Source organism: Cololabis saira, chromosome 10 (genome assembly GCF_033807715.1).
Source record: "Cololabis saira isolate AMF1-May2022 chromosome 10, fColSai1.1, whole genome shotgun sequence".
Taxonomy (NCBI): Eukaryota; Metazoa; Chordata; class Actinopteri; order Beloniformes; family Belonidae; genus Cololabis; species Cololabis saira.
The window spans coordinates 3,129,739-3,201,827 of record NC_084596.1 but is presented as its reverse complement, the minus strand read 5'-3'; the positions used below and the strand labels follow the sequence as shown (position 1 = coordinate 3,201,827).

At 42.7% G+C, this 72,089-nt stretch overlaps 1 protein-coding gene and 1 non-coding gene across 4 annotated transcripts; both read right to left on the bottom strand.

Moving 5' to 3' along the window:
• Positions 1–34,171: 34,171 nt before the first annotated feature.
• On the bottom strand, positions 34,172–34,244 carry trnar-ucg (transfer RNA arginine (anticodon UCG)). The gene has a single exon. It is a non-coding gene; the product is annotated as a tRNA-Arg (tRNA).
• Positions 34,245–35,965: 1,721 nt separating this feature from the next.
• LOC133452312 (NLR family CARD domain-containing protein 3-like) lies at positions 35,966–56,284 on the bottom strand. 3 transcript variants are annotated; one of them, XM_061731549.1, is made up of 12 exons: positions 56,197–56,284; positions 49,863–49,997; positions 49,571–49,780; positions 49,325–49,441; positions 47,201–47,279; positions 46,589–46,799; positions 42,287–44,057; positions 41,817–41,990; positions 38,514–38,687; positions 38,150–38,320; positions 37,622–37,668; positions 35,966–37,491 (listed from the first exon to the last, which is right to left on the bottom strand). In XM_061731549.1, exons 2-12 carry the CDS (start codon positions 49,949–49,951, stop codon positions 36,965–36,967), a joined length of 3,570 nt encoding a protein of 1,189 aa, XP_061587533.1. In that variant the 5' UTR covers positions 49,952–49,997; positions 56,197–56,284; the 3' UTR covers positions 35,966–36,964. The 3 variants fall into 3 exon arrangements, with proteins under 3 accessions (XP_061587533.1, XP_061587532.1, XP_061587534.1); XM_061731548.1 differs by having other exon boundaries at positions 49,863–50,038; positions 56,197–56,273; XM_061731550.1 differs by having other exon boundaries at positions 42,287–44,042; positions 49,863–50,038; positions 56,197–56,273.
• Between the last annotated feature and the right edge of the window lie 15,805 nt (positions 56,285–72,089).

The following is a 72,089-nucleotide window of genomic DNA, read 5'->3' as shown; positions in this document are numbered from 1 at the left end:
GCTGAAACCAGGACTAGTAGAACTGAAACCAGGACTAGTAACTGAAACCAGGACTAGTAGAAACCAGGACTAGTAGAACTGAAACCAGGACTAGTAACTGAAACCAGGACTAGTAGATCTGAAACCAGGACTAGTAACTGAAACCAGGACTAGTAGATCTGAAACCAGGACTAGTAGAACTGAAACCAGGACTAGTAGAGCTGAAACCAGGACTAGTAGAACTGAAACCAGGACTAGTAGAACTGAAACCAGGAATAGAACTGAAACCAGGACTAGTAGAACTGAAACCAGGACTAGTAACTGAAACCAGGACTAGTAGATCTGAAACCAGGACTAGTAGATCTGAAACCAGGATTAGTAGAACTGGAACCAGGGCTAGTAGAGCTGAAACCAGGACTAGTAGAACTGAAACCAGGACTAGTAGAACTGAAACCAGGAATAGAACTGAAACCAGGACTAGTAGAACTGAAACCAGGACTAGTAGAACTGAAACCAGGACTAGTAGAACTGAAACCAGGACTAGTAACTGAAACCAGGACTAGTAACCGAAACCAGGACTAGTAGAACTGAAACCAGGACTAGTAGAAACCAGGACTAGTAGACCTGAAACCAGGACTAGTAGAACTGAAACCAGGACTAGTAGAACTGAAACCAGGACTAGTAGAAACTAGGACTAGTGGAGCTGAAACCAGGACTAGTAGAATTGAAACCAGGACTAGTAGAAACCAGGACTAGTAACTCAAACCAGGACTAGTAGATCTGAAACCAGGACTAGTAGAACTGAAGCCAGGACTAGTAACCGAAACCAGGACTAGTAACCGAAACCAGGACTAGTAGAACTGAAACCAGGACTAGTAACTGAAACCAGGACTAGTAGAACTGAAACCACGACTAGTCACTGAAACCAGGACTAGTAGAACTGAAACCAGGACTAGTAGAGCTGAAACCAGGACTAGTAGAAACCAGGACTAGTAGAACTGAAACCAGGACTAGTAGAAACCAGGACTAGTAGAACTGAAACCAGGACTAGTAGAAACCAGGACTAGTAGAACTGAAACCAGGACTAGTAGACCTGAACCCAGGACTAGTAGAAACCAGGACTAGTAGAACTGAAACCAGGACTAGTAGAAACCAGGACTAGTAGAACTGAAACCAGGACTAGTAGACCTGAAACCAGGACTAGTAGAACTGAAACCAGGACTAGTACAATTGAAACCAGGACTAGTAGAAACCAGGACTAGTAGAAATGAAACCAGGACTAGTAGAAACCAGGACTAGTAGAACTGAAACCAGGACTAGTAGAAACCAGGACTAGTAGAACTGAAACCAGGACTAGTAGAAACCAGGACTAGTAGAACTGAAACCAGGACTAGTAGACCTGAAACCAGGACTAGTAGAAACCAGGACTAGTAGAACTGAAACCAGGACTAGTAGAAACCAGGACTAGTAGAACTGAAACCAGGACTAGTAGACCTGAAACCAGGACTAGTGGAGCTGAAACCAGGACTAGTAGAATTGAAACCAGGACTAGTAGAAACCAGGACTAGTAGAAATGAAACCAGGACTAGTAGAACTGAAACCAGGGCTAGTAGAAACCAGGACTAGTAGAACTGAAACCAGGACTAGTAGAAACCAGGACTTGTAGATCTGAAACCAGGACTAGTAGAACTGAAACCAGGAATAGTAACTGAAACCAGGACTAGTAGAACTGAAACCAGGACTAGTAGAACTGAAACCAGGACTAGTAGAACTGAAACCAGGACTAGTAGAAACCAGGACTAGTAGAAACCAGGACTAGTAGAACTGAAACCAGGAATAGAACTGAAACTAGGACTAGTAGAACTGAAACCAGGACTAGTAGAACTGAAACCAGGAATAGAACTGAAACTAGGACTAGTAGAACTGAAACCAGGAATAGAACTGAAACTAGGACTAGTAGAACTGAAACCAGGAATAGAACTGAAACTAGGACTAGTAGAACTGAAACCAGGACTAGTAGAACTGAAACCAGGGGGACGAGGGAGGAAGAGGGAGTGGTAGTCTAGTGGCTACAGAGATGAGCTCGAGTCTGGAGGACCCAGGTACACACTGGTACACACTGGTACACACTGGTACACACTGGTACACACTGGTACACACTAGTACACACTGGTACACACTGGTACACACTGGTACACACTGGTACACACTGGTACACACTGGTACACACTGGTACACACTGGTACACACTGGTACACACTGGTACACACTGGTACAGAGGAACTGCAACCTGAGACTCAACCTGGAGGTCAGATGGTTGGTGCCCGGGGGAGACGTGGGCGCTTGAGGTGTCAAGAGTATCACAGAATGCATTTTGCACCAATAAGCCAAAGTAAAAGAAGAGAGAGGAGTAAATATAAAGTTATAACTTCATTTTTGTGAACAGAAGTGTGAACCGTCGTCTTAAGATGATTTTAAGTTAGAATATTTGTTATAACTTCACATTTGTGGCAAGGTTTTGAAGATAGAACTTCTAAAACCTCCTCGAACATTTTCAGGATAAACTCACGTCAACCTTGTGGACTGAGGCAGGACCTGGGGCCTCATGTACAAAGGGTGCGTACGCACAAAAACATGGCGTACGCCCTTTTCCACGCAAACGTTCAGATGTATCAAGAGTGAAATGACCGTGGAAATGTGCGGTGCCCGACGTCAACTTCATGGCTGGCGTACGCACGTTTCCACAGCTATTGGTCCGTTGGCGACACTTAGTGGTGATGCTGGGAAACTGTTAATAATGTGAAAACAATGAGCCCTCAGAGTGATGTGCACATCAGAGACACTGATGAACAATTAACACATTCAACTGTCTGCAATTACACGAGTGGATATAAAAGCAAAGTGGTGCAGAAATACCGGTAACAACAATGGCAGCTTTGGCAGTGTTAGAAGATATCACAAATGGCGCAGTAAGAAGAGAAAGAATATTTAGCCGGTTTTCCTAATGTAATCGGAGCTATCGACTGCACACACATTGCTATAAAAGCACCATCACTGGATGAATATGTGTACGTTAACAGGAAGCATTTTCATTCCATTAATGTACAGATTATATGATTAATTTATGTTATTTGTGAAGTTATTTCTTGGAAAAAGGGGCAGATCAGATAAGATTCTTCTTCTTTCTGCTTGCTTTTCATTCACGAGTTAAGAACATTTGTATTTGTATTGAATTATTTTATTTTTTTGAATGAAATAAAGAATATTAAAAAAAAATAAAAAAAATATGTCACTGGTGTCAAACTGAATCCCAGAAGGGCCGGTGTCCTGCATGTTTTAGATGTTTCACTGCTTTAACACACCTGATTCTAATTAATGATCATCACCAGCTTGTCATCAAAGTCTGGATAGTTCTGTTGATGACACAGCTCCTTGTATCATGGTGCAATTAAACAGGGAAACCGGCCCTCGAGGGCCTATTTAAATACATTTGCATATTTAAATGGAGGCGTGGACAGGGAGGAGTCTGGTACTCCTACATGTGCGCTCAATTCCACGTTGATTGGGATGTACAAAGGAAATGTGCTTGGATTCATGCCTACGCACAGTTTCATGCATCTGGATTTTTTTGTGCGTAGGACGTTTTCTGGATTTAAGCGTACGCCTTGTTTCAGTAGGAAATCCACACAAGTCTGTGTACATGAGGCCCCTGGTCTCTACTGTAGGATTTCACAAACCACATCCTAAAATCTGTTGATGAGGTAGTTGATGGTCCACGCTGTCAGCTGAAACCTTCTCCATGAGCAGCATCGGTAAAGATGCTGGAGGAGAGGAACATGATCATCTCTGTCCTTAGCGTCCAGGAGGGATCTGAGTGTGAGCTAGATGAGCATCCACCCCAGAACCTGGTTTGTGTGTAAACAGGGTCCAGGACTGGACTCTCCAGGGTCTCAGATATTTCAGTAATTAAGAGTCAATGATGGTCTTTTGCCCTGGAGACAGAAACTAAGAGCAAACGTGTGATTAAATGGAGTGTAAATGTGGATTGAGGGTGTGAGCTGAGCTGCAGCTCCATGACTCCATCTGGTGGTCGGATAGTAGAAGTGCAGCAGCTTCCTCACTGCTGTGGGACATGAAGCTGAAGAGAAGATCCCTGAATTCCAATCTCCACCCTAAACCCTCCAGCCCTGAACCCTCACAAACTTTAGTGACGTCAGCTGGAAGTGATCAAGTGTGAGAGAGTGTGAGGGCTCCAAATGGTATAAATAAGAACAACAACAACAACAAGGGACAACACTAAGTAGAAACCGGAAACACGTCAGATCAAAATGTTACGTACCGGTATTATAAGTTTGGGAATAATCATCCTACGGATGTTTGAAAACAAAGTGGTAGCCTATATAAAGGAGCATAAAATTCAACAAAGAACACAATTTAAATATGCGCACAGTACAATATGTATTTCCTTGTTAATGTAGTGTATTTCTTTCAATCTACCCATACCAGCTCATCCAGTATGCCAGGATCAATCGCCGAGTAATTTCATTTTTGTAAGAGCGTGTAAACTGATGGTAACCTGAGTTAAATATGTCAGTTATATTATCACTATTTACTGCAACGTTTTTGTTCAACTTGCTGAAATTGTTTAAATTTTGTGGTCATAAATACATGAATAACCAAATAACTGCCTGACTTGTTTGTGTTGGATCTAAAACTATCTTGCTAGTATTTACATGTATGCATTTCTGTTAACATAGGGAATCTTAATTCAAACACTGTACTCAGATTAAAGAAAAGCAAGTCTTGTTTATTCAACACCAAGTCAACTGAGGATTTTACTAATATAAAATGAAAACAAAAGAAATTGAACCTCAAATTATGAATAAAAAAACGATGAAGAAAACTACAATTTGTCCACCATCTTCCCAAAAATGTCAATTAACTTAGGTCATCCCTTTTCTTTTCCCTCTCCTCCTCCTTTTCATCCAGCTCCCTCAGCCTCTTTTCCTTATTCTTGAAGAAAGTCCAAAACTTAATTTGTCCTTTTTTTTGGTTTTCTTCCCTCCGTTTGTTGGTCGCTCCCTGTTTGTAAAGGAAATAATAGGGCCGTTGAAAAATCATCACGGGACACCAGTTTCTGAATTTAAATCACCAGTGCTATGCATTTATACTTACAGGTGAACTTCTCTCATCTCGCAGTCGCACATGAATTATTTTCCTCCGCCCCCTGTTTGGTTTACATTCTCCCTGGTAACCTCATTTTATGTCACAACGCAATGAACTGCTGGTAATTCCATTTCCAAAAGTTTGCGGAGATCCTGACAAAATGTTTGCTGGGAGCCCTCGCGCACTTAACGACTTTAGGAATGGGACAGCCCTAAACCCTTACGCAAGTCGCGGGAGCGCGCACATAAGTGTGTGAGTCTGTGAGGGTGGAGATTGGAATTCAGCCTATATGTCCACTAGAGGGCAAATTTATGCATTTAAATGCAGTAATTAATATGTCCACTAAAGGGCAATTAAATGCATTTAAATGCAGTAATTTATATTTCCACTAGAGGGCAAATAAATGCATTTAAATGTAGTAATTTATATGTCCACTAGAGGGCAAATAAGTAATTTTAATGCAGTAATTTACGTGTCCACTAGAGGGCAAATAAATGCATTTAAATGCAGTAACTTATATGTCCACTAGAGGGAAAATAAATGCATTTAAATGTCGTAACTTACATGTCCATTAGAGGGCAAATAAATGCATTTAAAGGGGACATATTATGGCATTTAATGTATATTTTAAACAGGCCTTGAATGTCTTAAAAACAATCTAAAGCTTGTTTTTTCTACATAAATCAGAAATTCAGTCTCTGGGCCATGTTTTTATTTTTTTCCGCTTCTAAAGCCTTTTTCTGTGCTTCATTTTCAGGGCGGGGGGGCTATGATAATGAGGCTCTGCGCTGATTGGCGGCTTGAATGACGTGTAGCAGGGGAGGAGACAAAACGTTGCTCCGGGCAGAAGAGCAGCGGCTGCGTAGCAAAGTGTGTCCACGGTTCTGAGTTAAATCGACATGTACCCTACGCCGTAGGCTCTGCGTTGGTGTGACGCGGAACCATAAATCAGCCTTCAAAAAAAAATCACGTGACACTGGGGGATTTTGTAAGGCGGGGGTCAAAGACCTTGCAGAAATTCATGGGATTGTGTCTCCCCTCTGCTGGCAGGGTGAGGGGAGACCACTTTATATATGTTAAAACAAGAAAAAACGTGTTTTTCATAATATGTCCCCTTTAAATGCAGTAATTATGTGTCCTCTAGAGCAGGGGTTCTTAACGTTTCTGACCTTGGGGCCCAATTTTTTCAGTACAGAGTGGCCCGGGGCCCATTAAATATACATATTTGCCACTTAACATGTGTAACTTGAATTACACATATTTTTTTCTCTTAAAAATAAAATAGATTTTATTCTATTTTTCAAATGCTATCTTATTTTATTTCTCTACCAGCAGTTTTAACTTCCCCTCTTCTTTGTTAATTGTCTCAACACATTTTTTATAATAAATGAATATAAACACATCTTAACAATTGAACAGTTTTGCAGTTTCTCTTTTTCCCCTCTAATAATCTTATGCCCCCACTTTCTGTCGTTTTGTGAGAGAACTGAGCTCTAATTTCGCCTCTCAGGACATTAAATCTGGGCTGGATGGTGTCAGGACTTTAAATCTGGGCTGGATGGTGTCAGGTTCTCATGCACATGAGAAGGTGCTCATTGGTGAGCCTGGAACGATATTTAGTTTTAATTATGTTCATTGTGGAGAAAGCTGCTTCACAGCTGTATCTGAACCCAAACATGGGCAGGATGTTTTAAGATGGTCAGCTTATTTTTCTATGACTTCAGTTCAGACTTGAGTGGATATGTTTGATGAAAAACTTTGTGTTTTGTTTCAGTGGCGTTTCACTTTTGCACTTTGAACGCCACGGTCTCTGAACGTAAGAGACACTGGTTTTGTCCCAGTGGGAAGACTGAACAAGGATGAATCTGTCCATTCCGGGTTGAATTTTCCTTTCCACGTGCTACGCTTCTCATCTTTGTATATAGTCAAGCTAATTACCGTATTTTGACGACCATACGGGCGCCGTGTGGAAAGGAGCACCCTCAGTTTGGTGTCATTTCTGGATTTAAAACACACACACAGCGCGCCGTGTGGAAAGGCGCCGTTAACACACACAAGCATACAAGTGTGCATATTTAAAAATAGAGCAGGAACAAAACTTATTTTGATTTTACTTTAAGTTATTTACATTAATAAGTTGTCAGGACTGCACGTGTCAGGTTTCATCCGAGCCTGATCAGCTGCGACGGGCACGAGCCCGCAGCTCTCTGGCTGCTGAGCAGCAGAGTCACTTTCCGATGCTTTTGCGAGCCCGAACAACAGTCCAGCCCACACATCTACATCTACAATCCTTCAGCAGTAATGACGGAGCCTCCGCCCGAGCGGCACCGACCTCCCCGGCCGCGGGGACGCGTCGGGATAAATGATCACGCCGTGCTCACTCCCCGTTGGCGGCACAGACCCAAGTAATCGATCCCTGATCCTGGCGGATCTAAACGTACTCTGTGCAAAATGAAGGATTTACTCTGTAAATACACACCGTTTCTCTTACTATTACACGTAGAGCTAGTCGAGTGTCTTCTCCTCATTTGGTTGGGAGTTGCTATGCAGTCCTGCGGCCCCCGCAGCCCAAACGTACAAAACTGATTTTTTTTTGCGCCCCACTTAACTATGGTTAAGAATCACTGCTCTAGAGGACAAATAAGTATTTTAATGCAGTATTTTATGTGTCCACTAGAGGGCAAATAAATTAATTTAAATGCAGTAACTTATGTGTGCACTAGATGGAAAATAAGTAATTTTTATACATTAACTTATATGTCCACTAGAGGGCAAATAGATGCATTTAAATGCAGTAAATTATTTGTCCTTTAGAGGGCAAATAAATGCATTTAAATGCAGTAATTTATGTGTCCACTAGAGGGCAAATAAGTAATTTTAATGCAGTAACTTAAATGTCCACTAGAGGGCAAAAAATTGCATTAAAATGCAATAACTTATATTTCAACTGGATGGCAAATAAATGCATTTAAATTCAGTAATTCATGTGTCCACTAGAGGGCAAATACATGCATTTAAATACAGTACCTTATATGTGCACTAGAGGGTAAATATATTCATTCAAATGCAGTAACTCATGTGTGCACTAGAGTGAAAATAAGTATTTTTTATACATTAACTTATATGTCCACTAGAGGGCAAATAAGTAATTTTAATGCACTAACTTAAATGTCCACTAGATGGCAAATAAATGCATTTAAATGCAGTAAAGTATGTTTCCACTAGAGGGCAAATAAGTAATTTTAATGCAGTAACTTAAATGTCCAATAGAGGGCAAATAAATGCATTTAAATGCAGTAATTTATGTGTCCACTAGAGGACAAATAAATGCATTTAAATGGAGTAATTTATGTGTCCACTAGAGGGCAAATAAATGCCTTTAAATGCAGTAATTTATTTGTCCACTAGAGGGCAAATAAGTAATTTTAATGCAGTACCTTAAATGTCCACTAGAGGGCAAATGAATGCATTTAAATGCAGTAATTTATCTGTCCACTAGAGGGCAAATAAGTAATTTTGATGCAGTAACTTCTTTGTCCTCTAGAGGGCAAATAAATGCATTTAAATGCAGTGATTTATGTGTCCACTAGAGAGTAATGAAATGAAATTAAATGCAGTAATTTATATGTCCACTAGAGGGCAAATTAATTCATTTAAATGCAGTACCTTATTTGTCCACTAGAGCGCAAATGAATGCATTTAAATACAGTTAATGTATATGTCCACTCGAGGGCAAATAAGTAATTTTAATGCAGTAACTTAAATGTCCACTAGAGGGCAAATAAATGCATTAAAATGCAATAACTTATATTTCCACTGGTGGACAAATGCATGCATTTTAATGCAGTAATTTATGTGTCCACTAGTGGGCAAATAAATTCATTTAAATGCAGTAATTCATGTGTCCACTAGAGGGCAAATAAATTCATTTAAATGCAGTACCTTATATGTCCACTAGAGGGTAAATATATTCATTCAAATGGAATAACTTATGTGTCCACTAGAGGGCAAATAAGTAATTTTAATGCAGTAAATTAAATGTACACTAGAGGGCAAATAAATGTATTTAAATACACTAAAGTATGTTTCCACAAGAGGGCAAATAAATGCATTTAAATGCAGTAACTTATTTTTTCATTATAGGGCAAATAAATGCATTTAAATGCAGTAATTTATGTGTCCACTAGAGGGCAAATAAGTAATTTTAATGCAGTAACTTAAATGTCCAATAGAGGGCAAATGAATGCATTTAAATGCAGTAATTCATGTGTCCACTAGAGGGCAAATAAATGCATTTAAATGCAGTAATTTATATGTCCACTAGAGGGCAAATAAATGCATTTAAATGCAGTAATTTATATGTCCACTGGAGGGTAAATAAATTAATTTAAATGCAGTAACGTATATGTCCACAAGAGGGCAAATACATGTATTTAAATGCAGTAACTTCTTTGTCCACTAGAGGGAAAATAAATGCATTTAAATGCAGTAATGTATATTTCCACTAGACTAGAGGGCAAATAAATGATTTAAATGCAGCAATTCATGTGTCCACTAGAGGACAAATGAATGCATTTAAATGCAGTCATTTATGTTGTCCACTAGAAGGCAAATAAATGCATTTAAATGCAGTAATTTATATGTCCACTAGAGGGTAAAATTATCAATTTAAATGCAGTAACGTATATGTCCACAAGAGGGCAAATACATGTATTTAAATGCAGTAACTTATTTGTATACTAGAGGGCAAATACATGCATTTAAATGCAGTAATTTATGTGTCCACTAGAGGGTAAAATTATCAATTTAAATGCAGTAACGTATATGTCCACAAGAGGGCAAATACATGTATTTAAATGCAGTAACTTATTTGTATACTAGAGGGCAAATACATGCATTTAAATGCAGTAATTTATGTGTCCACTAGAGGGCAAATAAAGTAATTTTAATGCAGAAACTTACATGTCAACTAGAGTTGAAGATGAAGATTCTGCAGTCTGAACAAAACCCATTGAGATGCAACTGGAATGAGTCAGAGCTGCACCTGTGGAGGAGGCGGAGGAGGAGGAGGAGGAGGAGGAGGAGGAGAGGGAGGAGGAGGAGGAGGAGGAGGAGGAGAGGGAGGAGGAGGAGGAGGAGGAGGAGGAGGAGGAGGAGGAGGAGGAGGAGGAGGAGGAGGAGGAGGAGGAGGAGGAGGAGGAGAATGGACAGGTAGGAGGAGGAAGAGTCTCATAAATAATCTGCGGTGGAAAGTTTCTCCAACCAGATTCTGAAAGTATCGGAGGCCTGATCGCCGGGATATTAACTTGTCCTTGCGGGTTAGTAAGGAGGGAAGGAAAAACGTGATCTCTCACCAATGGTACCTTTATTGTTCTGCGGTTTCCCATTCAGAAGCCAATGTCTGGAGCTGAATCCACGACACCCGCTCTAAGCTTTTGACGGGGAAACAGGAGCAGGAACTATTCGGTGGTGAGGGAACACGTTACATGGGTCCACCTACATGGGCCTGTAACAATATAATACACAAATGTAACAATATAATACACAAACATAACGACTGTTGCTCTTCATGAGAGACGATCAGCGCGTTACACACTAATGAGGAAACAAACACTGCAAACACAATCAACGCTAACCGCTTTAAACTAACTCTGCCCAGACACAAGCCTCTTACTTTTAGATACCGTGGAGGTTGACGGTGGCGTCCTGGGGTTTTTAGAACGCTGATCGAAGATGAGGTGTAGTCCTGAAAAAGTCGGAACGATATTTGGGAAGTCGCTGTTATTTAAACACCAGTGCGGACGTGCACTTTACAATAAGGGTCCAGAATAGTATTTACTAATGGTTAATTATGGTTAAGTAATGCTTATGAGGCAGTTAAGCATGAATAATGTGTTACCTAAGGGATAAACGTGTTACACTTTACAATAAGGGTCCAGAATAGTATTTACTAATGGTTAATTATGGTTAAGTAATGCTTATGAGGCAGTTAAGCATTAATAATGTGTTACCTAAGGGATAAATGTGTTACACTTTACAATAAGGGTCCAGCAAGCCTTTACTAATGGTTAAGTAATGTTTATGAGCCACTCCTATACATTTATTAAGGTTTATGTCAGGTTACCGTTCATAAGGTCAGGTAAGCTACCTGATAACATACACAGCACCATTAGGAAATGATTACTTAAGACTCTAAATAGTTGTTTAATAATGCCCATCCAGTAAACATGTACACCATTAGCGAATGATTAGTAGATGTATTAGGTAGCTGTTACTTAATGCATATTCACTCCAAATAAACACCATTAGTAAATGATTACTAGGGACATTATTAACGTTTTACTTATGTATTAACTAATGTATTACTCAATACTAAGTAATGCATACATAAGGATAAATAATTACATCATGTAACGTTTATTAATGCTTACTAATATATTAATTAACTCTGACCAGTAGGCATTCATTAACTGTTTATTAATGCATTAACTAATATGCTAATTAATGTTAAGTAATACATAATAATGGTTATTTAACTATTATTACACTGTTAATTAATGCTTAATAATGCATTAACTAACTGTTTATTAATGCATTAACTAATATGCTAATTAATGTTAAGTAATACATAATGGTTATTTAACTATTATTAAACTGTTAATTAATGCTTAATAATGCATTAACTAACGTTAATTAAGGGACCCTTATTGTAAAGTGTTACCAATTCTACATATTGCACCTTTAAGGAAAATGAATTTCCCCCCTATTCCTGCAAACATTATAAATGTATCTTACACAAGGTTAATAATCTTGTTTCTTGTTCTGTGATTTTCCCCAAAACACAGTATGGAAGGGGCAGGATGGCTGGGGGCTGGAAGTGGAGGAAGTGGGTGTTCGGGATGCTGGGTGTGCAAAGCATGCGGAGGCGGCCAGGGCGAAGACATCCAGGGAAGCCGGTGCTTCGCTTGGTGGAGAAGAGGGGGAAGAGGGAACTGGTGCCACTCATAGCTCATCATGTCAAAAGGGGCTCATGTGTCATCAGTGATGAGTGGCAAGCCTATCGAAATGCTCTTCCTCAGCTGGGATTAGGGATGGGAATTGATAAGATTTTTTCGATTCCGATTCTCTTATCGATTCTGCTTATCGATTCGATTCTTTATCGATTCTCTTATCGATTCTCATTTGGAAAAAAGGAGAAGAAACAATTTTAGTATCAACTTTGTTTTAATAAAACAAAGTTGATACTAAAATACTAAAAAGAAACAATTTTAGTATCAACTTTGTTTTAATAAAACAAAGTTGATACTAAAATTGTTTCTTTGTTTCAATTTCTTTGTTTCTCCGACCTTTTTTGTTCAAAGATATAAAACTTTTATATCTTTGAACAAAAAAAATAGTCCCCACAAAATGATTTGTAACATACAGTAAAATATGTATTTAATATAAAATAATAATAATAAAATAAATATTCTTCTGTAGAAATTAACGAAAAACAATAAATTATTTTGTAGCAATTACACAAGAATGTCCAGTAACATGTTCAACACCACAAACATAGTCACTGCTGGTGACATTCATCTATTCTGGCCTGATACTCTTCCCTGCCTTGATAAAAGGAGAATCTAGCGGTAGATGCTCTTTAACTTCTCCCATAGATGAGATGACGCTGCAGCTGCGTCAGGAGCTCCGCTGTCCGCCGGAGCGCAGCTCTTCTAAAGCATGATTTATGGTTCCGCGTTAAATCGACGCAGAGCCTACGGCGTAGGGTACGCGGGACGCGCGCCGTACGGTGCGTGTCGCCGCGTACCTTACGCCGTAGGCTCTGCGTTGGTGTAACGCGGAACCATAAATCAGCCTTACCACATGCAGGCTGACTCCACGCTCCCAGCGGATCAGCCGGCCGAGTCCTAACAGTTTCCCCCCTTTGTTAAAATGTCCACATTGCAAGAATTGTCGCCCTGTTGTCATACTTTTTGGTAAAATGTAACCAAACTTTCCAGCGTTTATGCCGCTTTGTCCCCGTGTTTTCCTGCTGGGCGCGAATGCGCACGTGGCGCAACGTGCTTGGGACGTCATTCGCGCCGACTGGAATCGATAAGGGAATCGTTTGGGAAAAAGGCAAACGATTCCAAGGAATTGAAACACTGGGAACCGGTTCTCAACAAGAACCGGTTCTCGATTCCCATCCCTAGCTGGGATACAGGAATTTCACAGTTAATCACAGTGTCTCTTATGTCAATGCTGAGACAGGGGCCCACACTGAGCACATCGAAAGGAGATGGAGGTCATATAAAGAGACAGTATGGAGATTAAGGGGAAACCGCACTGAGCAGCTGCTCATGGACCACCTTTATGTCATCGAGTAGCACGCACATAGACATCATATAGAACACTAGACTGAGCAACGAACGTAACCACTCATGGGCGGAACGTAACGCGGGGCCGCCATATTGGAGTGGTGATTCGCTCCATTCAGTATAATGGACTTCAACCGGGTTGATAGGAGCAATGAACAGTCAGAGCATTTAATTAACAATATGTCGCTAAATAACACTCGTTTTTATGTGTTTTCAATATCATCCGTGAAGCACTGATAAAAATAAAAAAATTAAATAAAAATAAAAAATAAAAGAAAACATGGTTTGGCGGGATTTATTGTTTATTGTTAATACTTGGCACAACGTAACACACATCTTAAACACCGGAACACTGGATATACATCATACACACACACACACACACATACATATATATATATATATATATATATATATATATATATATATATATATATATATATATATATATATATATATATATATATATATATAAACTGCTATTTTGCAAAGTACATACATTTTTAAGCTCATGGTGCGCGGACATCACATTTTTAATCATCTCTCCAGTCTTGATGCTCCGCTCAGCTCGAGACAATTGTCTCGAGCTGACCGGAGCATGCTGTGGCAATTATAGCCATTATTCTGAGTCCAAATCCCATGCAGTATATTCCTCAATTGAGTATTCCAAAACGAATAATGCAAACTACAGATCACGTCATTGGCACCTGAGAATAGAGCTTTGCCACCAAGGTGGCAAAGCTCAGTGGAGTGCGCTCTGAATTTGGACACACCTCTACCAGCCTTATAGGTCTGGGAAATGTACTCGCAAATATCCAGTGTGACAGTCTTTGTGAGGAAAGATCTATTCCCACCTTCTCTTTGCCACCTCCAAAACAAACAAACAGTTGTTACGTCTCTCTCATGGAAGGTGAAGCTCCTAAACCCGAAGCGCGGCGCGTTTCGGGTTTAGGAGGGCACCTCATTTCGAATAAATTATGAAATGAGGTCTCTCCTCCTCCTCCATTTGCACAAATTGATGAAACCAAAACAAACTAAGCAAACTTAATTCATTTGGTAGATAGAGTCCAGTTACTACACTACAGAATAGACTACAGTTCAGTTGAATGGATGAAATTCGCGCTATAAACCAGTCACTTACAGTCTCCAATCAGTGCAGTTGGTGCGTAATGTATGAATGAATAATGATCTCTGTAAAGCGCTCTGGGTGCCTTGAAGGGCGCTATATAAATCCAAGTCATTATTATATATATATATATATATATATATATATATATATATATATATATATATATGAGCCCACACATTCATCAAGGTTAGCTAAATTGAATATGAAACTACATACTTAATAGCAGTGGTGTGATAAGTAAGATAACATGTAATTTTATCATGTTTTATCATGAATCACATTACATTCAGTTAGAAAACTCTAGGATGGCATTTAGACAGCATGTCTATGTTCTCATCAAAAAAAAAATATATATGAGATATATAAGTAATATAATATATAATATAAGTAATATATAAGTAATCCCACGACTTCTGTTTTCCTTAGTTTGCTCGTTTGAGCAGGAGTATGCTGCACACCAGCCTCACATCCTGGTAAGTGGCCGTTGTTGTAAGCTTGACGTTCACCACTCCAAGATGGCGGCGCTATTTCTCGCGTTCCAGGAGCCAATGCTCAGTCTAGTGTTCTATATGATGTCTATGAGCACGCATGTCTTGGAGGAAAGCATCGACAAGGTCCGCTAGGCAGGCTACTCCATGACTTGAGACTGAAATACAGGTAGATGTAACCCAGGTGCTAAATGAGCAGTTATTTAATATTTATATTTTTTATATATATTTATGTTTATATTTATAAACTCATTTCAAGCTCATTCAGACCCCGTCAGTGTGACGTCATGTGACTAGCGTTCAGCCAATCAGCTGAGCCGCTCCGCTATTTACAGGAAGCAGATGCTCTCATTGTGGATGAATGGGGCTGATGCACGGAGCGGAGCGGCTGCAGGTTAGTAAACGGTTGCTGGCGTTTTCACAATAAAGTGTTATATGACGGTTAACAGCCACTTTGTTGCCAACTGCAGATTGTCCACTGGCTGTCGGGAGGTTGTCGAAGTCTGAAACCTGTGAATACTTGATTGTCTGTCAGAAACCTGTTGAATACTTGACTGCCTGAATTGGTGAGTTGTGTTAAGTTTAGTCATTTAGTTTTTTTCCGAATGACTGAGTTACCTGAACTTTAACACTTCCAGTAAGGCATGTTTTGTTTTGGTTTGTTTTGTTTGTTTAATTACAGGGTCTTTTGTTAAAATGTTTGTTTTATGTTGACGCAGCGTGTCAATCAGCTGATTGGTAACAGCTGATGCTGCGGTGAGGAACGCGCATTCAGTGCGCAAGTACTGTTTAGTTTAAATGCTTGAACTATTTAATCAGTACATTTATGGATGTTAAGATGACCAGCAAATAATTATTTTCTGTGTTAATGATAACTTGTAATAAGAGCTCTGGCCTTATGTTTGACCAGGCCAGGTTTTGTGATCCCGGATGGTGAGCTATTCCAGAATCCAGTGATCAGGAGTCCACGTGGAGGAACCAGGAATCATACTCAACAGTAATTGTGTCTGCCACAGCGGTAGGCCACTGCAGCAAAACTCCCCCCCCATTCATCTCTTCTGCCCCATTCACTCAACCAAACGCTTGGACCCAGCACCCAGATTGACTAATTGACTGACTGACTGACTGCTTTGACCGGTGCTGAGGACCAGAACTGTGAAGAACAGTGAACTTTATTTTTTTGAGTGGGGAACCCACATTAATTTGAACAGTGAACTTTATTTTTTTGAGTGGGGAACCCACATTAATTTGAACAGTGAACTTTATTTTTTGAGTGGGGAACCCACATTAATTTGTTTACGTTTTGGTGGGTTGTTTTGTTGTTTTTGGGATGGTTTTGAGTTGATGTATTTTCTTTTATTCCACACTTGAGTAAACAGTGTGGAACAGAACAGAATTGAAACTAATGGTGCACCTGACATAAGCTAACTAAGCTGAAGTCATTGGTTATATTTTTTTGTTAATTTGAATTTCAATTACTTGAAGAAAGTTTATTTTTTACGTGGCCATATTTATTTTTCAACGTTTGAGTAATTTAATTTGTGTTTTTTCTAATACAAGGTACCTAAACTGAAGCCATCTGCCTCTGTGTCATTCATTGTGCATCATACGTGTTCTCCTCGGCTGAATCTAGTCTTCTGAGGTTACTAGCCTACCTCTAGCTATTTGCTACATTTTTATTTCAGTAGTTACAGCCAAATATATGCTACACAATTCTGGTGAGCTAGCCAGGAGAACCAGTTATGATGTGCAATGATCAAGATACCCTCACAATACAGTTATGAATAAGCACTAAGTTTATTCAGTCAGAACACTATCAAAAGATGGAGGTATTTGACAGCCTTGGTATTAAAATTCCTAATGCTGTGTTGGTCAGTGGAAACACTAAGGATCTATCTGACGTAGAAGAGGTCATAGATTTTCTCAAACAATATGGGATTATTGGTAGAGCAACAGTAGTGGATGCAATAGAGTCCGACTTTCACGAAAACTGGGTTGTAGAATACAGTTCAGGAACTGCTGTTGTAACCTTAGAGTCCCTACTACCATACACATTTGTCACTAAAGAGGGGAAAAATAGTTATCAGATCAGAGACCTGTCGAGTATGTATGCTGAGAGGGAAGGAGACAAAAAGACTCAAGCATATCTTGAAGACCTGAAGCAACTAGCTAAAGTCAGTGGCATGAACTATGCTGAAGTTCTTAAAGGCATGATGTCTCACATCAGTAAATCCATCACTGCTCTTGAACCTGCCATTACAGCTGAAGGAGAAGAGGAGGAGGAGGAGGAGGAGGAGGAGGAGGGCGGCGCCACAGAGATTAAATCTCCACCCCAGTCACCCTGGAAAATCTCTCCGGGAAGTGCAGCCCATCCAGTCTTCAAGCCCTTGCCCAGAGCTCAAAGTGGTGGGATAAAATCTAACACTATCGCTGCTGATGACGTCAATCCACCCGAAGTCCAACGGTATGTGGTTGAGCACATAGTAAAGAGCGAAGATACCGCTATGCACATGCTTTCATCCCAGAGACTTCGAGTTTTTTCAGGCAAAATACAGAGGCCTCCACAGGAAGCAGACTATGATACATGGCGTTCTAGTGTTGACTTACTTATGAAAGATCCTGCTGTATCAGATGTTCAGCGGTCTAGAAAATTGCTTGAAAGTCTTCTTCCACCAGCCGCTGATGTTGTCAAGCACTTAAGTCCTGACACTTTGCCTGCTGTATATTTACAGCAACTTGACTCAGCTTTTGGCACAGTTCAAGATGGTGACGAGTTGTATGCTAAATTCATGGATACATTCCAAGATGCAGGTGAAAAGCCATCAGTCTATTTGCAGCGTCTGCAGGTAGCTTTGAACCTTACTGTGAAAAGAGGTGGTGTACCTGTGAGGGAAGTTAATAAACATCTGCTAAATCAGTTTTGTAGAGGCTGTTGGGATAACTCACTCATCTCAGAGCTTCAGCTGAAGCAAAAGAAAGCAAACCCCCCTTCTTTTGCTGAACTTTTACTGCTTCTCCGAACAGAAGAAGATCGTGAAGCAGCTAAAAATCTGCGCATGAAGCAACATCTTGGTGTTACCAAGCAGAAAGTAGCATCTCATCGTCATGTTGTTCACGATGATGAAGAGGAGAAAGGAGCCTATGCTGCACTAACGACACTTACCCAGCAATTGGCACAGCAAATGGCAGATATTCAACGCCAGTTAGCAGCTCTTACAGCTAACCAGCACAATGCCAAACCTGCTTTTGCTTCAAAATCACATCCTAAGCAGGTTGAGAGACCAAAAACTGAAAAATCTGCAAAACATGTGCCATTATCCCAGAAAACCCCAACTTTCAGACCAAAACCAGGTTACTGTTTCAGGTGTGGGGAGGATGGCCACATCAAACCTCAGTGCGATGGTGAGCCAAATCCTGCATTAGTTGCAGAAAAAAGAAGAGAATTCAATGAAAAGTGTCGCAAATGGGATACTCAACATCCCTCAGCTTCCAACAGTGCTTTAAACTAACCACAGTTCCTATTACAGGACGAATGGGGACTGGAACTGATGAAAAATGTCCTGCTAACCGTCAGCACAAGCGCTGTGCTAATAAGCAGTCAATGGTAAAACACCCACTTGTTAAACTGCCTAAAGGTTTAGTTGGTTCAAGATGCACAGCTGTCGTTAAAATAGCTGGTGCTGACCGCAACTGCCTTTTGGATACAGGTTCTCAAGTCACCACAGTCCCAGTGTCTTTTTACAACCACTACCTGTCTGATCAGCCAGTAAAACCTCTTAACAACCTGTTAGAGGTTGAGGGTGCTGCTGGGCAGTCTGTGCCATATTTGGGCTACGTTGAGCTAACAGTTGGCTTTCCCAAAGACTTTCTGGGAGCAGATATTGACGTACCAACCCTTGCTCTTGTGGTCCCAGATTTGCGCCCTGAAACCCCATCTCAAGTCTTGATAGGGACAAACACTTTGGATGTGCTCTATGAGCAATATCTTGATGGCGACGCTACACATCAGCAGCCCAGTCTTTATGGCTACCAAGCCTTACTAAAAACGCTTGAATTACGGCACCAGCAGAACAAAGAGGGCAATGTGGGAGTTGTGAGGATGCTGAGCAAGACACCGATACTCATCCCTGCCGGCCATAGTGTCATCCTTGAGGGATTAGCCAAAGTTCATACTCTTGTGACAGACCGGTGGACGGTGGTGGAACATCCCACTCAGTCATCCTTGCCTGGTGGCCTTTGTGTCAAAAGTTGTCTTGTTACTTTTCCTTCTACTGCACCATACAAAATACCTGTTATGGTCACTAATGAGACAGAGCAAGCAATTACTCTTCCATCCCTCAGTGTCATTGCAGAACTTGGAGCTTTTCACAGCATAATATTGCAGCACAGTGTCACAAACTTGCCTGCTCCTGAGAAACCCTTAAAGCCAGACTTGAACTTCCACTTTGGTGACTCTCCACTGCCATCAGAATGGAGGGAGCGTATCACCAACAAGCTCCTTGAAATGCCTGAGGTATTTTCTCACCATGACTTGGACGTTGGGTGTACAGATAAAGTAAAGCATCACATCAAACTAAAGGATAAAACTCCTTTCAAGCATCGGGCCCGGCCTATTCATCCTCATGATATTGAGGCAGTGCGTCAGCACCTTCATGAGTTGTTGGAGGCTGGTGTCATAAGAGAGCCAGAGTCACCCTTTTCCTCACCCATCGTGGTCGTGAGAAAACGAAATGGAGCTGTACGTCTATGTATAGACTACAGAAAGTTGAATCTGCAAACAGTAAAAGATGTCTATGCCCTACCCAACCTTGAAGAAACTTTCTCAGCATTGACAGGATCCAAATGGTTTACCGTGCTTGATTTAAAGTCTGGATATTACCAGATTGAAGTGGAAGAGGCAGACAAGGCTAAGACGGCCTTTGTTACTCCACTTGGCTTTTGGGAGTTCAATCGCATGCCACAGGGCATAACAAATGCACCTAGTACATTCCAGCGATTGATGGAAAAATGCATGGGAAAATTACACCTGAAGGAAGTGCTGGTCTTTCTGGATGACTTGATCATCTTCTCTGACACTCTAGAGGAGCATGAAATCCGGCTGATGAAAGTACTCACTCGGTTAAAGGAGTATGGATTGAAACTGTCGCATGAGAAATGCAAGTTCTTTCAGACGTCTGTTCGATATCTAGGGCATGTGGTATCTGAGAATGGAGTTGAAACAGATCCTGAAAAAGTCAATGCTTTAAAAACTTGGCCAATTCCCCGAAACTTGAAAGAGCTGAAGTCCTTCTTAGGCTTCTCGGGCTACTATCGACGGTTCATTAAAGACTACGCCGTCATAGTTAAACCCCTTAACGAACTCACTCGTGGTTATCCACCACTGCGAAAAACTGCAAAGGTTAAAGGGACAAGCAATCAGTATCATGATCCGAAGCAGCCATTTGAAGGTCGGTGGACCTCTCAGTGTCAAGATGCTTTCTTAACTCTCATTGACAAACTCACCACTGCTCCAGTCCTTGGGTTTGCAGACCCAAAGCAACCGTACATCTTGCATACTGATGCCAGTACTACTGGGCTGGGAGCCGCCTTATATCAAGAGCAGGACGGAAAGCTGAGAGTTATCGCTTTTGCCAGCCGTGGTCTGTCTTACAGTGAATCACGATATCCCGCACATAAACTTGAGTTTCTGGTACTCAAGTGGAGTGTGACTGAAAAGTTTCATGACTACTTGTATGGAGGTCAGTTTACTGTAGTCACAGACAGTAATCCCCTCACATATATACTCACCTCTGCAAAGCTAGATGCAACCAGCTATAGATGGCTGGCTGCTCTGTCGACTTTCAACTTCAAACTTCAGTACCGCGCTGGAAAACAAAATCTTGATGCTGATGGACTCTCTCGGAAACCTCATGGGACTTATCTGGATGATAGCCAGTCTCAGAAAGAGCAGCATCGCATAAATCGCTTCACTCAGGAACACCTGGCTGATGCCAATTCCACCGAGGTGCTCTCCTCAGATGTTGTCGATGCTATCTGCCAGGGTTGCCTGGTCAGAACTAATCTTGATTCTGTCTCCAGTCAGTGCAGTCTTACACTGGTGGAGTCTCTTGCTCTTTCTGCAGCTGCAATTCCGGACAGTTATGTCTCGGAGGATCTGACTGGTTTACCTGTCATTCCATCGTTATCCCATCTCGACCTCAAAGAAAAACAGCGAGCTGATCCATGCATTCGTGAAATCATCTTCCAAATAGAATCTGGAGAAAAGATCCCTCCAACTGTAAGGACAGAACTCCCCGAACTTCCACTTCTGTTGAGGGAGTTGAACAAGCTTGAGTTACAGAATGAAATTCTGTATCGGCGAAGGCAAGAAGGGGAACACATTTCTTATCAACTTGTTCTACCGGAAGATCTGAGAGCAGTTGTCTTACAGAGCTTACACAATGACATGGGTCACATGGGCATAGAGCGAACTCTAGATCTTGTCCGAACACGTTTCTTTTGGCCCAAAATGGCAGCAGCTGTGCAACACAAAATCAAGACCTGTGATCGCTGTATACGCAGGAAAGCTTTGCCTGAGAAAGCAGCTCCACTGGTGAACATTAAAGCAACCCGTCCTTTGGAGTTAGTGTGCATGGATTTTCTCAGTCTTGAACCCGATACCAGCAACACTAAAGATATTCTAGTGTTAACTGATCATTTCACCAAGTTTGCAGTAGCTATTCCCACTCCCAACCAAAAAGCAAAGACTGTAGCAAAATGCTTGTGGGATAACTTTATTGTTTACTATGGTATCCCGGAGAAGTTGCACACTGACCAAGGGCCCGATTTTGAATCTCGCTTGATTAAAGAACTGTGTGAAGTTTCTGGAATACAGAAAGTTCGAACCACCCCATATCACCCTCGGGGAAATCCCGTTGAAAGATTCAACCGAACATTGCTCAATATGTTGGGGACTTTGGAAAATAAGCAGAAATCAAAGTGGCGAGAGTTTGTGAAGCCCTTGGTCCATGCCTATAACTGCACTCGTAATGAGGTAACTGGGTTCACTCCTTATGAGCTCATGTTTGGACGATCACCTCGACTTCCTGTTGATTTGGCTTTTGGTTTACCTGTGAGAGATCAGCCCAAAACTCACTCTCAATATGTGCAAAATCTCAAAAGCCGGTTGCAAGAAAGCTACCAACTAGCTTCTCGAAATGCTCTGAAAACAGCAGAAAGAAATAAAGTCAGATTCGACAAAAAGGTGACTACTTCAGAACTGGATGTGGGTGACAGGGTCTTGGTCAGGAATGTGCGTATCCGTGGCAAACACAAACTTATGGACAAGTGGGAGGCTGACATCTATGTTGTGATCAAGCGGGCTGGAAAGCTTCCAGTCTACACTGTATGTCCGGAAACCAAAGACGGCCCTAAACGCACCCTGCATAGGGACCTTCTTCTTCCTTGCGGGTTCCTCCCTGTGACAACAGCAGAAGAACTCTCTCCGCCTACGCCTGTCAGCCGGCCACGCACACGTCGTCATTCAGCCAACTATGAACCTGACACTGCTGATCTAGACTTTTGTGATGACGAGACTTTCAACACTTGGGTCTCTAGAAGTCATTTTCAGCCGACAGCTAAGTTTACTGTGGGAGGGCATTTCGATGCAGAAGAGGAGATTAAGACCCCCAAAGCTGTCAACCCTGCTTCTCTATCATCCAAACTTTCATCACCGTCACCCTTGGGCCCTCCGCCCACAGCGGAGCATCTGCCTGAACCCATTACTGTGGAACAAACATTGGAAGTTGATGTGGAGAACAATGATGGACGCTTACCTGGATCCGTGGAGGAAACCATCTTACCTGGATCTGTGGAGGAAAACATCTTACCTGGATCTGTGGAGGAAAACATCTTACCTGGATCTGTGGAGGAAAACATCTTACCTGGATCTGTGGAGGAAAACATCTTATTTGACTCTGTGGAGAACTTTCCCACTGATACCCTACTTGATGAAAACCTACCTGAACATGAAGTGCCTGGAGAACTAGTATTGGACCCCGCTGACATGTCTACTGAACCTGTTACCAATCCAAGTGACACCCCTGAGACTGAAAGCTCTCTCAGACGTTCACAAAGAGACAGAAAACAACCAGAGAGGTTTCAGTACCATCAGTTAGGCCATCCTTTAATTAATATTGTACAGTCTCTTTTCCAAAGTTTGTCTTCAGCCTACGCTGAAGCCTTGAGTGACAGTAATTGTTCTAAGTCCTTTCCTACTTCAAAGATCCATGTAGTATAGCCTCTTAGCATGCAACGGGACGTGCATGGATTTAGAGGGGGAGGAGAATTGTGTAGCATATATTTGGCTGTAACTACTGAAATAAAAATGTAGCAAATAGCTAGAGGTAGGCTAGTAACCTCTGTTGTGCGTCTCGGTAGCTTGGCTGTCCAGTTATCAAAGGCTTATTAATAATTTTATTCAAGAATTATTAATAATTAATAAAGTCGACTATTTATCAAATTGAATGACCAATATGATAAGTAAACTCCTCGGGGCACCACTCCGGGCCTTAATCCGGAGAAATGATAACTTAAACAGCAGAAAATCAGTCTCATATGATTTTAAGGTTTATGCCTAATACAGTAATTGAAGGGTGAAATTCGAGCACTAGGCTCTGTCAAACAAATCAATTGTGACCAAAATGCATGAAACAACAGAAACCACTCATTAAAAAATCAATCAGGATTTATTTACATACAGGTGTCAAAAGATGATAGACGCAACACCCCAAATAAAATCCTGATGGTACACTACGTAAACAGGGACAGAAATTATACAATGCAAAAGTTCCAGTCATCTGTGTGGGGTGTGACTAGTGTGTGTGTGTGTGTGTGTGTGTGTGTGTGCGCGTGTGTGTGCGTGTGTGTGTGTGTGTGTGTGTGTGTGTTGGATCTCAGAACGGCTCGGGAATTTATGACCGAGGGGAGCGTCTGGGTGTGTGTGTGCGTGTGTGTGTGTGCGTGTGGGGGGGGGTTAGTACGAGAGGAAGATAGAGAGATACAGAAGAGAAGTACAATAATAGACACTCTTAAATAATTTCTCATTACCAGAAACCCAAGACCTTCTGATCTTTCCCACACAGAAATGCCCCACGGTGAAACTAAACTTCACACGTGCGCTCTGGTCATTCAACTGGGAAATTTAGAAGGGCCTTGTTTTCGGTTGTCGAGAAGCATGTCATAACGATCCCGCAATGTGGATGCAGCAGTAGACCAATAAGAAGATAAACAAAAACACTTAAGTTAATAAACACAACTATGACAAGATCAGCAGTCCAGCTCACAGCGTAAACTAACTTTTAAAGTGTATTACTAGGTTTTTCTGCCCAGACACCAAAAACAGCCTCTCACGTGAATCTTTGCAGTTGAAGGAAAAAAGGGTGGTCGGTCAGCGTTCCTCGGGGAACAGCTGGGTGTTTACGCTCAGCAGGGGATCCTGATAAAGCGGCTATCACTCCCTCCTGTGTCCTTGCTGCAGATGAGGGGAAAGCCAGCTGGATGAGGGGACAGCAGCTGGGCACAGCACTTGGCTTCCTTCAACTTCGGATCGGCGTCGCGTTCACGTCGAGGCAATGCAGGGTCCCCAGTTCGGCTTTCTGGGCTCGGAACTGCGTGGGTCGCTCGTGCAGCGCTGCAAAACGGACGCTCCTTCGTTCACGAAGGAGAAAGCCGGCCCTTGGCTGGCTCCCTGGTGTTACAGAGACCTGTGGGTGAGAAGGAAGAAGCAGAAAAGAGAGAAGAGGCCGGAGAGAGGGCGGTCTTCTCTTTTATAGCTGCATACAGGAAGTTGATACCCCTTCCTGCAGCTCGGGGTCCTTGTCCAATCAAAGTGTGGTGCCTTATCACCAAGAGGGTCACATATGCAAATCCTGGTGTCCATGGGGTTGTTCTCCAGACCACGCTGGAGGTGTCGTAAACTCACCATGAGGCAGGGATCATGAGACTTTAGCTTTGGCTTCGGCCCTTTACTGGTCCAAAATAAATGTTCACCCAATCATAAATGTCATGAATTCATAACCATATGGACGGTGGTCCAACACCTCAGAAGACTAGATTCAGCCGAGGAGAACACGTATGATGCACAATGAATGACACAGAGGCAGATGGCTTCAGTTTAGGTACCTTGTATTAGAAAAAACACAAATTAAATTACTCAAACGTTGAAAAATAAATATGGCCACGTAAAAAATAAACTTTCTTCAAGTAATTGAAATTCAAATTAACAAAAAAATATAACCAATGACTTCAGCTTAGTTAGCTTATGTCAGGTGCACCATTAGTTTCAATTCTGTTCTGTTCCACACTGTTTACTCAAGTGTGGAATAAAAGAAAATACATCAACTCAAAACCATCCCAAAAACAACAAAACAACCCACCAAAACGTAAACAAATTAATGTGGGTTCCCCACTCAAAAAATAAAGTTCACTGTTCAAATTAATGTGGGTTCCCCACTCAAAAAAATAAAGTTCACTGTTCAAATTAATGTGGGTTCCCCACTCAAAAAAATAAAGTTCACTGTTCTTCACAGTTCTGGTCCTCAGCACCGGTCAAAGCAGTCAGTCAGTCAGTCAATTAGTCAATCTGGGTGCTGGGTCCAAGCGTTTGGTTGAGTGAATGGGGCAGAAGAGATGAATGGGGGGGGAGTTTTGCTGCAGTGGCCTACCGCTGTGGCAGACACAATTACTGTTGAGTATGATTCCTGGTTCCTCCACGTGGACTCCTGATCACTGGATTCTGGAATAGCTCACCATCCGGGATCACAAAACCTGGCCTGGTCAAACATAAGGCCAGAGCTCTTATTACAGGTTATCATTAACACAGAAAATAATTATTTGCTGGTCATCTTATCATCCATAAATGTACTGATTAAATAGTTCAAGCATTTAAACTAAACAGTACTTGCGCACTGAATGTGCGTTCCTCACCGCAGCATCAGCTGTTACCAATCAGCTGATTGACACGCTGCGTCAACTTAAAACAAACATTTTAACAAAAGACCCGGTAATTAAACAAACAAAACAAACCAAAACAAAACATGCCTTACTGGAAGTGTTAAAGTTCAGGTAACTCAGTCATTCGGAAAAAAACTAAATGACTAAACTTAAAACATAACTCACCAATTCAGGCAGTCAAGTATTCAACAGGTTTCTGACAGACAATCAAGTATTCACAGGTTTCAGACTTCGACAACCTCCCGACAGCCAGTGGACAATCTGCAGTTGGCAACAAAGTGGCTGTTAACCGTCATATAACACTTTATTGTGAAAACGCCAGCAACCGTTTACTAACCTGCAGCCGCTCCGCTCCGTGCATCAGCCCCATTCATCCACAATGAGAGCATCTGCTTCCTGTAAATAGCGGAGCGGCTCAGCTGATTGGCTGAACGCTAGTCACATGACGTCACACTGACGGGGTCTGAATGAGCTTGAAATGAGTTTATAAATATAAACATAAATATATATAAAAAATATAAATATTAAATAACTGCTCATTTAGCACCTGGGTTACATAGACTAACAGACAGTGGGAAGACTGACAAGACAGAGACTGACGGGGATACACAGACAGACAGTGGGGAGAGTGGTGGGGATAGACAGACAGACAGTGGGGAGAGTGGTGGGGATAGACAGGCAGACAGTGGGGAGAGTGATCTACAGGGAGCGGACATTTCCAGGGAGGGTAAACAGAGGGCAGTCTACCATACTGTGTTATTGTATTAAGTTACTAAATAATGTTTATTCAAAGCTCTCCTCCTGTGCGAATTGTTGTTACGTATCTGTTATCACAGATGTGTATAAATATAAGATGTATACATATGACAGATGTTGTCTGTTAAAATCTGTTTTATTTTGTTTTAAATAAACAGTGTAAACTTCTTTATATGTGATTGCTTCATTCACTAATGGTTAACTATGGTTAAGTAATGCCTATGAGGCAGTTAAGCCTTAATAATGTGTTACCTAAGGGATACATGTGTTACACTTTACAATAAGGGTCCAGAAAGCATTTACTAATGGTTAAGTAATGCTTATGAGCCACTCCTATACATTTATTAAGGTTTATGACAGGTTATCGTTCATAAGGTTAGGTAAGCTACCTGATAACATACACAGCACCATTAGGAAATGATTACTTAAGACTCTAAATAGTTGTTTAATAATGCCCATCCAGTAAACATGTACACCATTAGTGAATTATTACTAGATGTATTAGGTAGCTGCTACTTAATGCTTATTCACTCCAAATAAACAGCATTACTAAATGACATGCAACTTCCTAGAGTTCCTCGCCCACACCAACATGAACGCGCATACGATTATTAAACATTTTGGACAGCACATTTACAGCAAAACTACCCCATGTCTCATTCACCTGTAAGCGAGGCCGGTTTTAGGGGGGGCAGGGGGGGGGCTGTGCCCACCCAAACGTGCATCCTGCCCACCGGCGTCTCCATCCCGGAGAGCGCCGGTGCACAGCACGGCAGCGCTGCGGTGCGCTGCAGGCTCTAAAGCTACGGCTACGCCGTAGCCTACGGCGTACCCTACGGCGTACCCTACGGCGTACCCTACGGCGTAGGTGTGGCAACAGAGCCTGCACGGCACCGCAGCGCTGCCGTGCCGTTCACCGGCGCTCTCCGCTATCGCCGTGATGGAGACGCCTACATCCCCACGGACCCCATACAGCTTCCGAGCCGGCGCTGCGGCGGCTCTTCACGGCTGCGGCTGTTCACGTGTCCCCCCGGGCTGCTGCAGCAGCAGGAGCTGCTGCAGCAGCCCGGACCGACGTTCTGCTCCCCGGTCACACACAGCGGGACCGACCCGCTCTGGAAATAACTACTGGGCTCCTTGGCAGAGGGGAGGGAGGGGGGTTACACTGGGACACTGTGAGCCCAGGAGGACCCGTGGGAAGTGAACATGTCGGGCTGCTGGAAGCGAGTGCGCGCATGGGACAGGGCGGGGGGGCGTGGTTTAAAATGAAGGCATCTGATTGGTTCTTTCCCTTCCTGGACCTGGACCAATCCGTATCATTTGGACCGAATGGGCGGGGCTTAGAGGTGCCTCTTTCAAAATTCTTGCTAGCTCTTCCGGATCAGGGAGAATACCTTTAATACTAAGTAATGCATACATAATGCTTACTAATGTATTAATTAACTCTGGGCAGTAGACATTAATTAACTGTTTATTAATGCATTAACTAATATGTTAATTAATTAAGTAAGTTAAGTAATACATCATAATGGTCATTTTACCATTATTACACTGTTAATTAATGCTTAATAATGCAATAACTAATGTTAATTAAGGGACCCTTATTGTAAAGAGTTAACATTGTGACTAACTCGGTCAAAAGCTTTATTCAGATCAACCCTCAAAACAATTCCTCCTTTACCATTTGTGTTCATGTGATGGATTAGATCTCTGACTGTCATCATTGTGTCACTGATGTTCCTGCCTGGTATTCCATACACCTGCGTCGGTGCTATGATTGTGTCTGCTATTTTTTTCATCCTATTGCCTAAAACTTTAGCTAAGATTTTGTAGTCCGTGTTTAATAAACGGAGGGGTCTGAAGTTTTCCAGTTTGAGTTTGTTTCCCTTGTTTTTGTAGATGACTGTGATGATGCTGAGTGACATGGAGTGAGGTAATTGTTGTGTCCTTTCAACATGCTGAACAACAGTCTTCATTATGGGTGCTAAAAGATCTATGAATTTCTTATAAAATTCATAGGACAGGCCATCAGAACCCGGGTTCTTATTGGCCTTCCCACTCATTATTTCCGTTGTGATTTCCTGCTCCGTTATGTCTCTATCACAACCTTCAGCCTGTTGTCTGGAGAGTCTTGTGGACACGGTGTTTAGCACTTCCTCCATACACTTTTTATCATTCTTCTCTTCCGAGAATAAGTGTTTATAAAAATCTTCAACTACATTACAAATACCAATCAAATCGTTTATCCGGTTACAATTGTCATCTTCGAGCTCCTCTATATAACTTTTCTATTGCTTTTGTTTTTCCATCCCCAAGAAAAAAGGCTGTGTTCTTTTCCCTCTCTACCGCATACTTGGCTTTGCTTCTGTCAATGACGCCACTACATTCTTCCATTTCATACTACAATAGTGTATTTTTTAATTCTAATAATTTATCTATCTTCCAATTAACATCATCGTCTGCCCTCTTTAACTCGCTATCTATTAGTTGTTTTATGTATCTTTCCTTTCTCCTTTTATAGACTAGACGGGATGTACCAAAAAGTGAATGTAAGGAGCATTTATGGGTACAAGTCGGGAACCGGCCTACTTTACATATTTCAAGGGTGCTGAATCCAAAAAAAACGGTACCCGAGCAAAATTGTGAGTTTTTGACCTTCTAATTTGCATATCAAAATGGCCGCCAAACTGCCTGTCTTGCTCAGTCGTTGGAGCATTTTCCCCAAGTTTTTTTGTAAGTAGGCATTCAAAGATGATGAATTAAGTGTCTAGATCTATAGTCTAGGGTCAGAGCAAGGATATAGTGGAGGCTCAGTGCCTTTTTATGTATATATATATGCAAAATACCAACTTTTAAGGTGAAATTAAGCATTATTTGTGTCATTTTTAAGGCCGACATAAATATTCAGTCAATATCACTCTTAAATGTTCCCAGTGTGTATATGATATGTGATGTATTCCATATTACATAATAATTAAGAAAAACACCATTGCAAGTTGTCTGAAAAATTTTTATGCAAACAAAGCATAATGCTCTTAATTCAAACATCGAAAAATTTAAGTGAATAGGGAAAAAAAAACATGAAACTTCCCTTGAACAGTTCTACAGACCAGATCTTGTTTCTCTATATTTTCTTTCATGTTTCTAGCTGAATTGCTTTGCTTTCATCTGTCTTCTTCTGTAAGTTCCATAGGTCACTTGTTTTGGTAAATTGATTTTATACCTTTCTAGTTTGCTTGTGTGCCATTTGTCTTTGGAATTTCATTTTGATTAGTATTTCTTTCTGCAGTCCTTTTCCAAGTTCTTTGGTTACCCATTGCCTTGGTATGCTTGAGGACTACAACTCCACATTTAAACAAGGACATTGGTCATCACACTGACATACACATTGCAGTGCATAACAGCCCCGATTTTCAGCATTTGGCTATAGGTGGCTGTAGGTGGCTGCAGGTGGCTATAGGTGGTTGCAGGTGGCTATAGATGGCTGCAGGTGGCTATAGATGGCTGCAGGTGGCTATAGATGGCTGCAGGTGGCTATAGGTGGCTGCAGGTGGCTATAAGTGGCTATAGATGGCTGCAGGTGGCTATAGATGGCTGCAGGTGGCTGCAGGTGGCTGTAGGTGGCTGTAGGTGACTATAGGTGGCTGCAGGTGGCTATAGGTGGCTGCAGGTGGCTATAAGTGGCTATAGATGGCTGCAGGTGGCTATAGATGGCTGTAGGTGGCTGTAGGTGACTATAGGTGGCTGCAGGTGGCTGCAGGTGGCTGTAGGTGGCTGTAGGTGACTATAGGTGGCTGCAGGTGGCTATAGGTGGCTATAGATGGCTGCAGGTGGCTATAGGTGACTATAGATGGCTGCAGGTGGCTATAGGTGGCTGCAGGTGGCTATAGGTGACTATAGATGGCTGCAGGTGGCTATAGATGGCTGCAGGTGGCTATAGGTGGCTGCAGGTAGGTGGCTGTAGGTGGCTATAGGTGACTATAGGTGGCTGCAGGTGGCTATAGATGGCTGCAGGTGGCTATAGATGGCTGCAGGTGGCTATAGGTGACTATAGGTGGCTGCAGGTGGCTATAGATAGCTGCAGGTGGCTATAGATGGCTGCAGGTGGCTATAGGTGACTATAGGTGGCTGCAGGTGGCTATAGATAGCTGCAGGTGGCTATAGATGGCTGCAGGTGGCTATAGGTGACTATAGGTGGCTGCAGGTGGCTATAGGTGGCTGCAGGTGGCTATAGATGGCTGCAGGTGGCTATAGATGGCTGCAGGTGGCTATAGATGGCTGCAGGTGGCTATAGGTGGCTATAAGTGGCTGCAGGTGGCTGCAGGTGGTTGCAGGTGGTTGCAGGTGGCTGCAGGTGGCTGCAGGTGGTTGCAGGTGGTTGCAGGTGGCTGCAGGTGGCTATAGATGGCTGCAGGTGGCTATAGGTCGCTGTAGGTGGCTATAGGTGGCTGCAGGTGGCTGCAGGTGGCTATAAGTTGCTGCAGGTGACTATAGGTGGCTGCAGGTGGCTATAGGTGGCTATAAGTGGCTGCAGGTGGCTATAGGTGGCTGCAGGTGGCTATAGGTGGCTGCAAGTGGCTATAGGTGGCTATAGGTGGCTGCAGGTGGCTGTAGGTTGCTATAGGTGGCTGTAGGTGGCTATAGGTTGCTGTAGGTGGCTATAGGTGGCTGCAGGTTGCTGTAGGTGGCTGCAGGTTGCTGTAGGTGGCTATAGGTGGCTGTAGGTAGCTGCAGGTTGCTATAGGTGGCTGCAGGTGGCTGTAGGTGGCTGCAGGTTGCTGTAGGTGGCTATAGGTTGCTATAGGTGGCTGTAGGTGGCTGCAGGTGGCTATAGGTGGCTGCAGGTGGCTATAGGTGGCTGCAGGTGGCTATAGGTGGCTGCAGGTGGCTATAGGTGGCTGCAGGTGACTATAGATGGCTGCAGGTGGCTATAGATGGCTGTAGGTGGCTGCAGGTGGCTATAGGTGGCTGCAGGTGGCTATAGATGGCTGCAGGTGGCTATAGATGGCTGCAGGTGGCTATAGGTGGCTGCAGGTGACTATAGGTGGCTGCAGGTGGTTGCAGGTGGCTATAGGTGGCTGCAGGTGCCAATAGGTACCAAAGCGTGTGAAACTGTTACGATCCTCTTTGCTGTTAATTCACCTCAGGCAAAGGGTCCTCAGTGATGGGACTGACCATGCTATGTACTGATCTAAATATTCAACTTGGTACGTTTCATGGTGGTCTCTTTTTGATTATTTTTCCCTATTTACATGGGTTTTTAGAGAATTTAGAGAACAAATGCTTAATTTGCAAAAAAAAAAAAAAAACATGAAATCCCAGACAACTTGCAATGGATTTTTTTCTTTGTTATCATATAATATGGTGTACATCATATGTCATATCAACAGGGAAAATTTCAGAGTAACTTTTATTTAATATTTATGTCGGCCTTAAAAAATGACACAAATAATGCTTAATTTCACCTTAAAAGTTGGTATTTTGCATATATATATATACATAAAGAAGGCACTGAGCCTCCACTATATCCTTGTTTGACCCTTGACTATCGATCTAGAAACTTAATTTCCTCATCTTGATTGCCTACTTACAAAAAAAATAGGAGGAAATGGTCCAATAACTGTGCAAGATGGGCAATTTGGCGGCCATTTTAATATGCAAATTAGAAGGCCAAAAACTCAAAATTTCACTCGGGTACCGTTTTTTTTGGACTCAGCACCCTTGAAATATGTAAGGTAGGCCGGTTCCCGACTTGTACCCATAAATGCTCCTTACTTCTTATAAAAGGCCTTTTTTCTGAAATCCGTCTAGACTATTATGCCCATTTCTGTATTTGGTATATTTAATGCTTATTTTCTTAACTCATTCTTTCACCCGCTCCCACCGTTGACCCGTATGTAACCCTGCTAAAAAGCGTTAAGTGAATCTTTTTACCTGTGGACACGCCCACTACCTCACTGACTAGACACTCCCACTGGAAATGCCCTTTGAACCCTGGGCCAATGGATGCAGCTCCACCTGCACCATCCTCCACTCTCAACCAATCAGCAGCTCCACCTGCACCATCCTCCACTCTCAACCAATCAGCAGCTCCACCTGCACCATCACCAAACATTTTCTCTCAAGCCTTAAAGGAAATCTACAAACCACCTGGACTAGGTGATAATAGGTGATAATCTAGTCACTGTTTGAAAGGCCTTTGTCTTTGTTTTTTTTTCTATGTTATATGTTGTGTCCTTTTTGTAATGTTTGTTCTATCATTTTAACTATATACTGCAGTTAAATTCAAACCTTGGTCTCAGTGTTTCAATGTCCTTCATTCAGCTCCGAGTCGAGCCTTGCACTTGCCCACACTTGATTGTAGCCTGATTATATTTGCTACAAACAACTCAAGACTTTAAGTTGGTCTGATTTTTGCTGGAACAAGAATTATAATTCAGTCTTCAATTCTGTCAGTCTGTGATCAATTATACCCATTATATTCTAGTCAGTTTTATGACTTTAATGCTTTTCTGTCACTCAAGCCACAAGGTGGGGTACTCCTCCAATTCTTCTTGACCAAATGTGTATTTCTTTACGTGGTGTGTCTGACCGTCAGTTACCCCCCAAGTGTGAACTCAATTAGAACGTCTTTACTTAGTTTGGGAGACTGTAACTCAAGGTTTTGCACACGCTTGGGGAAGTTACCATATTTTCAAGCTGCTGTGACAAAATAATTTTTCTTTTTCAGGAGTTTTTTGTCAGATTTCTTTTGTTATTATTGTTTATTTTACTGATTGCTGTTTTTAACCTCCAGAACCATCATCTTTGGTATGTCATTAATTACAGCACCTGCTTCTGATGACATGGAGTTTTTGTTGGCCAGTTGTGTGTTTTATGGCTCGTTGGTCTAGTAGTATTATTCTAGCTTTGGGTGTGAGAGGTCCCGGGTTCAATTCCCTGGACGAGGCCCAGAGATTCAAGCAATTGGTGCTTTTCTCCTCCAAGTAGCAAAGTTTCAAGACTGTCATAAACTGTATTCCTTTACCTGAATACAAACATCGACATGATGTGTAAATGCTGAAAACCCACATCTTGCTCCTCTTTCATGCCAATAGATAAGCCGTAGTCCATAAACCCTTTCCCCTTTTTTTAGTTGGGCTCCCTTTTTTGTGTTATTTCACCAACCCATGTGCCTATTTTAAATGATCAAATATTGTGTGTATTATTAAACTCCGTACCCTCCGAGAGGGTAGCTAAACCAAAGTGTTCTCTAAAGAATGAATGCGAGTTAGGAGAACAGGTCTAACTCTCTGAAGGCTCTATAACCACAGAGGGACTTGAACCCTCAATCTTCTGATCCGAAGTCAGACGCCTTGTCCATTAGGCCATATGGTCCACGAGTTGCTCCTCTTTCTCATTCTATTGTTGGGGAGAAAACACCAACATGGAGACGAGGTGACTGAGAGGTTAGGGTGAAGTATGAATCATCCACCGAAAGCCAACGTTATCCACAACGGTGCAAATGTTTCCAAACGTAGTGGGTGTTTTGAACTCACCCAGGACGCTCAGTCAGGCTCCCTTCAGCTCCTCCCTCTGCTGCCCAGGTGCAGCATATCAGGTTCACCTGGACCAGTTGAAGAATTTGTAGGCAATGCACCCACACTCAATGTAAATAATCTTTAAACTTTATGGTGACTGAAAACTGCCTGATCAGCTCTGTTTTATAAAGCACATTTTTACATGAACAAAATAAGAATAACAAGAAAATAACACAACAAATGTTGAAGCACAACAGCCATGAAGACCATTTCTACAAGTGTTTGAACCAGCATTGTTTCATGTCTCATACTTGTCTAGATCAGGGGTGGCCAACCCTGGTCCTCGAGAGCCACACTCCTGCATGTTTTAGATCAGGGGTCACCAATCCTAGTCCTCGAGGGCCGGTGTCCCTGCAGGTTTTAGATGTTTCCCTGCTTCATTGCACCATGATACAAGTGACTGTGTCATTAACAGAATTGTGCAGCCCTGGATGACAAGCTGGTGACAATGATTAATTAGAATCAGGTGTGTTAAAGCAGGGAAACATCTAAAACATGCAGGACACCGGCCCTCGAGGACCAGGATTGGTGACCCCTGTTTTAGATGTTACCCTGCTTCAGCACACCTGATTCTAATTAATGGTCCTAATTAGCTTGTCATCAAGGTCTTCACAATTATGTTGATGACACAGGTACTTGTATCATGGTGTGTTGAAGCAGGAAACATCTAAAACATGCAGGAGTGTGGCTCTCGAGGACCAGGGTTGGCCACCCCTGGTCTAGATGGTTTTGTATAAGATTAAGGAAGAACAACAATAGAGGGCGCTGTTGCTACATTTGGTAACGTGCACATGTCATCATCGTCATCGGCAAATCAATTCAGAGGCGGTCCTGGATACTTTAAACACATCCCATCAATGCTTTAGTAAATAAATGAATAAGACAAATAAATGAAATACAGCGTGTATAAAACACATGTGTAAATTACACTAATCCTTCACACATTCAAAGGTCCATCCATCCATTATCTATACCCGCTTCATCCTTTGCAGGGTCACGGGGGTCTGCTGGAGTCTACCCCAGTTATTTCCAGGCCAGAGGCAGGGGTTACACCCTGGACAGGTTGCCAGTCCATCGCAGGGTCATATATACAGACAAACAACCATGCACACCTACGGGCAATTTAGAATGATCAATTTACCTAGCGTGCATGTTTTTGGACTGTGGGAGGAAACACGGGGAGAACATGCAAACTCCACACAGAAAGACCCTGCTGGGCCTGGGAGTTGAACCGGGGACCTTCTTGCTGTGAGGCAACAGTGCTAACCACTAAGCCACTGTGCTGCCATTCAAAGGTATAATTTATAGATAAAATAAAATGAATAAATAAAAAAAATTTGTGTTGCCCAAGTGATCCCAGGAGAAGGATGAAGGATGAAGCTGACACCAGGACTTGTTCCCCTTTTGCATCTGTGGACAGTAGTTGGCATCGATGCTGATGGTTGATTTGTACGGACAAGATGGCAGCAACCAGAATGACATTTATCTAAGCGGCTTAAAGAAAAACCAACACTCATGTAGTGACATCATAAACACTTTAATATTGATCAGTAATCCACAAAACCACCTCCCCGAGCTGCAGTCTGCACTCTAGATACTGAATCAGCTTTTGATGGAGGAAACCAGATCATTATATTTGGTATCCACAGAAATATGGATTTGGTAGAAATGTGATCCAGTGGACGATGGACCATAAAATCTGTGGTTGCAATAAAAACATCTTATTTCCAAACAGTTTCTTGACTCACTGAATAATTAGGTGAGAAAATGAGAGCTGAAAACAATGTTACAGATGACGTCATGGAGGGGTCGTCCAGTTCTTCTACAGTTTAGGAACCATAGAAGCACATTATTGTTGTTGATTTCTCCTTCTACTGACAAATGTACATAAAAATCATCGTAGTACATTTAAAATCAACCAGGCCGACCCCCGGGACCCTGAACATGAAGAAGAGGTTCTAGATGATGGATGGATCATCTTATTCATACAATAAACTCGCATACAAACAAACACTTTACCATGACAGAGACCTGACAGTCCAGTAGTGATGTCATGGCTGGAACAGGAAGTTGTGTGAATAAAGACCAGGATGAACCCTGGCTGCACAGCAACCTTGTGCTCAGATCTGTCAGCAGGTTGTAACTTCATCTGGGCTGATTGCAGCTCAGTGATTCCTCTCTGACATCACAGTTGGTCACATGTGCAGCAAACTACCTGCAGCTGAACATGAAGTGAATGATCTGAGCTGAACTGAGCTGCAGAGAAACATCATGCTGCTGTTCACTTTGAAGCTCTGACTGGAAACAGACAGAAGAACAACATGTGGATCCTGGAATAACGGCAGCTTCACCTTTAAAGGACCGGAAGAGGAAGAAGTTTCCAAGGAATCATTCAGAACAGTTTCACCAACATGTGATTCAGGTGTTCTGGTGGAAACAGAGACATACATGTACAGACTCAACTATCTGTCCAACAGAGACAGTTTATCTGACAGGAGGAGACTCTGGAGACTGAACTCAACACAGAGAGACTGAAGAACCAGAACCAAACCAGAACCCAGGATAGAGAGGTTCAGTGAATTTGGTGTTGAAGGTGTGGAGGAGGATCAGTCTGTCAGAGGAGACGCTGTAGAAGGACAGAGTTCCAGCAGGAACGTCCACATACACTGCTACTCTGTCAGAGACTGAGGAAGAGGAGGAGGAAGATGTTAGTCTGTTATTGTGCCAGACACGGTACTGACCATCATCAGAACAGAACAGATTCCAGGAATGATCGTTCCATCCAAACACACAGTCACCAGAGTTTCCTTTCCTGCTGATTCTTCTGTAACTCACTGATACAGAAACTCCTCCTCTCCTCTGGACCTCCCAGTAACAGCGACCCATCAGAACTTCTCTACACAGCAGCTGAGGCCAGGAATGAAACCTGTCTGGATGATCAGGATATGACTGATCCTCCTTCACACACATCATCTTCCTGTTGTTGTCAGACAGTTGGATGCGTTTGTGGACTGTGTTTGTGTCGATGGTGAGTTGACAGGAATCTGATGGAGACAACAAACAACCCAGCTGCAGTTATTATTGATCTGTCATTGATCATTGACGGACACATGAATGAGTTATGTGTCAGTGTGAAGATGGTTGAATGTGTGAAGGAAATGAAAACACACTTACACTTCCATGGACCTGGTGTCATCCATCGTTGTCCAGCAGGATCCACCCTGAAAGGAGGAGGGGGGTCAGACCAGCACAGTCTCTTTCAGCAAACATGGACATTACATGGCTCTCACACACTGATGAGGGAACAGTCCAACACTTGGACAGATGCACGTGAATGCAGCATCTCTGAAGTCTGTCCTGTGGTCGTCACCTTCCAGCACAGTTTGAACACATTCTTTTCATCTGATTTCATCTCTGCTGAATCAGCAGCAGGAGGAGACCGTGTCATGGATGAGTGAAGGTGCAACTGTTATTGTGCTGTGATAGGCCTGAAAACCACACTGCTGTGTTTCTGGGATGTTTACTGGGCCAAGAACGGCTCAGAGTTGTGAACTGCATCTATCAGCTCTGCTGCAGCACCAGATAAGCTGCAGCAGCTCTGTCTGCTCAAAGATCTCTGCTCAAAGCCAGAGAAACACAAAGATGATGTCCACAACAACACCATGAAGAGTCCAGCACACTGATGTCCTTCTGTCTTTCTACCTGAGAGTGTCCAGTCTCCAGCTGGGATCCTCCAGTCTAGACAGAAGCTTCACTGCTGACTCTCCTGGATGGTTGTAGCTCAGGTCCAGCTCTCTCAGGTGGGAGGGGTTGGAGCTCAGAGCTGAGACCAGAGAAGCACTTCCTTCCTCTGAGATCAGACAGCCTGACAGCCTGCAGACACACAACACAACACACATGCAGAGACTCTGAGAGAACTGCTCTGAGACTAAAGCTGACTGTCCTCGTGTTCACCTGATGATGGCACTGAAGGAGAAGTCAGAGGATCAGCAGAAACACATCAACAATCCTTCAATGTCAACCACAGTTGTAACCGTAAACAATTGAACACTTGGTGAATTCTGACCTGAGAGACTCCAGGTGACAGTGTGGACTCTCCAGTCCAGGACACAGCTTCTTCAGTCCTGAATCCTGCAGGTGGTTGTTACTCAGGTCCAGTTCTGTCAGACTGGAGGACTGAGAGCTGAGAACTGAGGACAGAAGTGGACAGATGTTCCCTGAGAGGTTACAACCACTCAACCTGCAGAGGAGATTAAAGAGAGATCATGAGGTTATTTACATAGGAACGTTTGTGTATAACATTTCATGTACAAGACAATTAAAGTGCTTAAAATAAAAAGATTTAAAAAAATGAATAAAACATTTAAGAATTTAAAAGCAGTAATTAAAGACAGACATATGTAAATAAAAAGGTTTTCAACTTGACTTAAGGCTATAGAGAGTTTCAGCATCCCTGATGCATTCTGGGAGTTTGTTCCACAGTTGAGGAGCAAAAGCTGAACGCTGACTCATCATGTTTGGTTTTAACTCTGGGTACAGAAAGTAGGCGTGTCCCCGACGACCTGAGGGTTCTGGTTGGTTCATCATGGACCAGGAGATCAGAGATGTATTTTGATCCAAAATCATTCAGAGAATCATAAACCAGCAGCAGGATTTTAACATCTATTCTGGGACAGACAGGAAACCAGTGTAAAGATCTAAGAACTGGAGTTGTATGGTCCGCTCTCCTCCACATGTTATTTACGTGATAACAGGCTAACTTCACTACCGTCTTAATGTGGCTGTTCAGGTCGGAGTCCAGAACCACTCCCTGATTTCTGGGTTGGCTATTTGTTTTTAGCTTCACTACTTGAAGCTGAATGCCAATGTTTAATCTTATTTACTTGGTTCCAAACGCGATTATTTCTGTTTTTATCTTCTTTAACTGAAGTAAATTGTGGCACATCCACTTTTTAATGCAATCAATGCATTTGATAAAAAATGTAATTGCATTATGGTCTAGGTGAGATGCTTATATAGATTGGGGTGTCATCTACATAGTCATGGTAGCACATTTTGTTCTTTTTCATAATTTTGAGCAAGTGAGAGCATGTAAATATTAAACAAAAGTGACCCCATAATTGAACCTTGAGGAACTCCACATGTTATTTGTGTTAGCTCTGATTTGTAGTTACCTAAAGACACAAAATATTCTTTGTCTTTTAGATAGGACTGAAACCAGGTTAGTGTTGTGCTAGAAAGTCCCACCCAGTTCTTCAACCTGTCTATCAAGATGTTCTTGTTGATTGTGTTGAAAGCAGCACTGGCACCAGGAAGACTAAGGGTGCTTTCACCTCAGTCCCGTTTGGAGAAGTTGTTCCGAAACAGGGAGCATTTCCCCCTAAATATTGGTTCGTTTGGTATATCTGAACACAGCAATCGCGCTCGGATGCGGCACAAAACAAGCGAGCCGAGATCGCCTAGGAGAGGTGGTCTTGGCTCGCTTCCATTCCAGACCTGCAGTGAGAACATAATCGACACAGCAACCAACACACACATTCATTGTGTATATGCTACCGCGGCGCAAGGAGAAGAGTCGGCGCAGCCTTCACCACCTTCTCTCCTATTGGACACAACTTTCTCTCTTCTCTCTTCTCTCCTATTGGACGTGCCGAGATATTGTCACAGTGCAGCACGGTGTAATTAAAAAATGTTTAATTTGGGCAGGCGCGGTGCAAACGTCGCGGGAGCCGCCCTCTCGCCCACCACCGAGCTCGGCGGGAGAGCGGCCCGCTCTTGCGCCGCGGTAGCACATAAACGAATGTGATTGCCGGCGGTGGTCTGCGCTTTGCGCCCTCTCTGTAAAAGTGGCTTGTTGTTTTTCCCAGGGTACGGAAGAGGAAACTCCTTCCGCGTTAATTTCTGACCAATGAGAGAACAGTTGGTTCGCGCATGGCATTTGTTAACAGCTTTGAACCGCTACAGACATTTGCCTTGTGAACACAAACACCACATATGAAAAACGAAACAACTGTATCGATTTAGCCCCTGAATCAGAACAAAACAAACAGGCTACAGGTCTGAAAGCACCCTTAGACTGAAATGTTGCCAGTATTGGAGTGGATATCATTAAGGACCTTTACTAGAGTTGTCTCACTGCTGCTATGTGGCCAGAAACCTGACTGGAACACATCAAAACCGTCATTTAGTGTCAGAACGATGATTGGTTGCATGAAATGGATGACAAAACAATTGGTGGCACTGTACTGTTGGATATGAGGGCAGTATTTGATGTTCTTGACCATAATGTGTTATTGAATAAGTTACATTGTTATGGTTTTGAATCAACTGCTATTACATGTGGTAAGAGTTATTTGTCTGATAGGAAAAGCACTGTTTACTTTAATGGTAGTGATTTCAAGCTGAGTGTGAGAGGTGTGTGGTTCCCCAAGGCAGTTCTTTGGGTCCGCTTTTATTTTCAATATGCAATGTATGCTTATGACTCAACAGTTTATACATCGGCAAATGTGCCTGCTTATTTAACTGAGATTTAAAGAGTGGAATTAAAATTAACATAAAAATGGATGATAAGAAACACATGAGTTCTGAATAAGGTGAAGAGAAAGTGTACTGTTTTAGGTTTAAAACATTTATTAATAAATGACCCTGTGCTATGCTTAACTATGGGTGAAATAGTGAGAGAGAAAGTAACAGAAGTGAAGGTATTAGGGGATGTAGTAGAGAGTCAAATGTCCTGGAATAGACACGTTGACCAAATAGTGCAGATAATGGGTAGAGGTATAGCTGGGATTAAACACTGCAGGAAGTTTCTGCCTAATGATTTAATTAAACAGGTGATACACGCATCGGTCTTGTCAAATGTAAATTATTGCTCTGTGATTTGGTCCAGTACAACCAAACGTAACCTGGCCAGGCTGCAGGTAAATCAGAACAAAGCAGTTAGCTGAGTCATTCAGCAACTTTATCAGACCAGTGGAAGTAATGAATCCCCATCCATCCTGGTTAAGTGGAGAATGTAGGATATTTGTTTATTCTTTTTAAATTGAGCTATTGATGATTTTTATTAATATTGTGTCTGAGAGTGAGATGAGAAAATGTAAATCCTGACTTTCAAAAGAGTAAATGTATATATAATGATGATACTGTGCTGATTATAATGTTACTTTTTGTACTTTGAGCAGGTGTCCTAGTGTCTGTTGTCTCTGAGTTGTGAGCATGTATGTTTATGAATTTGAATTAATAATAATTTTGTAATTCAACTGATGATTCTAACGAGACCCCAGAGAAAATGCTGTGAAATGTCAGCAGCTAACGGGGATCTAATAAAACAACCAAATAAAAAGTTCAACAATGGTCAACAGATTCTGACCTGAGAGACTCCAGGTGACAGTGAGGACTCTCCAGTCCAGGAAACAGCTGCTCCAGTCCAGAATCCTGCAGGTGGTTGTTACTCAGGTCCAGTTCTGTCAGACTGGAGGACTGAGAGCTGAGAACTGAGGACAGAAGTGGACAGATGTCCTCTGAGAGGTTACAGCCACTCAACCTGCAGAGGAGATTAAAGAGAAATGATGAGGTTATTTAAAAGATGATTATGGCATTTAACAAAGAAATAAATGATATATTATCAATGAATACTGATTATTTCAATGAATAATCAATAAGTATTGATCATAGTGATCGCTGCATTTCTATTCTCTGCATGTGAAGTTTCCTGAGATGAATCATTGAGGAGAACTGGTCCCACATGGACCTGAACTTAGTTGAACAGTTTATGTAATTGTTTCCTCCATGAACACATGTGATTGTAATTAAAACAGATGTGTCCGTGTTCGTCCTTACACAACTTTCTTGGAGGCTTTGACAACCGGCAGCAGCCTCCGTAGAACCTCTTCTGAAGCTGAGTATTTCTTCAGGTCAAATACCTCCAGATCTTCTCCTGATGACAGTAAGATGAAGCCCAGAGCCGACCACTGAGCAGGAGACAGTTTACCTGTGGAGAGACGTCCAGACCTCAGGGACCGTTGGACCTCCTCCACCAGAGAACCAGCGTTCAGTTCATTCAGACAGTGGAACAGGTTGATGCTTCTCTCTGCAGACACATCCTCACTGATCTTCTTCTTGATGTATTCAACTGTTCCCTGATTGTTCTGTGAACTTCTTTCTTTTGGTTCCAACAGACCTCGTAGGAGAGTCTGATTGGTCTCCAGTGAAAGACCCAGGAGGAAGCGCAGGAACAAGTCCAGGTGTCCGTTGGGACTCTGTAAAGCCTTGTCCACAGCTGTCTCATAGAGGTCAGTCTTTGTGTTTCTTTGTTCGTCCAGCAGGTTGACTCCAGACTTGATGAAGGTCTGATGGACATGAAGAGCAGCCAGAAACTCCTGGACACTCAGATGGATGAAGCAGAAGACCTGGTTCTGGTACAGGCTGCTCTCCTCTCTAAAGATCTGGGTGAACACTCCTGAGTACACTGAAGCGTCTCTGACATCGATGCCACACTCTCTCAGGTCTGGTTCATAGAAGATCAGGTTTCCTTTCTGCAGCTGCTCAAAAGCCAGTTTTCCCAGAGACTCCACCATCTTCCTGCTCTCTGGACTCCAGTGTGGATCCGTCTCAGCTCCTCCATCATACTTGACCCTCTTCAGTTTGGCCTGGACCACCAGGAAGTGGATGTACATCTCAGTCAGGGTCTTGGGCAGCTCCCCTCCCTCTCTGGTTTCCAGGACTTTCTCCAGGACGTTCTCCAGGACCGTAGCAGTGATCCAGCAGAAGACTGGGATGTGGCACATGATGTGGAGGCTCCGTGATGTCTTGATGTGGGAGATGATCCTGGTCTGCTCCTCTTCTCTGAACCTCTTCCTGAAGTATTCCTCCTTCTGTGGGTCAGTGAACCCTCTGACCTCTGTCATCATGGAAACACACTTAGGAGGGATCTGATTGGCTGCTGCGGGTCGTGTGGTGATCCAAAGACGAGCAGAAGGAAGCAGGTTCCCCCTGATGAGGTTTGTCAGCAGCACGTCCACTGAGGTGGACTCTGTAACATCAGTCAGAACCTCATTGTTGTGGAAGTCCAGAGGAAGTCGACTCTCATCCAGACCGTCAAAGATGAACACGACCTGGAACTCTTCAAAGCTGCACATTTCTCTGGTTTCACTGAAGAAGTGATGAACAAGTTCCACCAAGCTGAACCTTCTCCCTTTTAGCACATTCAGCTCCCTGAAGGTGAATGGAAGCAGTAACTGGTTGTCCTGGTTGGCTTTGCCTTCAGCCCAGTCCAGAGTGAACTTCTGTGTTAGGACTGTTTTCCCGATGCCGGCCACTCCCTTCGTCATCACCGTTCTGATTGGTTCATCTCTTCCAGGTGGGAGTTTAAAGATGTCTTCCTGTCTGATGGCTGTTTCTGCTCTGTCTGGTTTCCTGGAAGCTGCTTCAATCTGTCTGACTTCATGTTCATCGTTGACCTCTCCAGTCCCTCCCTCTGTGATGTAGAGCTCTGTGTAGATCTGCTTCAGAAGGGTTGGGTTTCCTGCTTTAATGATCCCCTCAAACACACACTGGGACTTCTTCTTCAGCTTCGACTTCAGCCGCTTTTTACAACCTGCAGCAGAAATATCTGAATACACATGAAAAAAAAAACATTTAGGGCCCGATTTACTAAGATCCTAAATAAAGAGTACTAAATTGCGTGTGCACTGAAAAAGTTTGCGCTTGCTGTTTGCGTGTGGTTTGCGGGTGATCAACTAAGATTGCGTGCGCAATTGATAACAGGTGCAAACAGCAGTATTTAAATGAGGTGTTGCGTGTCTTACGGTTTGCGAGCGCAAACTCTGCGCCATGGAGAGTCTGGATGGAATGCACAGTCACAAGTCACAAGCGCAAAATGAAATTTGACGAGTTGGAGTTAGAGATATTAGTGGAAGAGGCAAATAAACACATTAATGAACTACAGCAAACAAATTTAAACATTACCAAAAGTAATGCAATATCAGAGAAAACCTGCGATAGAATAAATGCAGTTGGTAACACAAAAAACGGAAAAACGTCTGGTTTTTCATATTTCAATTTTAGGCACAGATCAAAAATACTAAATAGAAAAACGGGCCACAGGACTGAATTTGATTTTAATATTGAATTGGTCGGGTTTGCGTGACCCGGTGGTGCTCGGCATGATCTGAGGAGAAAAAGACAATCAGACACAGAGCTGGAGAGCGCTTTGATTCAATCTATTTATGAGTTAAGTTTTTATTCAGACAGTATATTGCAAATATTATATATTATATAGCAAACACTGACAGTAAATGTGTGACAGACGGGACCATCATATGGCCGAAAGAAGAGAAGTGTTCAGAACAGCGCACAGCGCACACTACAGGCTGATTTATGGTTCCGCGTCACACCAACGCAGAACCGTTGGCGTAGGCTACGCGGCGACGCATACCGCACCGCGACCCTACGCCGTCGGCTACGCCGTCGATTTAACGCAGAACCATAATTCAGGCGAAGCTGCAGTCTGTCTGCGCTGATCCTGACACAGCGGGTCGGAGCGGATTTGGTCATGATGTTTAACCTGTGTTTTGTGAATAATAAGCACGGGTTTTAATTAAATGTAATTTACGAAGGATGATTTCACGTTCAATAAGAACTAATAAATAAATAATCAATAAAATACAAAGTTTTGGCACAAAGGCTTGGCCTGCTTGTGGGCGAGTGGAGGGGGGCACATTAAGAGAAGGTGGCAAGATATAAGGCGGAGAACTAAAGGAAAAGTGGCCTTTAATAAAACTTGTGCAACCATTTTTAAAATAGCATGCAGCAGAATAAAGACTCTCTCTCTGCATATTCTTTGATTTTGGATGTCGCCTCCTTGCCACAATAACAGCAGCAGCAGATTAGCACCTTCCTTTCGAACGTATTAAATACAGACGCAATCACAATACGCGCAATTACTATCAGGCTTGGTAAATCTCATTGCGCGTGGTAAATGGAGCAATTTGCATCTTCCCCTCCCAGTATTTAGGATTTCTGCCGGGTACGCCCCATATTGATTATTCATCAGGGCAAAAGTACTAACTGAATTGCGTGTGCAATTTTGCGCATTTCAGAGACGCAGTCGTCTTTGCACGCTGTTAGTAGATCAGCTGGCACTTTGGTTTGCGGGTGCTGTCAAGTTTGCACACGTTTTAACACACGCAAACCTTTAGTAAATCGGGCCCTTAGTGTTATATAAAGTTCAACTTAATTCTCCTAAAGAATCAGAATGTGAACCAACACTGATCGACTCTAACGTTACGATGAGCTGTCCAATATTGAGTAGAATCACTTTTACCACCAAAACACCTCTGAACATTCGGGACGTGACAAGAACATTTGGGGTCCTGAAGTTTCTAGTACCACAATGTTAGCAGTACAGCCCTGATGGGTTATGGTTTTGTGGGTTGTTGTGTTCATGTTATTGTTGTGGTGCCTGTGAAGTTGATTTTCTGGGTTTAGGATTTGAAAACACCACAATATGATCTGATCCAATAATCTGTAGAACTATCAAGACAATCTGGAGTTAAGCAGGATTCCTGGAAGAGGAAAATCACATCTTCCAGTTATCTTGTGGTGTTGGCTGGTCAAAAGGGCGGCATTAGCTCAGGTGGTAGAGTGGGTCATCCAATGATCGGAAGGTTGGCGGTTCAAATCCTGCTCCGTCCCGGTTGCTGTCATAGTGTTACCTTACCCACCTTGCCCCGTGTGAATGTGTGGTGGTGGTCGTAGGGGCCGTTTGGTGTAATATGGCAGCCACACTTCCATCAGTCTGCCCTTTCAGATTCATCGAATGTAAAGGGCATTATAAGTTAACTTCATTATTAAACATGTTTATTGAGGTCCACTGCTGCCCTGTACAGGGAGGCTGCTGTGGTAGGGGGTATGTGGCAACTGGCCTGCAGAAATGTTTAGCTGAGTGTCAACGGTCAAAATAACCTTCACGTGGATCAAGAATGCAGATTTGATTCCAGCAGAACATTGTTGGAACAAGAAGAGCAGTACTTTATCTTTCAGTGGTTTTAATGTTGTGGCTGATCTGTGAATGTTGTTTATCACCTGAGGCATTCTGGGTCATTTATCCAGCAGATTAAATGTTCAGAGAAATCCACTTACTGCTCTGCAGATGCTCAGCCAGCTCCTCCTGCTTCATTCTCCTCAGGAAGTTCACTGTGATCTTCACAAACGCCTCTCTGCTGCTCCTCCCCTGTTCTTCATCCTCACCCTGCAACAGATGCTCTAGGGATTCTGGGTAATCTGGACTCAGAGCCCTCTGGATCTTCTTCAGCTCATTCTTCACAAACATGACAATGTTGTCCTCCAGCAGCTGGAACAGAAGACCAATCAGACTGAAACCATGGAGACAAACATCAGGTCCATGATGGACAGACTGACAGTCCACTGGTCTCCAGAGACCAGCATGGAGACAAACATCAGGTCCACGTTGGACAGACTGACAGTCTACTGGTCTCCAGAGACCAGCATGGAGACAAACATCAGGTCCATGTTGGACAGACTGACAGTCCACTGGTCTCCAGAGACCAGCATGGAGACAAACATCAGGTCCATGTTGGACAGACTGACAGTCCACTGGTCTCCAGAGACCAGCATGGAGACAAACATCAGGTCCATGTTGGACAAACTGACAGTCCACTGGTCTCCAGAGACCAGCATGGAGACAAACATCAACAGAACAGATGGAGAAGCAGTTGTTGTTCATGTACAGACCTGAAAGACGGAGTCCAGCTGGGTCTGATGCTGCTGGACAGACGGACCACTGGGGGACTGTGAGATCTGCTGGTCCACTCTGTGGAGGAACCAGGAAGAATTAGCTCACATCATGTCTGTCCTCACAGAGACAAACACCAGCTGAAGGGCCATGAAGTCCTGTTTGAGGACAGTCCATCAGAGGACTGGTGGTGGTGAAGGTTTACTAGTCCTGCTGATCCACCGAGAACATGTGACCTCAGTGAAAAGTTACAACAAGACCAGGAAACAGGACAACTGATGGAGACATGAAGCAGCTGAGGAACTCTGGACCATAATCAGTAAGAGGAACTCTGGACCATCATCAGGATCAGTAAGAGGAACTCTGGATCATCATCAGTAAGAGGAACTCTGGACCATCATCAGGATCAGTAAGAGGAACTCTGGATCATCATCAGTATCAGTAAGAGGAACTCTGGACCATCACCTCATTTAAAATGGACTGCGTAGGATTCATACTAAAAGTGCACGTACGCTCAAAAGCCGAAAATGCCGGGCGCAAAAAAATATCCGGATCAATAAAACCATGTGCACGCAGATTTGCACGCAACGTTCCTTTATGAATCACAGTCCAGCTGGAAGGCTGCGTAGCTGAATCCTCGCCCTGTACACGCCCATAAATGCATATGGATGAGCCTACTGAGCATGCGCAGTGGCTTCCTCCAGCCTGTTTGTACGTCAGAATGAATTTGAAGTAGCAGCCACCGTGACACTGACTTTCACGGAGACAGAGATGTTGTAGATGATGTGGAGGACAGGAAAACCACATTATTTGGTGGTCACAGTAAAAGTTAGAATAAGTATATAAATAGTATACAATAAAATAAAGCGAGTGAGTGGCAGCACGCCGTTGCTGCGCTAAACGCCGTGAGTTCCCCGGCGCAACAGGGGGACACACGTCCCCCCGTCTTTTCAAAATCATGTTTTTTTTCCCCTTACTTTTTACAGTTTAAAAACTAACGGTAGGCTCAGCCTTAAATTGCAAATTATCAAGACACTGTATGAAAGCGATACGAAAACGGCCCCGCAGCCCCGCTTCACCCCCCGTTACCCCTCCTCCTCTCCCGTCTCCCCTCAGAGCTGCTCAGGGCGGGTTTATGGTTCTGCGTTCCTTTAACGCAGAGCCTACGGCGTAGGTGCGCGTCGCCGCGTACCCTACGCCGTAGGCTCTGCGTCGTTTAATGCGGGACCCTAATTTAGGCACCATACACCGGACCCGCACCTAAAGGTTTCACGCGCGCGTAAAACTCATATATATGAAAAAAAATCTGAGTCCCTTTAGGGGCTCCGTGGGGCTCCCTAAATGCAGCCCCTCATTTGTTCTGTCCTAAAGCGGTGTGTGAAGAGGAGGCAGCAGCAGCAGCAGCACCAGAGTCCTGACTGACTGAGCTTCACACAGAGGACACGATCAGCGCTATTTTATTTTATTTTATTTTATTATTTTATTATTTTAAGTCTGATATATGTTGTGATATTTGATGACATTATTAAGAGTATTACATGAATCTGGCTTCATTTCACCCCCTCACAGCCTGCGTCGCCAGTTCCCCGTGTCTTAAGTAAATTCTTACGGGAGGGTCCGAGTTGCCGTAAAGATAAGCAGATTTTTCGGTTAGTTTTTTCTTTTTAGATCCGAGGATTTGCGTAGAAGGTGCCTTCCGCAACTTTCAGGCGCTTTTTCTGCGCAAGCAAGCTTTATAGATGAGGCCCCAGTAAGAGGAACTCTGGACCATCATCAGGACCAGTAAGAGGAACTCTGGACCATCATCAGGACCAGTAAGAGGAACTCTGGACCATCATCAGGACCAGTAAGAGAAACTCTGGATCATCATCAGGATCAGTAAGAGGAACTCTGGACCATCATCAGGATCAGTCCTCTGGAAGGTAAGACCTCCAGATGTGTCGACCAGAGGAAAAAGCTCCTGACAGAAGATGAAGATCTATGAGGAGGAAGCTCAGATCACCATCAGGTGATGGAGGACCACAGGGGTCCAGGACCACACGATCTACTCAGGAAGAAACATGTGGACATTTCCTAACACAAGGACTGATTTAAATACATTTAATGTGTTTAAATGATCTCACCTCTCTGAAGAAGAATGTTGGTCTCCTTTAAATTCAATTAACCAGCCCCTTGACCGGTTGCTCTTCAAGGACAAACAGCTGGGTTCATGTTCAAGAGAGTCTCCTTTCTGATGGACCCTGATAAAAGACAAAAGTTCAAAATGTAAATATTCTATTTAAAAAAAAATAAGTTATACAGATACAAATATTTTTGTCTATTTAAAAAGTATTAAACATAAATCATTGGTAGCATTTGGATAAACTCACCTCTTTACAGCCGAACGTTGCTCTCCTTTGAAGTTAATACCATCGTCCTTTGAGTTGTCGCTCTTCAAGGACACACAGCTGGGTCCAGGTCCAGGTCCAAGTTCAGGTCCAGGTCCAGGTCTACGTTTACATCCAGGTCCAGGTCCAGGTCCAAGTCCAGGTCCGGGTCCGGGTCCAGGTCCAGGTCCAGGTCCAGGTCCAGGTTGATTCCTGTAATAATGATGTTTGGTGATGTGAGTCTTGAGCTCTGACATGCAGAAGAGTCAGGGACAGTTAGAGATTTTCATCTCACCTCTGAGCTTTGCTCCGACTCTCATGTTCCTCACACAGAGAGGTTTTAGAGGGAGGGACTCCGTCCTCTCCGTCCTCACACTGGTCCATTCTGCTGAATTCAAATCCACATCAGCTCACACACACACACCTTCACCTGCAGAGGAAACACACATCAGCTCACACACACACCTTCACCTGCAGAGGAAACACACATCAGCTCACACACACACCTTCATCTGCAGAGGAAACACACATCACTGGTGTTGGACACAGATCAGCTGATCCTGCTATGGTTTGTTCCTCTATAGTTTATTTTTGTTTCTACTGAGCAGTTGAGTGAGTCACTTGGCACTTTTTTTTTTTTTTCGTATCCTTCAAATGTTGGAAAGGGTCCCACCAAGTCAGTCCACCAGGACTAACATGCTCTAACTAGCTGGAAGTGTGAAACAACAATGATGTGATTTGATGTGAGTTTTTACTGCAGAAACTTGACAATCTTGTTACTGTAAATGTGAGGAAGCTCAGAGAATGATCTGCAGAGACAAAGGTTCAATGTGCAAATATAAGGAGGGAAAAACATGCTGTATCCAGTGCAAATGAGTAATAAACGTAATATGAGGTATGATGATTGACAGAGTTCAGAGTCCAGAGTGCTGGGTGTCATATGACCTGGAGAATAAACTTCTTTTACGTCTCTCAGTAAAATGTTTCAGTTAATCAGCCTGTTGTTTCTGACCCGTCTGCATGAACCTCTGGGAGCTTCTGTGTCAACATTGATGCTATTGGAAGTTCAGTCACTAAGACTTCTGGATTAAGATACGCCGTCTTCAGTAGTTACACAAGCACCAGAACAACTCCTTCTAGGAACCAAACTGACTTTAATGCTGGAGACAACAGCTTCATTCCAGGAAATAAAAACCCCTCACAGTTTGATTGATGAAGAAAACTAATCATCATTGATCATCACTGTGTCTCTGATCTGTGGGGACTTTGGGGGGACTTTGGACTAGAAAGTGTTTCAAGTGTTCAGCAAACCAATGACGGAAAGGAAAGGTCTTAACGCAAAGTTCTTCTTTTCTATGTTTACCTCAAAAACTGAAAAATAACTTTTGTAAATAAAGTAAAGTATGTTGGTCAAAAGACTGTGTAGCTCAAAGGCCCAGTGACTTGTAAACTTTCTTTTTTTTTTTTCTTTTACCTTGTCTGCACACATATTAATGGTTGATACCATGTCGGTAAAAACCTAAGGCATATATATGTTCACTATTACTATATCTATTACACATATATGTTATATATATATATATATATATATATATATATATATATATATATATATATATATATATATATATATATATATATATATATATATATGTTATATATATATATATATACAGGGCTGCACATAATTATTTTGGTCTGGTGCTCAGAGGAGCCCCTGGATATGTGACTTGGGCCTCCAAAAACGCGGTGACCCGTCTCGCCGGATCGATAAAAGAGGGATGCAGGAATAAGTTATAGGCAAAACGATATTTATTCACTTATAAAGATGAATGGCTCAATATAGTCTTTTACAAAGTTAATTTATTTCAATAATTCAACTAGAATATGGTGTAAAAGTTAATTTATTTCAATAATCCAACTAGAATATGGTGTAAAAGTTAACTTATTTCAATAATTCAACTAGAATTTGGTGTAAAAGTTAACTTATTTCAATAATTCAACTAGAATATGGTGTAAAAGTTAACTTATTTCAATAATTCAACTAGAATATGGTGTAAAAGTTAATTTATTTCAATAATTCAACTAGAATATGGTGTAAAAGTTAATCTATTTCAATAATTCAACTTAAAAGGTGAAACTAATATATTACCTATTCTTATTACATGCAAAGCAAGATATGTTGAACCTTTATTTGTTATAATTTTGATGATGGAATTGTTTATTGATTTCATAAAATATTCTCTAATTTATTTTTTATTTGGGGTTTTCATAAACTGTGTGCCATAATCAGAGAGTAGCGTCTTGCTGCTGCAAGTAACTGCTGCACGCAGTGACGGACGCTGGCTGATTTATGGTTCCGCGTTGCATCAACGCAGAGCTTACGGGGTAGGATACGCGGGACCGCGAACGTACGGTGCGCGTCGCCGCGTAACAACATCATGCAGCCACTTCTCGGCGAAGACACGTTTTCTGTTTCTATCCACGGGTAGTGGTTTAGTTTGGCGTCTCTTTGTAGTTGGTGGTGGTGGAACGCCAAAATAATTACTTAATGGCGCTTGCTTCTTGGACATTTTGACGAGACGTGACGGGGTTTGTTCAGTAAAGCTGATCCTTACCTCTTTTCCTCACCGCTGCAACGAGTATGGGAGGGGGAGTAAGGACGCGCTGTGATTGGCCAGTACTAACTTTGAGTGGCGGTTCTGGGGAAAAGCTCTCGCAATAGATTTTTTAATATTAGTATTCTGGTCTGGCCACAACCAATAATATGAGCCCCAGCTGTTGGTACGCAAAAGCGCTTCGCAGCACTAGATTGACAGCGCATTGAGGATTTTGACGGCGCATGCGCTCTGGCGGCCCACTTATGTGCAGCCCTGTATATATATATCCACTGCCAATCCAGGAAGCAAGAACACATGGAGGAACACGTCAAGCACTGGAAATCTGCAGCAAAAACCACAAACGAAACACAAAACCGACACGGAGCCGACCAAAACACGAGCAGCAATCGACCCAAATCTCGAGATCTGATCACAGTCTAATGGTCCTTTTCCACTAGTATCTACTAAGCGCGCTTCTACCCGCCACGCCCCCGTCTTGCGCTTTTCCACTACGGGCCGAGGCGGGTGGAGCCGCTCCAACCAGATACTTTTTCTGTAACCATTCTGCCGAGGTTCTAACCGGGCTGAGCCGGGACTATTTCTGACGTCACCACCCTCCACGCCTCTGATTGGTCGTGGGGCCGTCAGACGTTTGAATCAGGAAGCGGGAGTCAGCGCGAGAACGACTCGCGGCTCGTGGCGATTTTATTATACAGCACACAAGTCTGTTTGGTGATCCGACTCTGAGGTGCAGATGTTCATAAACCTGGTGGCTGAGAATTAAAAAGGGATGTAGACGGGGGATAAGGAACCACCAGATCCACAGGAGCTTTGTTTTCTTCTCAGCCGCTCACGGCTCCAGCTGAACAAAGCGGTTGCACAATCGAGTACGTCACAGCAGCTTCACCCCAACCCCCCCACTTCTCACCTGGCTGTGGAAAAACAGACGAGGGCAAAGCGGGTGGAGCCGGGATGAGGCGGGACGAGCAGTGTCGGGCTGAATAGGTACTAGTGGAAAAGCACCATAAGCTAAGCTACTGCGACTAACTAACCCCAAAAACTACAGAGCAAGCATGCAGGTGAACAAGCCAGTGTGTATGTCTATGTGTGTGTGTGTGTGTGTGTGTGTGTGTGTGTGTGTGTGTGTGTGTGTGTGTGTGTGTGTGTGTGTGTGTGGGTATGAGTGTGTGTGTGTGTGTGTGTGTGTGTGTGTGTGTGTGTGTGAGTGTGTGTGTGTGTGTGTGTGTGTGTGTGTGAGTGTGTGTGTGTGTGTGTGTGTGTGTGTGTGTGTGTGTGTGTAGGTGTGTGTGGGTATGAGTGTGTGTGTGTGTGTGTGTGTGTGTAGGTGTGTGTGTGTGTGTGTGTGTGTGTAGGTGTGTGTGGGTATGAGTGTGTGTGTGTGTGTGTGTGTGTGTGTGTGTGTGTGTGTGTGTGTGTGTGTGTGTGTGTGTGTAGGTGTGTGTGTAGGTGTGTGTGCTTGTGTGTGTAGGTGTGTGTGGGTATGAGTGTGTGTGTGTGTGTGTGTGTGTGTGTGTGTGTGTGTGTGTGTGTGTGTGTGTGTGTGTGTGTGTGTGTAGGTGTGTGTGTAGGTGTGTGTGCTTGTGTGTGTAGGTGTGTGTGGGTATGAGTGTGTGTGTGTGTGTGTGTGTGTGTGTGTGTGTGTGTGTGTGTGTGTGTGTGTGTGTGTGTGTGTGTGTGTGTGTGTGTGTAGGTGTGTGTGGGTATGAGTGTGTGTGTGTTTGTGTGTGTGTGTGTGTGTAGGTGTGTGTGTGTGTAGGTGTGTGTGTGTGTGTGTGTGTGAGTGTGTGTGTGTGTGTGTGTGTGTGTGTGTGTGTGTGTGTGTGTGTGTGAGTGTGTGTGTGTGTGTGTGTGTGTGTGTGTGTGTGTGTGTGTGTGTGTGTGTGTGTGTGTGTAGGTGTGTGTGGGTATGAGTGTGTGTGTGTGTGTGTGTGTGTGTGTGTGTGTGTGTGTGTGTGTGTGTGTGTGTGTGGGTGTGTGTGTGTGTGTGTGTGTGTGTGTGTGTGTGTGTGTGTGTGTGTGTGTGTGTGTGTGTGTGTGTGTAGGTGTGTGTGTAGGTGTGTGTGGGTATGAGTGTGTGTGTGTGTGTGTGTGTGTGTGTGTGTGTGTGTGTGTGTGTGTGTGTGTGTGTGTGTGGGTATGAGTGTGTGTGTGTGTGTGTGTGTGTGTGTGTGTGTGTGTGTGTGTGTGTGTGTGTGTGTGTGTGTGTGTGTGTGTGGGTGTAGGTGTGTGTGGGTATGAGTGTGTGTGTGTGTGTGTGTGTGTGTGTGTGTGTGTGGGTATGAGTGTGTGTGTGTGTGTGTGTGTGTGTGTGTGTGTGTGTGTGTGTGTGTGTGTGGGGGCATGAGTGTGTGTGTGTGTGTGTGGGGGGGGGCATGAGTGTGTGTGTGTGTGTGTGTGTGTGTGTGTGTGTGTGTGTGTGTGTGTGTGTGTGTGTGTGTGTGTGTGTGTGTGTGTGTGTGGGTATGAGTGTGTGTGTGTGTGTGTGTGTGTGTGTGTGTGTGTGTGTGTGTGTGTGTGTGTGTGTGTGTGTGTGTGTGTGTGTAGGTGTGTGTTGGCATGAGTGTGTGTGTGTGTGTGCATTTATAAACATATGGAGGAAAATACAAGGCTCAAAAAATATCCCCTTCTCCTAAGTGGGATCAAAACAGGGGGATAAAAAAAACTAAATAACAAACAAATAAAGTGCACATGTAACAACAGGGAGTGTTACTCCACCTATGAAGTGCAGCCGTTTCCTCACCTGATCCTCAGTGCTCAGCCATAAACTCGTGCGCCCGTCTGTGCGCGTGTGTGTGTGTGCGGAGGGGCATTATTGAGTTTTATGTTTTATGTAAAGCGCTTTGCGTTGCATTTTTTATTTTGTAAGAAAACCGCTTAACAAATAAAGTTTGATTTGACTGGTCATTTTTTGCAAGCTGCTACAGCGTTGTCTGCTTTTGACGAGGGGGGGGGGGCGGAGCGCTGCGCTCTTTAGGCTGATTTATGGTTCCGCGTCACACCAACGCAGAGCCTACGGCGTAGGTTACCGTGCGTGTTGCGGTGCTCTCTGCTCATGTGTTTGGCTGCAGGTATTTGAGACTCGACATACTTCGATGGTAATTCATTTCAAATCGACAGTACATGCAAATAACTTCAGTCTTGTCCAGCAAACCATCTGCATATTTTTGAAAGTGAACTAACCGTTCAAAAGTCCCTTTTCATTCTCCATCTTTCAATCCACCATACGTTTCCTCAGGCTATGGGTGCAGACGAGCGCCAGAAATGTTGCGCCTCTTTTTTTTTTAATCTCATGCGTGTGTGTGTGTGTGTGTGTGTGTGTGTGTGTGTGTGTGTGTGTGTGTGTGTGTGTGTGTGTGTGTAATAAACCAAACAAAGCTCCACCTGAAGTGTATCTATAGTGGGGGCGGGGGGGGAGCAACCCCGCCACCTGCGAGACCAGAGGCCGACACGGAAGAACCCGGAACCCAGGCCACCGGCAACCCCACAGAGGGGAGAAGTAGGAGGGAGGAAACCCACCGGCGGCGGCCGAGGGGGCCCGCGGGCGGGGCCCCCACGACACGGGAAGAAGCAGCCAGGGATCCCACGGCGGCGGAACCGCAACCCAGGCAATCCCCCGCCACCCGGACCAGGCCGGACATGCGGCCAGGAGGCCCTCACCCTCCAGGCCAACAACCCCCACCCGGCGAGGGGCCAGCCTGCCCGGACAGACGGAGCAGCCCCGGCCGCCGACGTGGGCAGGTCACTTGTAAACTTTCACTGAATTATTTATTCTACATACAGCAGCCAATAGAAATGCAATATTCTGCTTTATGACTAGTCACTGGTTAGAACAAATACAAAACCAAAGGAATCTTACTAAAGGTATTAATCAACTTAAACATAAATCCCATTTATGCAAAATGGCTACAACAGATCAAAAATAAATCAATTAAAAATATTGTCATTTAACAATCATGTAGATTTGTCTTCAGACACAAACAAACTCCTGAAGACAAAGTTCAAACTTACAGTTTTTTCAAACAGTCCAAAGAGTTGAAGATGAAGATTCTGCAGTCTGAACAAAATCTACTGAGACGCAACTGAACTGATCCTGGAATGATTCAGAGCTGCACCTGTGGAGGAGGAGAATGGATAGAAAGGAGGAGGAGGAGGAGGAGAAGGAGGAGAATCAACAGGTAGGAGGAGGAAGCGTCTCATAAATGATCTGGCTGAACTTAAAAAATGAAGGTGACAATTTATATTGAAGGTTGTGAATGAATTTCAACTAAATTATTGAATAAATTAACTGATATTTTTTAGGTGTATTCATTTATTTTGGTTCATCATTGTTCAGATTAAGTCCCATGATTTACTGGGCTCCTGTGTGTTTCTACCAACAATGTCCATCCAGGGTCAGCTGTTGGGACATAGTGTGTGTGATGTCATCAAAAATGCCACTTGTGGAGTGATTGATCAGGGCGTGACAGCTGCTTCCATCATGAACACATCCCTTACTTGTCGTTCTTGAATATCTCTGACTTTTTGACTCCAGTAAAGATAGGTGGTAGAAAAGGTGCGCATGAGATGATGCCCGTACAGTAATTACAGTAAAGCAGCCCACGGGCGCTGTTTACGTCAGGCAGTGGATAAATAGAGGCGGGACTGTTGCGTTTCACAAGGACTCCAGCTTCAATCAGCGCGACCGCGCATCAGCCCAGGAGCGCCCTGCCAGCTGAACTCGTGCAGCCACGCACCATGAATGAAGTGTTGAGGATATTTTTATATAATTATGTGAATATTTTATAATCATTTAACACCTGTTAGTAAAACATTTAACTAGGGCTAATATTGAGAGTCCAGAGAGAGAGAGAGAGAGAGTGGGGAAAAAAACACTGGCCGGACACACACACAGGGTTGAGGGAGGGGGAGGTCCGCTACACCTGCAGCCCGTGGCCTTGAGTGACTGTGGCAAAGGTGAGAGGCAAACTGGGAAGCTGTAACATTATGACATCATGAGAAATTTCTGGCGAATGTATCAAATCGGTGCCTAGAAAGTACAGAAAATGTCGTATCTTATCTCAGACTGGGTATATAAGCCGTGGTCCGGAGATAAGTTTTAACAGTTTTCCTTGGACCGCGGAACATGTGATGCTCTCCTGTGAACATCCTGTTAGATTGTACTTTTTTTGCAATAAAGGACCTTCACAGTATTTTTTGGACGAATGCCAGCCGAAACTTGACTCCTGTGTTTTCTTCAAGTCCACGGATGAAGGAAAAACTTAGACGATTTTGGAATAATGGAAAACTTAGAATTATTGTGGAGATCCCAAAAAGGATTTTCTCTACAGAAGCATTTTGGGGCCGGAGATGAGGAATCAGACAAGCTTTGTCTCCTCAGATCAGTATGAGAAGTAATGCACGTCTTTGCACATTTAAATACTGTGCAGTTCAGTGTGTATCTGGTGTAAGAGAGGAACCGATTCAACTCGGATCTTCAGGGGCTCACTCCTCCCTACTAAACACAACTCTGGAGCACAGAGCAGCAGCGCTTGCTCATCAATGGGCCTCCATCAGCTCGCCGTCTTCCTGCAGCATGAAGGTGACCTGAGTAGGGATGCTAACAATTAATCGATTTGAGATTATTGTCAATAAGAAATTACTAAGGGTTGATAGCCGCTTTATCATTGGGCTGTGCTCCCTGAGCTTAATGCCGATTTAATGTCTTGGCGCACTCTGAACACAGATTGTTGGACTTCCTTAATAACAGAAAGCTACATCACAATAAAATGCCACTACATGCAAGTTCAAAACAGTGACATTTTCTTTTGAAGACAGACATTGTGTTTTAAAATAGAGTCATTCTCTTTTAAAACTGATATTTTCTTTTAAAACACATTTTCTTTGCAGGTCACTGTAACATATCACACATATCTCCTGGAGACATCAGTAAGAGAACTGGCGGCATTTTTAAAAGGTCTCTGTGCTCTCTCCAGACCACTTCAAGCTCTCTTCCTGCTTGGTACTGCAAGAAGTTTTATTCTCACATGCAACTCTTGTAAAACATGTTTAAAACATTTCACAGATGAGGTTTAGTTTTTAGTTTTTTAGTTTAGTTTAGTTTATTGGTCCTTTCAATTTCCACAACACCAATAACCCAAAGTACAGGTGTAAATCGTCAGTGGCCACAGTTACATGATCTTTTTTAATTCGGAGTTAATTATTACGAATTAAATAATTCAGAACTAAAGTATTTTCCTTCAAGTTTACATGGAAATAGTAATTTCGAATTGAGGTTTACGTGGAAAACACGTTCGATCGGCTTTCTCCAATTCCTCTCCAGGTCTGGGGGTTGGGAAGGTTCTGATTGGATAGGGGGGGGACCGGAAGTTAAACTACCGGAAGAAAAACTAACTTAGCCGCTACAACTTTGAAAAGCTCACAATTTTGATGTTTCGTGTTTCCATCTGTTCTTTTAATTATTTCCAGTTCCTCCAAGCTATTTATTAAATAAATGGTCTCTGCTCTTGACCAGCTTTGAAACTTTGTTTGGAAAACCAGCCCAGCGCGGAATATAAGCGTCATGGAGACAGACGGGCGAGGGAACGAGCAGCAGAATTAATTTAAAGAGGAATGAGTTTATACATGATCGCGGAATTATTCTAGTCAGATTTAAAATCAGAATAAACCAGCAGCTTACTTGGGAATTAAGTTGAATTCGGAATGGCCATTTACATTTGGAATTTAATTCGGAATTTACATGGTAATTTTTACTTATTCTAAATCGAATATATATATATATGTATATATATATATATATATATATATATATATATATATATATATATATATATATATATATATATATATATATATATATATATATATATATATATATATATATGGATGCCTTTGATCGTATTTACCACAGTAAACTGTTCTTAAAATTACAGGAGAGAGGTGTCCCCTCATATCTTATAGGGATTCCTACAGTTTTGGTATTCTCACCAAACTATGCAGACTAGGTGGGGAAGGAGTACATCCACACCCTTTCTGGTGTCCAATGGCGTGCGCCAGGGGGGGATTTTATCTCCTTTATTATTTAATTTATATATGGATGATTTATCCACCAGTCCACTTATTGTGTGTGTGTGTGTGGGCGTGTGAGTGTATGCACATGTGTATGAGTGTGAGTGAGGGTGTGTGTATGCGTGGGGGGTGGGGTCGTATGGGATGTTTTAAATTGTACTTTTTGATTGTTATTTTATCTCTGTATGTAAAGCACCATGAGTTGCACTTACACTGCATGAGTTGGTGCTATATAAATAAATAAAGTTTAAGTTTTAAGTTTATCCAAACTGCTCAATGAGTGTAAAACAGGTTGCATGGTGGGGACATCCTTATCAATCACATGATCTATACAGATGACTTAGTTGTACTGTCTCCGTACAGTGCTGGCCTACAGCAGCTACTACGGGTCTGGACCAAATATGGTTTTTCATTTGATTTATTGTTCAATTCTAAAAAGAGTGTTGTTATGATCTGCAAAACAAAGGACGATCAGAAGCGTATACCTTTCCCTCTTTTTCTTTGGCTGGAGAAGTATTAGAGGTTGTAAAGAAGTTTAAATACCTGGGCCATATAATCAGGGATGATTTCTGTGACGATGATGATTTGCAGCGTCAGTGCTGTAAACTATATGGCCAGCCAATATGGTGCACGTGAGTTTCACATGTGTACGGATAGTGTTAAAACAGCACTGTTTAAAACATATTGCACTCCGCTATACACTGCTCACTTGTGGTGCCGTTACACAAGTGCTAAAATAAAAAAGCTACAGGTGGCATACAATGATGCTTTTAGAATTTTTCTTAAACTCCCTAGATGGACAAGTGCATCACTTGATTCACTTTACCATAAACGCACAATAACAAGAGCACATAAAATAATCTCTGATTCAACACACCCAGCTAACCACGTGTTTCAACTGTTGCCCTCTGGAAGACGCTTTAGGTCCATCTCAATAAAAACAACCCGGTTCAAAAACAGCTTTTTTCCCACTGCCATCAGGCTACTGAACTCCAATCATCTCCATACTCCATTTGTGTTAAATGTATAGTCTGTATGTAAATGTCTGCTTTAATGTCGATGTCTGCTCACGTATGTTAAATGTATAAACTGATGTCTGTTTGACACACAGTACTATGTGCTGGCACTATGCTGTGCCGAAAGCAAATTCTGCCGTCTTGTTGTGCAGTCCTTAATAAATGAATTTAATTGAATTGACAAGTGCAAGGGATATGTTTGTGACCAGGGATGTTCCCACTTTCCATGCTGTACTGAGGAATTTCATGTTTAGATTTATGTGTAGACTGAAGGAGTCAAAGAATGTTTTAATTATGGCCTTAACTGACACGACACAGAGCGATACAAGGTTCTCCTCCTGTTTCTGGAAACACCGGAGGAAATGTGTGTATTTTTTTAATTTATATATATATATATATATATATATATATATATATATAGAATGATATATATATATATATATATATATATATGTATATATATATATATATATATATATATATATATATATATATATATATATATATATATATATATATATATATATATATATATATACAATACATTATTATATACAATTGTAACTAAAAACCAAGGACCAAAAGGTGTAGACTGACACCTGAGTTTATGACGCCTACCCTCATCACAAGAAAAATGTTAGCTTTTATACATCTAGTGCAATGTCATTAATAAATATAATTCCATAACGTATTTAAATAAGCAATAATACAATAATACATATACACACACAGGTTCATGCAGCAATGATGATAATCCCAAAACTGCCCGTATCAATGTCATCCTCATTTTCTCGATGCAACAGAAACAAGATGTGGTTCTGCCTGGACCCGGACCAGGGGCGTTGTACGTGTGAGACAAACGTGTTAACCACTGTGCTACAGAAACTGCAGAAGGTCCTTGATTATAAACCAGATTGTTAGAAACCACTGAGAACTCAGCAGAGGTCGTTTGTGGGGTGTTTGTTCTGACAGGGATGCTGCAGAACCTTCTCTTTGTAGTGATCCATGGATACAGATCCAAACACAGTGATGATCAATGATGATTAGTTTCCTTCATCAATCAAACTGTGAGGTGTTTTTATTTCCTGGAATGAAGCTGTCGTCTCCGGCATTAAAGTCAGTTTGGTTCCTAGAAGGAGTTGTTCTGGTGCTTGTGTAACTACTGAAGACGACGTATTTTCATCCAGAAGTCTTCCTGACTGAACTTCCAACAGCATCAATGTTGACACAGAAGCTCCCAGAGGTTCATGCAGACGTGGGTCAGAAACAACAGGCTGATTAACTGAAACATTTTACTGAGAGACGTAAAAGAAGTTTATTCTCCCAGGTCATAAGACACCCAGCACTCCGGACTCTGAACTCTGTCAATCATCACACCTCATATCACAGTTATTATGCATGTTTATATCTCTGTTCACAGAGTTTTTATTATATATATTTTTTATTATGTATGTATATATATATATATATATATATATATATATATATATATATATATATATATATATATATATATATATATATATATATATATATATATATATATATATATATATAGAAGCAGTAGAAGCAAAAAACACAAAACAGAGGAACAAACCAGAGCAGGATCAGCTGGTCTCTGTCCAACACCAGTGATGTGTGTTTCCTCTGCAGATGAAGGTGTGTGTGTGTGAGCTGATGTGTGTTTCCTCTGCAGGTGAAGGTGTGTGTGTGAGCTGATGTGGACGTGAATTCAGCAGAATGGACCAGTGTGAGGACGGAGAGGAGGGAGTCCCTCCCTCTAAAACCTCTCTGTGTGAGGAACATGAGAGTCGGAGCAAAGCTCAGAGGTGAGATGAGCATCTCTAACTGTCCCTGACTCTTCTGCATGTCGGAGTCTCACATCACATCATTTTTTTTTTCCCTTGTCTGCACACATATTAATGATTGATACCATGACGGTAGAAACCAGAGGCATATATATGTGCATTATTACTATATTTAATATATATACATATATATATGCATACATATGCATACACATACATAAATATACACATACAAACCCAGTGATTTATTTTTTTTTGGGGGGGGGGGGGGCGCGGTGACGACATCCACTGCCAATCCAGGAAGCAGGAACACCGGCACGGAGCCGACCAAAACACGAACAGCAATCGACCCAAATCTTGAGATCTGATCGCAGTCTGAGCTAAGCTACCGCTGCCGCTAACTAACCCCAAAAACTAGAGAGCAGCATGCAGGTGAACAAGCCAGTGTTTATGTCTATGTGTGTGTGTGTGTGTGTGTGTGTGTGTATGTATATGATCATGTGTGTGTGTGTGTGTGTGTGTGTGTGTGTGTGTATGTGTGTGTGTGTGTGTGTGTGTGTGTGTGTGTGTGTGTGTGTGTGTGTGTGTGTGTGTGTGTGTGTAATAAACCAAACAAAGCTCCACCTGAAGTGTATCTATAGTGGGGGAGGAGGGGGAGCAACCCCGCCACCCGCGAGACCAGAGGCCGACAAGGAAGAACCCGGAACCCAGGCCACCGGCAACCCCACAGAGGGGAGAAGTAGGAAGGAGCCCCCCCCCCCCCAGCCGAGGGGGTCCGCGGGCGGGGCCCCCATGGCGCGGGAAGAAGCAGCCAGGGATCCCGCGGCGGCGGACCGCGACCCAGGCAATCCCCGGCCACCCGGTCCGGGCCGGACATGCGGCCAGGAGGCCCTCACCCTCCAGGCCAACGACCCCCACCCGGCAGGGAGCCAGCCTGCCCGGAGAGACGGAGACGGCCCGGCCGCTGACGCGGGCAGGTGCACCCGCCCCCACGAAAGTGGCCCTCCAAGACCAGAGGGGCGCCCCGCCGCAGAGGCAGCGGGGGGGACCGGAGACGGGCCCGGAGAGAGGGAACCCCCCAACAGGGCGATACCCGCGCGGGCCCGACAACGGAGGGCCCCAGACCCAGGCATCCCATTCATTCATCCATTCACCTATCCGATACCTATACTAATAATAAGATATACTATACATAATAATAATACTAATAATAATAATAATAATAATAATAATTAAAGCTGCAAGCAGCGATGAACGGGCCCTCGCACTCATGGCCAACGCCCCTCCTTCCAGCCCCCCCCAAAAAGAGAATATTAAAAATACGATAAATGTAAAAAAAAAAAAAAAATTAAACAAGATTTATCTTCTCATTACAAGCAAAAAAATCTTGTTCCACTGGCAGATTTTTCTACTTATTTTAAGTGAAAACAGGTGAACAGGTGAAACAGATGAAAATTGTGTTTTTTTTTCCAGTGATGAGTCTTGTTTTAAGTGTAATGAGGTTTTTTTTACTAAAATGAGACATTTTCACTAGAAATAAGACAAATATTCTTGTTAAGATTTTGAGTTTTTGCAGTGATCCATGTTACTTATCCTGTGAAGGACAGAGTCATATTGATAAGTTCAGAAAACTGTTTTTTATTGTTGTGTTTTGATGTATTTGATGTAAGCCCAGTGGATATTTAAAGCTTACAGAAGGCTGCATTTAACTGCTGCTATGTCATTCCTGCAGTATTTCTGCAGGTGTTTTGGTCACTGCTATTATTTGTAATATATTATAATATTTGTAATCAGAACAAATTATCTGTCCCCATATGATAAAATCCACCATCCCCCCTGATTTTTTTTTACAACTCGAGTACTGGCTGCGGTTCTGTTTAAAGCCGGGCAGACACTGTGCCATTGCCGGCTCGTTTTGAACCAATTTTCCTCTTGTTTTAATCATTAATATGTGTGCAGACAAGGTAAAAAAAAAAAAAAAAAGAAAACTAAAACTCTTTCAGTTCACTGTGTTTTCTAGTAGTTCTTCTAGTTTTCTATTGTTACTTTTAAGTTTACTGTTCCCTTTGTGGTTTTACTGGTTGTAAAGCATGTAGCTTTAATTATCACCCAATTCTGTGTTTCACCTTGTTAGTCAACTTCACTCCAACTCATTACCACCAATTTTACACTTATTTTTGGAATGAATGGTCAATAGACCTCATTTACATAAAATCATAGCTCATTTTTGAGATAGATAAAGATAAGCCGAAATTCTGAATTTTTTTGACTATAGTTAAACTCAGAGGCATATAAATTGATGGATTATCACAGACGGGTATATGTGAAAATGAAATGAAATCATTTAAAATGTTTGGACCACCACCCAGCACCAGCCAGTGGTTGGTGGGTCAAATTGAATATCACAGGAGAGGAGAAATTGAATAAAATATCCATAATTCAATGCAAGTAGTGATCAGAGGTGGGTAGTAACGAGTTACATTTACTCCGTTACATTTACTTGAGTAAGTTTTGGGAAATTTTGTACTTTTAGGAGTAGTTTTGGATAACTGTACTTTTTACTTTTACTTGAGTAGATTTGTGAAGGACAAACTGTTCCTCTTACTCCGCTACATTAGGCTACGTTGAGCTGTTACTTTTCTTTTATCCTTTTTATCTGTGTACGCGTCAATCTCATGACATCACTGAGTGATTCTTTGGGAAAAAGGTTTGTTTTTGCATGTTTTGTCACATTTACACAGACTCAAACACACAGAGTTTCTATGAGTTCATGTTTGTTCTAGTTCTGCCTGGTTAAAAAAGAAAAGTACAAAGGCTTGAAATTTTGTGCTACTGGTGCTTAATTTATTTTTTTATTCTGTTATTTTATTATTTATTAAAGTTCTTGAATTTACTTTACGCTTATTTTAATTTAAGCTATTTTTCATTTTTTTATTAATTTTAATTTATTTTATTATTTTATTGATTTTAATTTGCCTGAAGGTGATTATTTTGTACTTTTGTCTTTTTGAATGGGTGTGTTAAAAAAATAAATCAGACGTTACTCAACAGTTACTCAGTACTTGAGTAGTTTTTCCACCAAGTACTTTTTTACTTTTACTCAAGTAATTATTTGGATGACTACTTTTTACTTCTACTTGAGTCATATTATTCTGAAGTAACAGTACTTTTACTTGAGTACAATTTTTGGCTACTCTACCAGCTCTGGTAGTGATCATCAATTTTATTTGAAATGAGTGTAACAGAGGCAGTTATATGGATGAAAATCATATTTTTGATATAAAAGAAAAGTGAATATGGGTCAATTTGACCAAAAGACCACAGAAGGGTTATCTATTAACCTTTCAACATAATCAACTCATCCAAGAGATATTCAGAAGAGCTTCTCTTCTGCAAATGGTACAGTAGATGAGCTGCCATACAAAGGAATTTCCCTTTGGGGATTAATAAAGTAATTCTTATTCTTATTCTTAAAATCCGTCTAGCTGACGTGACCCAGGCAGACCAAACAACAGGCTTCAGCTTGAGCGGCCGTTTTCCGCTTGGTCCTAGTGCTGACCTGTCTCCATTTAATATAGCGTAACATTGTTTTTGGACGGTAAAAACTGCAGGGGACCAAAACTGCCTTTTGAAAAAGTGCAGGATACATGTCCCCCCCCCCCCCCCCCCATATTACGTCCTTGTATGAACGTACAGTCAGTGTGAGCAGAGACCTGTCGCGTCAGAGCATCAGGTCCATCCCAGCCGGTGTTCTGCCAATTTCTGCTCCCTGCCGAAAAAATGCTACGTTTGGGTTCTGCGCATGCGCACAGTCGATTTTCAAAGTTTGCATCATTTCTTGCACGATGTAAAATGGATAATGGGATGTTGATTATTTGATCCTTCAAAATACACGACCCATGACATGAATGTATTACACTTTGTGAACATTATACGATGAAGAGAAAAAAAACAACAATTCTATGGCTTTGATATTCATTCAGTCATTCGCCTTTATTTAACCAGGCAGGTCATTAAGAACATTCTTATTTACAATGACGGCCTGGCAAGAGACAAGGACCACTTGGGGGTGAAAGGAAGTGGTTTAGGGAGTAAAACACAGTAAAGTTGTGGCTCTACAAAGGTGGAAAACCTTTAGGTAGCATTTTTTGGCAAAGCTGCAGAAATGGGCAGAAACTGGCTCTCGGCTCTGCGCGTGGCCGCGCGCGGCCGCGCGCTCCTGATCGGGATCGCGGATGGAAGCTCAATAATAATATAATAATATAATAAAATAAAATAATTGCAACACGCATTAAAAAAACCACAATACAACTTACGTGACGTGACGGCGTGACTCCACATGTTGCTGCAAGTTGCAACAACCCCCCTCCCCCTCCCCGCCCCCGGCAGCTTCCAGGAGCTGCGTCTGCGCGTTCCCGCGGTCTGCGCGCACGCGGCCCGCAGACAACTTCATGCTTCTAATCCAACTCAAAACATTCATTATAAATCGCCTCTTGCACATACAATGCTCAAATCATATTATTTTCAACAATATTTTTACGAAGTTAGAAGTTAATTCGACATTGCATGACAAAGTAAAGATTTATTTCAAAATGAGTTCATATTTTGAATAAAGTCGGTGACAAACTGTCCCAAATATAGAATGGATATCAGAATGGAAGCCTGATTAAATGTATTGATTTTGGGTCAATTTGGACCAAGTATTTGAAAGTTAAAACAACTTTTATGTTCATGGCGAGACACCGAAATTTGACAACCTCTAACAGCGACGCCCTTTGAGAAAAACTTACAGTTTTCTCTGTCAGCCATCGTCAATGTCTTACCTATTTATCTGACCAACTTTGAGATCCATCCGCTCATCTCCCTTTGAGCACAGATGCATACTAGAAGACATGACAATTCCTGGTGCCAACAGGTGGCGCTACAACCGATCCTGAATATTCCACCATAGATGTCTTCAGGCTCAGCCTACAATCATGCACATACGTTTTCAACCACATCAAATCATGTATTGCTGAATTACAGCCAATTGGTGTTTCATGGCGAGCCTTAAAAATGACCCCAAACTTCGCCGGATCACTACGGTCAAGCCCTCTGCTAAAAACGTAAAAGCTTCGCAATTTAGCGTCGGCCATGTGTCTAGATTGTACAAACCAAGTTGTGAGCCAATCTGATAAAATCTCTAGGAGGAGTTCGTTAAAGTACGAGGCCTAGAAATGATCAGAATTCATGAAAAATGACATTTTCTGTTCAAAATGCCGGACTTCCTGTGTAACTTAGAGCATGTGTCCAAGAGACTTTTTTGTAGGGCTTTGTCTGATATAATAGACACATAAAGGTCATTGCTGTAAGTCAAACCATATTGTGGGGCTCGTCAAAAACATAAAATAGGTGGCGCTATAGAGCCTAATCCTTTTTGACCCATGCCTGTCGCCCATAAAATACGTAATTTTACGCGACTCTGGAAGCGTGTGCAAAATTTGGTGAGTTTTTGAGCATTTTAAGGCCTCCAAAAAGGCAATTTATTTATGGCGAGAATAATAATAATAATAATAATAATAATAATAATAATAATAATAATAAACATCACAGATACAATAGGGTCCTCGCACTTTCAGTGCTCGGGCCCTAATAATAATAATATCACCAAACATCATTATTACAGGAATCAACCTGGACCTGGACCTGGACCTGGACCTGGACCTGGACCTAGACCTGGACCTGGACCTGGACCTGAATCCTGGACCTGGACCTGGACCTGGACCTGAATCCTGGACCTGGACCTGGACCTGGACACAGACCTGAACCTGGACCTGGACCAGGACCAGGACCTGGACCTGGACCTGGACCCAGCTGTGTGTCCTTGAAGAGCGACAAGTCAAAACACTTGATAATTGACTTTAAAGGAGACCAAGGTTCTGCTGTAAAGAGGTGAGAGTATCCAAACACTGCCAAGGATTTATTTTTTATATAAATAGAATATGTACATTTAACTTTTGTCTTCTATCAGGGTCCATCAGAAAGGAGACTCTCTTGAACATGAACCCAGCTGTTTGTCCTTGAAGAGCGACCACTCAAAGGACGGGTTAATTCACTTTAAAGGAGACCAACATTCTTCTTCAGAGAGGTGAGATGTATTCAAACACATTAAATGTATTTAAATCAGTCCTCGTGTGAGGAAATGTCCACATGTTTCTTCATGAGTAGATCCATGTAGTCCTGGGGTCCGTTTCACAAAGCAGGTTTAGTGAAAACTCTGAGTCTGTTAACCCTGAAATGAGGGAAACTCTGAGTTTTCCGTTTCACAAAGGGAGGTAACTCAAACCAGAGAAAGAGAGGTAACTCTAGCCTGTTTCACAAAGAGAGGTAACTTAAGCTCTCGGTCAGTTACCGTAGTAACAGACTCTCTGAACCTAACCTGGTCAGTTACCGTAGTAACAGACTCTCTGAACCTAACCTGGTCAGTTACCGTAGTAACAGACTCTCTGAACCTAACCTGGTCAGTTACCGTAGTAACAGACTCTCTGAACCTAACCTGGTCGGGACCAGGTTTATTTCAGCGAACCTGGAGTTTCTCTCCGTCTCCTCCCTCAGTGGCGTCAATTCAGCCAATGGGTCTTACACATCCGTTTTCTGCACCACGGACAGCAGCGGTAGAGTTAGAGAGCAGAAAAGGCTTATCTAACAAACGCAATTTAACTCGTTCACTTTATTCACTATGTCAGTGCAACAATATCACAGGGACATCCCAGTTTAACTTGTATAACAGATGTATTTAACAGATGTATAAGAGGATTTATATCTTACTTTGAGATGAACTTGCATAATTAATCCATCAGTGGCTAACAGCCTCGTTAATATCTTCTGGACCCATCACTTGCCTTCTTTCTTTTTTTTTATTGCGTGGTTGTCTGCTTCCTTTTCATTTTGTTAAGTAACACTGCAGAGCGCACTAAAAACCAGATTGATAGCGACCACTGTCGTCAGGGACGCTGGGACATTTCAAGATATGAGGGGGGTATACAAGTGTTGGGAAAGATAATACCTACTGAAATCCATCATGTTGTTCTGATATGCATTTGTAGTTATTTTATATGTATTAAGTAATAGAATAAATCAATACAAATAGATACAGAGTAATTCCATAAATGTATTTAAAAAAAAAACATTTACATTTTCCCCTGAAGCCGAGGTGTGGCAGCTGCCGTTGACGGCCCTGATCTAAATGACAATAAAATTTCATTTTTTTTCCCAAAATATGCTCTCATACTCGCCATATGCACGTATTAACACTTCTAACTCCAGTGGTGTGAAGTATGTGGATCTTCAGATGCAAACTAATGTTTCCTCAAAGGGATTTTGTAAATTGAAAAGATAAATAAAGTTAAAAAGAAAAAAAGGAGGCTTCCGGTTGGTGAGCAGATGGAGTAGACGTGTTTTGCGAGTGCTCCCGTGAGTGCCAAACTTTTTAAACCACCAAGCCCTCAAACCTTCAAACTTTTTTCCTTTAAAAAGGATTCCCTGTTGCTGTTTTTCTTTTTTTTTGTCTCGAACGAGCCCACTTACCTCCGAGATGGCTTCGAAGAGCGGCAAGTCGGGCAAAAGGGACGATGCTGGCGCTGTCTTAACCCTGGCGGCCATTACCACGCTGCTGGAGGAACACCGAGCTGCCCTGGCCGCCGAGTTCAAAAATACTTTCAGTCAGCTCGACTCCAAACTCGACCAAATGCGGCTCGCGGTCGAGGACCATGGCCAACGTGTTTCGTCCCTTGAACTCGCCACAGAAGACCTCAGCCAGCGAGTTACGGACCTTGAAGGCATCTGCTCGACTTTACGGGATGATAATGCTCGGCTAAAAGCTAAGGTCGTAGATTTGGAAAGCCGAAGCAGAAGGCAGAACATCCGTATCCTGGGCTTACCGGAGTCGACCGAGAGCGGGTCTCCAACGGCTTTCTTCTCCAAGCTGCTGTGTGAGGTGTTCGGGAACGATACGCTGCCGTCACCGCCAGAGATAGACAGAGCGCACCGCTCGCTCGCCGCCAAGCCGGCCCCGGGACAGAGACCGCGCCTGGTCATCCTCCGCCTTCACCGGTACCAGACGAAGGATCTCCTCGTGAGGGAAGCGCGCCGGAGAGGAAAGATGGAATATCGCGGCCACCCCATCCGGGTCCTGGAGGATTACAGCCCCGAAGTTGCCAGCCAACGAGCGGAATACAGCGGAGTCATGTCGGAGCTCTACCAGCTGGGTCTGAAGCCGGCTCTGCTCTTCCCCGCCCGGCTCCGGCTCACGCTGTCCGGGGGGGCCAGGAAGTGGATCGGCTCCGTGGATGAGGCGCGCAAATTCATCACGAGTCGCAGCAAAACTTCAAACCCGCCGTAACGGGACTGTTGGAAGCTTTCACGGCCCGCCCTGCAGCCAGGTGTGGCTCACTGACGCTCACGGACTGACTTTTTTTTCTCTCTCTTTTTTTTTACGTGAGTCACATTATTCCTGAGGGGAGGGTGAGTACCCCCGCGACAACCAGTATTTTCTCTGTTGTTAGTTTGACTGCCCCTTTGCAAATATTATTAATTTGCAGTTCTTTTTGGCTATTTGAGGGAAGGGGAAAAATAAGTGGTGAAGAGGGAGAGAAAAAAGAAAAAAAAAAAAAAAAAAAAAAAAAAAAAAAAAAAAGCTTTTCCGATTTACCTATAAGTTTTGTAATAATTGTAAGCTGTTAACCTTACTTTTGCGCTGCTTAAGTCGGACGTTTTATATTTTATATTTTTGTACAAATATTTCTGGGCTCATATCGGGACTTCCAGGTCAAGATTTGAGAGGGTATTTCTTTTTTTTTATTTATATCTACACGTTTTAAGGTGCTAATATGTATACACCCATGATACGGGAGCAAAAGCTATTAGTGTGTGGGATAGGAAGATGCGTTATTGCACTATGTTTGTTTTGAAGAGCTTGCTGCTTTCTTTTATTTTTCTATAGCAGCTGTCTTAGTTGGGGTGGGTGGGTCGGGGGGATATGTCACTGCCAGAAACTTTGCATTAACTCTTTTCAAGTCATTACTTAATGTGGGTCACATTCAACCTCCTTTCCGTTTTCTTTTTTTTTTGCCTAGGTCACTGTGCACACCTCCTAATTTTTCTTCTTAGATATTATGAGTAGATACTTGAAGTTGGTGAGCTGGAATGTTAGGGGTCTGAATCACCCTGTTAAAAGGAAGAGGATCTTCTCACATCTAAAACACCTTAAAACAGAAATAGCCTTTCTACAAGAAACTCATATTCGCAGTTCTGATAATAGCCGCCTGTTCCCGAGGTGGTCAGGGCAGAGATTTCACTCCTCCTTTCAAGCTAAGGCCCGAGGAGTTTCAGTTCTGATCAGTCAGGATGTTTCATTTGATCAGCACAATGTGATTTCTGACAAGTTTGGTCGCTACGTGATCGTTTCTGGGAGATTATTCAATACATTGGTCGTACTTGTGAACGTTTATGCCCCTAATTCAGATGATGCAGTCTTTTTTGAACAACTGTTTTCACTGCTCCCTGACCTTAACACATATTCTCTCATACTGGGTGGTGATTTTAATTGCTGGCTCGACCCAGTCCTAGACCGATCCTCTACCAACCCGGCACAGCAAGTAAGTCAGCCCGTCTTATTCAGGCGTTCCTTTCTGACTACGGTGTTTGTGATGTGTGGCGTTCTTTACATCCATGTGACAGAGAATACTCCTTTTTCTCACAAGTGCACCACACATACTCGAGGATTGATTATTTTTTTATTGATAATCAACTGATTCCCCTGGTTCATTCCTGTGCTTATCAGAGCATTGTCATTTCCGACCACGCTCCTGTGGTTCTAACCATGTCCCTTCCTGACCTACCTCAGAGAGACAGACAGTGGCGATTCAATTCAACTCTGCTGTCGGACACAAATTTTGTTAAATCAATGGAAACGGAAATAGCCTTTTTCCTATCCACGAATATGACTCCAGGAATGTCTAGTCTAACTGTCTGG

What these genes read in the sequence shown, in the direction of transcription:
- LOC133452312 (XM_061731549.1), bottom strand. Translation starts at nt 49,951, where the DNA reads ATGGACCAGTGTGAGGACGGAGAGGACGGAGTCCCTCCCTCTAAAACC. An exon ending in CAACGTTCGGCTGTAAAGAG is followed by an intron (nt 49,442 to 49,570) that starts GTGAGTTTATCC and finishes GTCTTTTATCAG; the next exon opens with GGTCCATCAGAAAGGAGACT. An exon ending in TGTCACCTGGAGTCTCTCAG is followed by an intron (nt 38,321 to 38,513) that starts GTCAGAATTCAC and finishes GTGTGTCTGCAG; the next exon opens with GCTGTCAGGCTGTCTGATCT.